The following is a 72,089-nucleotide window of genomic DNA, read 5'->3' as shown; positions in this document are numbered from 1 at the left end:
TGAAATGCCAGAAACCGGTCCCCGGTAGCTTGTTTCCTTCCCAGTGTAAGAATTGGCTTTTGTAGTTTGGTTTGCCCTGTTCCCATCATGCACTGGGACAGGAACAGACTAATTTGCATACAGCCAGGTTCTGAAACTGGGATGGTGCAGTGAGCTAAAAAACGGTGTTGGATCTAGCCCTGATCTCTTGACTGGGTGAGAGTATTCTGTTTAATTCAGAGACTCTGTCCCTCACCACCCCTTGTTGTAAATATTTTTGTCCACCCTAAGCGTGGAAGGGTATACTCAGATGTGAGTCCCTTGCTCATTGCACCATCAGGATTCAAGCAAGCCGGGCCGAAGACGGCTGAAATGCCAGAAACCGGTCCCCGGTAGCTTGTTTCCTTCCCAGTGTAAGAATTGGCTTTTGTAGTTTGGTTTGCCCTGTTCCCATCATGCACTGGGACAGGAACAGACTAATTTGCATACAGCCAGGTTCTGAAACTGGGATGGTGCAGTGAACTAAAAAACGGTGTTGGATCTAGCCCTGATCTCTTGACTGGGTGAGAGTATTCTGTTTAATTCAGAGACTCTGTCCCTCACCACCCCTTGTTGTAAATATTTTTGTCCACCCTAAGCGTGGAAGGGTATACTCAGATGTGAGTCCCTTGCTCATTGCACCATCAGGATTCAAGCAAGCCGGGCCGAAGACGGCTGAAATGCCAGAAACCGGTCCCCGGTAGCTTGTTTCCTTCCCAGTGTAAGAATTGGCTTTTGTAGTTTGGTTTGCCCTGTTCCCATCATGCACTGGGACAGGAACAGACTAATTTGCATACAGCCAGGTTCTGAAACTGGGATGGTGCAGTGAGCTAAAAAACTGTGTTGGATCTAGCCCTGATCTCTTGACTGGGTGAGAGTATTCTGTTTAATTCAGAGACTCTGTCCCTCACCACCCCTTGTTGTAAATATTTTTGTCCACCCTAAGCGTGGAAGGGTATACTCAGATGTGAGTCCCTTGCTCATTGCACCATCAGGATTCAAGCAAGCCGGGCCGAAGACGGCTGAAATGCCAGAAACCGGTCCCCGGTAGCTTGTTTCCTTCCCAGTGTAAGAATTGGCTTTTGTAGTTTGGTTTGCCCTGTTCCCATCATGCACTGGGACAGGAACAGACTAATTTGCATACAGCCAGGTTCTGAAACTGGGATGGTGCAGTGAGCTAAAAAACGGTGTTGGATCTAGCCCTGATCTCTTGACTGGGTGAGAGTATTCTGTTTAATTCAGAGACTCTGTCCCTCACCACCCCTTGTTGTAAATATTTTTGTCCACCCTAAGCGTGGAAGGGTATACTCAGATGTGAGTCCCTTGCTCATTGCACCATCAGGATTCAAGGAAGCCGGGCCGAAGACGGCTGAAATGCCAGAAACCGGTCCCCGGTAGCTTGTTTCCTTCCCAGTGTAAGAATTGGCTTTTGTAGTTTGGTTTGCCCTGTTCCCATCATGCACTGGGACAGGAACCGACTAATTTGCATACAGCCAGGTTCTGAAACTGGGATGGTGCAGTGAGCTAAAAAACGGTGTTGGATCTAGCCCTGATCTCTTGACTGGGTGAGAGTATTCTGTTTAATTCAGAGACTCTGTCCCTCACCACCCCTTGTTGTAAATATTTTTGTCCACCCTAAGCGTGGAAGGGTATACTCAGATGTGAGTTCCTTGCTCATTGCACCATCAGGATTCAAGCAAGCCGGGTCGAAGACGGCTGAAATGCCAGAAACCGGTCCCCGGTAGCTTGTTTCCTTCCCAGTGTAAGAATTGGCTTTTGTAGTTTGGTTTGCCCTGTTCCCATCATGCACTGGGACAGGAACAGACTAATTTGCATACAGCCAGGTTCTGAAACTGGGATGGTGCAGTGAGCTAAAAAACGGTGTTGGATCTAGCCCTGATCTCTTGACTGGGTGAGAGTATTCTGTTTAATTCAGAGACTCTGTCCCTCACCACCCCTTGTTGTAAATATTTTTGTCCACCCTAAGCGTGGAAGGGTATACTCAGATGTGAGTCCCTTGCTCATTGCACCATCAGGATTCAAGCAAGCCGGGCCGAAGACGGCTGAAATGCCAGAAACCGGTCCCCGGTAGCTTGTTTCCTTCCCAGTGTAAGAATTGGCTTTTGTAGTTTGGTTTGCCCTGTTCCCATCATGCACTGGGACAGGAACAGACTAATTTGCATACCGCCAGGTTCTGAAACTGGGATGGTGCAGTGAGCTAAAAAACTGTGTTGGATCTAGCCCTGATCTCTTGACTGGGTGAGAGTATTCTGTTTAATTCAGAGACTCTGTCCCTCACCACCCCTTGTTGTAAATATTTTTGTCCACCCTAAGCGTGGAAGGGTATACTCAGATGTGAGTCCCTTGCTCATTGCACCATCAGGATTCAAGCAAGCCGGGCCGAAGACGGCTGAAATGCCAGAAACCGGTCCCCGGTAGCTTGTTTCCTTCCCAGTGTAAGAATTGGCTTTTGTAGTTTGGTTTGCCCTGTTCCCATCATGCACTGGGACAGGAACAGACTAATTTGCATACAGCCAGGTTCTGAAACTGGGATGGTGCAGTGAGCTAAAAAACGGTGTTGGATCTAGCCCTGATCTCTTGACTGGGTGAGAGTATTCTGTTTAATTCAGAGACTCTGTCCCTCACCACCCCTTGTTGTAAATATTTTTGTCCACCCTAAGCGTGGAAGGGTATACTCAGATGTGAGTCCCTTGCTCATTGCACCATCAGGATTCAAGCAAGCCGGGCAGAAGACGGCTGAAATGCCAGAAACCGGTCCCCGGTAGCTTGTTTCCTTCCCAGTGTAAGAATTGGCTTTTGTAGTTTGGTTTGCCCTGTTCCCATCATGCACTGGGACAGGAACAGACTAATTTGCATACAGCCAGGTTCTGAAACTGGGATGGTGCAGTGAGCTAAAAAACGGTGTTGGATCTAGCCCTGATCTCTTGACTGGGTGAGAGTATTCTGTTTAATTCAGAGACTCTGTCCCTCACCACCCCTTGTTGTAAATATTTTTGTCCACCCTAAGCGTGGAAGGGTATACTCAGATGTGAGTCCCTTGCTCATTGCACCATCAGGATTCAAGCAAGCCGGGCCGAAGACGGCTGAAATGCCAGAAACCGGTCCCCGGTAGCTTGTTTCCTTCCCAGTGTAAGAATTAGCTTTTGTAGTTTGGTTTGCCCTGTTCCCATCATGCACTGGGACAGGAACAGACTAATTTGCATACAGCCAGGTTCTGAAACTGGGATGGTGCAGTGAGCTAAAAAACGGTGTTGGATCTAGCCCTGATCTCTTGACTGGGTGAGAGTATTCTGTTTAATTCAGAGACTCTGTCCCTCACCACCCCTTGTTGTAAATATTTTTGTCCACCCTAAGCGTGGAAGGGTATACTCAGATGTGAGTCCCTTGCTCATTGCACCATCAGGATTCAAGCAAGCCGGGCCGAAGACGGCTGAAATGCCAGAAACCGGTCCCCGGTAGCTTGTTTCCTTCCCAGTGTAAGAATTGGCTTTTGTAGTTTGGTTTGCCCTGTTCCCATCATGCACTGGGACAGGAACAGACTAATTTGCATACAGCCAGGTTCTGAAACTGGGATGGTGCAGTGAGCTAAAAAACGGTGTTGGATCTAGCCCTGATCTCTTGACTGGGTGAGAGTATTCTGTTTAATTCAGAGACTCTGTCCCTCACCACCCCTTGTTGTAAATATTTTTGTCCACCCTAAGCGTGGAAGGGTATACTCAGATGTGAGTCCCTTGCTCATTGCACCATCAGGATTCAAGCAAGCCGGGCCGAAGACGGCTGAAATGCCAGAAACCGGTCCCCGGTAGCTTGTTTCCTTCCCAGTGTAAGAATTGGCTTTTGTAGTTTGGTTTGCCCTGTTCCCATCATGCACTGGGACAGGAACTGACTAATTTGCATACAGCCAGGTTCTGAAACTGGGATGGTGCAGTGAGCTAAAAACGGTGTTGGATCTAGCCCTGATCTCTTGACTGGGTGAGAGTATTCTGTTTAATTCAGAGACTCTGTCCCTCACCACCCCTTGTTGTAAATATTTTTGTCCACCCTAAGCGTGGAAGGGTATACTCAGATGTGAGTCCCTTGCTCATTGCACCATCAGGATTCAAGCAAGCCGGGCCGAAGACGGCTGAAATGCCAGAAACTGGTCCCCGGTAGCTTGTTTCCTTCCCAGTGTAAGAATTGGCTTTTGTAGTTTGGTTTGCCCTGTTCCCATCATGCACTGGGACAGGAACAGACTAATTTGCATACAGCCAGGTTCTGAAACTGGGATGGTGCAGTGAGCTAAAAAACGGTGTTGGATCTAGCCCTGATCTCTTGACTGGGTGAGAGTATTCTGTTTAATTCAGAGACTCTGTCCCTCACCACCCCTTGTTGTAAATATCTACTCTACACCACTTCACTCTACTCTGAAACAATCTACTCTATGCCACTATACTCCTTGCCACTGCAATCTACTCTGCACCTCTCTACACCACAACCCTCTACACCAATGCACTCTATGCCAATGCACTCTACACCAATGCACTCTGTCTCTGCACTCTACGCCAATGCACACTATGCCAATGCACTCTACACCAATGCACTCTACACCACTTTACTCTAAACCAATGTATTCTACGCCACTGCACTCGACAACTATCTTCTCTGCACCACTGTACTTTATTTCACTTCACTCTAGGCGATTCTATTTTACTCTATGACACTCCACTCTACGACACTACGGCATTCTATGCAACTCCCTCGCTGCCACTTTACTCCACTCTATTCTACGACACACTACTCCGCTCTTCGCCACTCCAGTTTGATGGACTCTGGTAAATCTTATGTGGCCACTCAACACATTGAGAAAAAATACAAACTGCGCCCTCTGATCCACTGTACATCATGGGCCACATTCCACCTGACTCCTTAGTAGCCACTACCACTAGGACGAGAGCTGCAGCCCAGACCACCAGGGACACACTGCATCCTGGTAAGGAGAGCAGGCAAATGGACGCAGCAGGGAAGAGAGTGGCTGTAGGTGTTGCCAGGCACTGGTGCATCAGCACCTCTGTCAACCTCCTCATAGATATGATAGAGCCCACTGGGTAGAGATGAAGGGGCTCCTGCAGCACCTCGCAGACCAATATCGCAAGCTGTGGGGGAAGAGCTTGTGGATGAAGGTAAGGCCTTTTCTAATGCAACCATGAGGTAGGATTTAGATGTGTCAGACACAGCGGCCAGGGGTGTACACACTTCTGTCATTCTACGACCCCACTCCTGGCTCAATGTCGATGGATAACCTCTTAGGACCTCAGGTGAGGACCTTGCTTGAAAAAAATCAAAAAGACACAGAGACAGCTGAGGCGATGGGCGCCTTACAGGTTTCCTCGAGTGATACTCCCTTTAGCCACCTTCCCCGAACCCATTCAGTCCTACCACAGGCAGCATCTGGGCTACCAACAGAGCGGCAGCGGTTTCACACAGAGCTTCTTCAGAGGCAAAAACTCTGAGAGCAACCAGCGGCAGAAGCACCTCGAGTAAGGGACCCTCCACCTCTGAAAATGGAATTACCCTGTCCACCCCCCCCCCCCCCTTCTGACCCATCACACAACACTTGTCTGGAGCGGGAGCGAGGAAGGGTTCAATGGTTCCTTCCCCTCTGGGAATAGATTACCCCAGTTCTGTAGCTCCTACCCACCGACCATCATCGAGCACGATGAAAGCTGTTGGACTCAAAGAAACTGAGCTGACTTCACTCCCAGGGGCTGGTGTACGAGATGGGGGGTAAGGCGGACAAGTTGTTATACTTGCTGACGACAGCAAACCACCTGTGTAGGCTGGTGGCGGAGCTGCGCATTCCAGCGGGTGAGACACTGAGGGGTGCGGACCTCCAGGTGAGGGAATTTGCTTCACACTTCCAGGCCCTGTATGCCTGCCAGGATCCTCTAGCAGCTCTAGCTCCAGAGCGGGACCATCCCCTCATCGATGATTTGCCCGTTCAAATGTTCTCTGCCTTGGAGAGTGAAGACTTGGATCTCCCCCTCACTGTTGAGGAAGTGGAGCAGGCAATCTCATCAGTGCCATCTGGAAAAGCCCAGGGCTTGAATAGGTTTCCTTTACAGCACTATGCAAAGTTCCTCGTGATTGGTCCTGCATTTGTTGGGGCTCTATGAAGACGCCTTGAATCATGGGAGGCTCCCTCAAAGTCGCAGGAGATCTACGGTCGTGGGTATACTGAAACCTGGCAAACTACCGGCGGTCTCTGGGTCATATTGTCTTATTTCGCTCATTAATCTTGAGGTGAAAATTCTGGCTAAAGTACTGGCTACGAGCCTAGCTACGGTGATAGGATTGGTGATATACGCCAATCAGAAAGGTTTTATGCCAGCCAGCCACACTAGGTATTTCCTTCACCGGCTGCACCTGGCCCAGGCCCACTCTGATGAAGTGTTGGATGGTGCTGCCCCTCTGCTGGTTGATATAGAGCGGGCTTTTGACACAGTGCATTGGCCTTTATCGCCTGCCTGTCGTCCGTAGAATGTGCTTTGGTCACAGATTCAGGCAATGGGTGTCCATATTGGACCCGGGCCCACAAGTCCATGTACTAGGGCGTTTGTGTGCTTTTTTAATTTTATTAAATCTGTTTTATTGATTTTGTTGAAAAAACATGTTTATACTTAGATAGTTTACAGCTCTGAATTTGAGATATCAACAATGGTTTAATAATATTGTACATGTGACATACAAGAAGAAAACATGAGAAGTCAACATTCACTGCAAAGAGGACAAGCACATATGTTAAAATATTAGCATAAGATCACAATGCCCAGCAAGTATGTTATAGTCCGCGTGTGCTTCTACCTGTGAAGCTGATAACATGCAGTGAGAACGTGGGAGAGGGCCCGTCACTAGGCCATTGATACTGTGGTACCCACAAATCGGCCCAACTTGTGTTTCCGCCTCTCCCCTCTGCTGCCCTCAGAAGTGCATTTGTGTGCTTTACATGTGCACCACTTTTTTGACGGTGCATCAAGGGGGTCCTTAGGCTCATAGGCGCCCTTGGTTTTGCATTTCCTAATTACGAAATCACAAATTTGGAAATGCACAATGGCCCATAGAACGAATGGTTTAGCATTTCCTAAATAGCGATTTGCTAATAACATTTCCTACACTGTAGGAATTGCTATTAGGAAATCTTTATTTTTGTACATTCCATTTTGCATTTCCTAAATAACGATTTCTTAGGATTTGCTATTGAGGAAATGCAAACTAGAAGTTTCATACATCCGGCCCTATGTTACTTACTTTGTAAGCATCATCATATATTCAATGGATAATGGAAAAATATTTATCTCCTAACATGAGTCCCCAAAGTATAGTTCCAGGTGTAAACATGACAGCCATTTAACTCTCATAATTTCCATTGTAGAAAAGAACATTTTGTCAAAACGCCAGTGAAATACAGAGCCAAATATGTTCAATGATCATTTAACACCCATAAACTTCAATGCAGAAAATTGCCATGCCCGTAATAGAAATCAGTGGAACATGTTGTCAGAAGTATTTATGAGCCATTTAACCCATAATCTTTCATTTATAAAAATAAATAGCTGTGTTCATTTTCCTAAAATAAATTGGTAAACCACACCAACTTCTATTCAAAGGCCATTTAAATCCCATGATCCCCATGTAAAAAACAATTTTCTAACTAGCAAAACACATACGGTCAGCACTCAGCAGTCATTTAAAACAAACAGTCCACCATGTTAAAAATATTTGAACCGATTTGCCCCAAGAGAAATCGCTACAGCACAAAGCTAGCTGTATATAATAGCGATCTCTCACCCTTGTGCCTCAAAAACCAAATCACTGTGACCATTTGTTTTTAACAGAAACCAAAACAATGCTGCACCAGTTATATCCAGCATTTCTTTTTACACCCACAATCCTCTGTGTATAAAATACTATGGGCAGAGTCATCCCAAGAGAAATGACTAAAATAAAGTGCAAGTATATATTTTTTTATAACCAAATTGTATTGGATTTTCATAAAAACGTAACAGCACAACAAATGCTATGGTTTTGTAGTTGACCAAACTTTGGTGCATTCATTTTACTAGTTCAAAATAGTCCCACCATTTCCCCCATAATTGTAATGCTTTTGGGTGAAGCCTCGTGCAACATACGTAGGCACCTACTGGCACATGCATCAACAATGCCATTTGCGATTCCTTATTAGCGAAAAATAAGGATTCGCTAATAAGGTATAGCAAAAGGCTATGCATGTAGAAATCGCTTAAAAAATAGCGATTTCTAAACATTCCTTAATTGCTGCTCGCAAATTGCGAGTCGCAATTAAGGAATACCTCCTCATTCATTCCTATTGGCCTAGAGGCCCATAAGAATGAATAGGAAGACATTCTTAATTTGCAATTCTCAATTTTAGAATCGCAAATTAAAAATGCAATTTCAAGGGTGCCAGGGTGTCAAAATGACACCCTGTTGCAGCCCTGAAATCTGCATATGAGTACATCTTGCACACACACATGCCCCAAGGGCATGTGTGTGTGTAAAATGGAACTTTGAAAAATGCACTTTAGTGCATTTTTCAAAGTTTTTGCAAATTACCATGAATTAACAAAATCGCTCGTTTTTTTACTTTAATGCATTGCATTTAAGGAATCTCAATTTGCGATTTCTTAAATGCAATGGCAATTTAAGTAATCGCAATTTAGAGATTACTTAAATTGCGATTTTTGCATTTGGGATGATGCATCCCAAATGCAAAAATACTGGTCGCAAAGGGGCAGATTCTCAGAATCTGCCCGTTTTGACCGGTCTTTGCTTTGATGCATGTGGGCCCTAATGTTTTGCGTATCAATTCATGACTGATTGCCATTCCACAAGGGGAGAAGGCATTGCAGATTTTCAGTATTTCACAATGTCCATTTTGTCGATCATAGTTCCAATTCCCACTAGGATACAATCTCCATGAGTACGTTCCAAATCCTCAATGATACCCACCACGTCCACCTTGGATGGGGGTTCCTACAGTCTTCCCAGTATTACCGATAGGGTAGTAAAGATAGATCTTTGTCCAGTATGTGGCAATAATAGGGCATGTCCACAGGATATGGAAGAAATCCCCTTCCCCTTGTCAAGCAGTGAAAGCATGTGGGTGCAGAGAGTTTGTTCGCAAGCCACAGCCTCTGGGGCGTGAGGTAAGTAGTATGAAAATATTTAAGTTGTGTGAACCAGAGTGACAAAAGCAGCCTTGTACCATGCAAGCACACCTCCAGTCATTGTCAGGTAGGGGACTCAGCAGCGCCTCCATTTTGCTTTCTGTACCAGAATTATGTCAGGCAAGTTAACAACCAGTGATTTATAAATCTGGGATATTCCGCCTTTCCCTAAGGAACTGATGACGATCTTTGTTTCCAAGTGGCTGTATTCAGGTACATCTGAGAGGGAAATTTGATCAGTGCGCAACTCCAAGTACCTATAGAAGTGAAACCGATATAACTTAAATTCAGTTAGGAGGTACTGAAAGGACTTCATACGAGTACCTTGGCCAACAGCTCCCATCTTTGAGATCCAAATTTGGTCTCATTTACCAAATTCCAGAAGTCGAGCATAGTGCTCCAGCCAATGACTCCACCATAGAGGTGTTTCCAATGTGAACCTGTGGTTTCATCCGGTCCATCTCCGGGCCAAACTCCAGGCTAGCAATACTACTCTGGTTATCTCAGGGACGTCCTGGGGTATAGGAGACACCAATAAAATCCACAGGACATTATCTTGACCAATCAGGGCAACCACATCTCGGAATATAGGATCATGTCTTTTAACACCAGGAGCTGTGAGGCTCAATAGTAGAGATGCAGATCTGCTATACCCATTCCGTTATCAAAGGTTGAATATGTGGACTTCCCAAAAGCTATGGGGGGCTGGTTGGTTGGTTGGCCCACATAAAGGAGTTGTCCCCGGAAAGCATTAACCGATACAATGACTGAGGGATGATAAGTGGGAAGTTCTAGAACAAGTATAAGAACTGTGGTAAAACCATACTCTTGAAAAGGGCCACTCTACCCAGCATGTTGAGCAGGAGTTTAGACCATCTAGTAAGCTTGGTCTTCATTTAAAGCATTTGAGGCATAAGGTTGGCTTCCATGGCCATGTAAATACACAGTTATTGGAAACTAAACTCGGTATCTGCAAGCATGATTGCCAACTCACATCTCCAGTGTCTCCGTTCAGTGACACCAAGAGGAACTTGGAACAATTAAACCTGAAGGCCGGAGGCCACCCACTACAGGTTCAGCATTTGAAATAGATGAGGTCCTGTGACAGACTGGCTAGAGAGGAACAAAAGAGCATCATTTGATCGTGTCCTTCATGCAGGCACCCCAGTCAAACCCCCACATCTGGGCATCGCATTTAGTCCCTACCTCAAATGGCTCCATTGCATGGGCATATAAGAGGGCAACTGCCAGGCCCAGCTCTGCAGGATTCAGTTGCAGCAGAATAAATGGTCCACCACCTGATATTACCAAGACCCTGATATAGAGTTACCCTTAGGGCTTTCGAATTTTTCATGTGAGGGAAAGGGACAGCAGGGGAATAGAACCTAAAACAACAAAGACAATGGGTTAACACAAGAATATAATCTACGCTCATATAATTCTCTCTAAAAGACAGCATGTATGTACCTGGGTAAAACTACAGCTGAAGATATTGTGTATAGGCTTCAGCATGCACTGTATACGGTTACCTGTAACAAAAGTATTCAAATTCATTAATTCCAACCCATTCACTCCTTATGATTCTAGAAATACAAGTCCAATCGTAATACCACCTACCCATAGCAGTTCAGTAGCTGGACCCATAAAGAAACCTTAGAATCAAGTGAATGAACACTTAACACCCCCGCAGTGATAGAGCAAGGTGGAAAACAAAATTTTGTATACCCCTTGTGAAGTTAATACTCCATAACACTGACAAGTACTAACATGTGTGGTTTTGTAAATTAATCAACCTAGAGTAAACTGTATACACCAATACACGTGGGATACTAATTTGCATGTATTGCATAAGCAAATAATTATTAATTTGTTGAGTATTGTGTAAAAAAATGTACGCATATGTTATAAACTAAAAGGAAATAGCATGAATGTGCTTTCGTTTGTTTACTTGGGGCATAAAACATGAAGATTGGTAAGTCAAATTATGCATAATTGTTGCTTAAAGCTAGGTAAATACTAACTGGGTTATCATTAGTAGGAGTGGGGGGTAAACATCTATTTGTGTTTGTTTTCGTGATAGTTCCTAAATTGAGGCCTAAATGGGTACACAAAATAAAAGAAAATGGAGTCTGTCTGAAAATCCGAGATGGTGACAGAAGTACGCATTCGCCAGAGTCGGAGAAGCAAGCTGCCTGTGACTGAACAGTGTGGGTCAAGTACAGCGTGACCATTTTATGTGGTTCTAAGCTAAAGATGACAGCAAGGCGAAAGTCCTACCCGTGGGAAAGAAGAGACAACGAACAATTTAAAGGACACTTCGAAGGAAGTCATACTTTACACAAAGAAACCCCAGTTACAGCAAGGAGATGATGACTTGCAGGAAATGCTACCTAACTCCTGAGGCGGAAAGCCGGGAGCAACGCATGTTATTTTAAAAATTACTATTGTTCTTTTAATTTGCTACTGCTTTTAAAGATTGCATTTTGCACTTTGGCTTTTACCTTTTTCGCCGCTCTGTTTTTGCCTGTTTATCCCGAACAGCCGACTAGGTGCTGTCTCCGGGACTGACAGGGGGTCTGCCATCTTGGGGATAGCCCAGGGTTGGCGTTGCAGCTCCCTCACGCACGACCCTTAGCACAGCTGATTTCATTCCCAGCACAGTTTATAAGTCGCGCTCTTTACTTTGTGCGCATAACCAACAGTCTGCTACCTAACTCCTGAGGCGGAAAGCCGGGAACAACGCATGTTATATTAAAAATTACTATTGTTCTTTTAATTTGCTACTGCTTTTAAAGATTGCATTTTACCTTTTTCGCCGCTCTGTCTTTGCCTGTTTATCCAGAACAGCAGACTAGGTGCTGGGTCCGGGACTGACAGGGGGTCCGTCATCTTGGGGATAGCCCAGGGTTGGCATTGCAGCTCCCTCGCGCACGACCCTTAGCACAACATAAATGTGCATCCCCTCCCGGCTGCGCAGCGGACGCGCCGAAGGCTCGCCAAAGGCAAGCCTGTCCACTCCCCTAACCTCCTCCTTGATTTACCCCTCGAAGGACCTGTTGAATATTCGTAGCACTGCTGGATCCCTCAGTCCTTCTATGATCAGACATCTTACTCAATTAAGCATTCACCAATCCCCTCCTCCTATGCCTTATAGGCATTCTCCACCCAGCCAAATTAAAGATGATACTCAACAATTACATATCTGCTATCTCAACACGAGATCGTTAGTAAATCATCAACTGGATATTTTTCTCTTCCTGGCTGATCAAAAACCTGATATTCTTTTTCTTACAGAGGCGTGGCTTATTGCGGACTCTTCACCAGACATCTTAGCAGCACTTCCTGAGAACTATTATATTTTACAGGTAGACCGCGTCCCAGGTAAAATGGGCGGGGGAGTGGCTGCCATCATCGACAAACACTTAGCATTCACCAAATTGATGTCACTTGACCTCCCAGCAGCCGACAATATGGTGATAAGGTTTGACTCTGGGCCAGGTACTTTTATATGTGTACTGATGTACAGACCCCCCAAAGTATGCCCTCTTTTCCATTCTCTTTGTGTGACCAGTTGGCTATGTTGGTCACCGATTACACTAGGATCTTGATGGTTGGCGATTTCAATTACTGGTTGGATAATAAGTTTTGAGACCCGGCAGCAAGCGGACTTGGGGATCTCCTCACAGGGCTTAACTTCAGCCGCCATATTGACGCTACCACTCACATCAAAGGGCACACGCTGGATCAGATCTGGAGTTCCAACCTTAGCGTCTTATCGCCCACGATTTCGCCGTGTATATGGTCTGACCATTTTTTGATTCAATTTTATATTCCCATCTCTAAGCCTTTTATCAACACAGATATTAAAAAAGGCATGATTAGGAAGTGGGGCTCTTTGGACACTCCAGCTTTTCTTGACAGTCTGCAGAATTCAGTCCCTGTCAATAAAGACGACCTTGATCAATCTGCAGCTGACATCTCCGACTGGCTTGTTAAAACCAGCAATATACACGCCCCTCCAAAAACGTCAAAAACGTTGCGTCAATCTGACGCTCATAAATGGTTTCCCCCAGACCTCAGGGCTAAGAAACCTATTGTCCGCCAGAAGGAACGCGAGTGGAGAAGGAACTACGATCCCTCTGGGAAGACCCAATATTTGGCTGCTCGCTCTGCCTATATGAAGGCCATTCTCTCAGCTAAAGCAGAATTCTTCTCCAACGTTATTGAAAATTCTCTCAATAAGTCGAAGGACATTCTCTCTATTGTAGATAAGTTCACCAATCCGCCAAGAACCCAGCCCAAACCTAAAGCTACACAAGAATTCTGTAATACCTTAAATAAATATTTTCAAGAAAAGATTTGGCTCATTAAGTCCAGTATCCCAGCTAACCTTCCCATTCCCCATGATGCCACCTCCCCCTCCTCCCTGGACCGCCAAGGTCACTGAGGCACACGTGAACTCCATCTTGTCTGCCCACCTCTCTCGTAATAACATTCTTGACGAGAGCCAGAATGGTTTTCGCGCACAACACAGCACTGAAACTGCTCTGCTCTTTATGACCGAGCACTTGCGTTCAGTGCTGGATGCGGGGCAGACAGCGGCGCTCCTCTTGTTAGACCTGAGCGCCGCGTTTGACACGGTGTCTCATGACATTTTGATGCGGCGCCTGGAGGAAGTGGGTATTGAGGGGAAGGCTCTTCAATGGTTCCGCTCTTTCCTCTCGGACCGGTTTTTCAAAGTGGCCATTCCACATGGTCAGTCCTCTTTCCATCCTTTGGGACTGGGAGTCCCTCAGGGCTCTGCGTTGAGCCCCACTTTGTTCAACCTATATGTGAAACCGCTGGCTGCTGTAGTCAGACAATGTGGCTTAACCATGACATCGTATGCCGACGACACGCAGCTGGCGGTGACACTCAGTGGGGACCCTGAGGTGACTGCGCCCAGATTCCGTGCAGGACTCATAGCTGGATGCGTAGTAATTGCTTACAGCTAAATGCCAAGAAAACCGAGGTCCTGATTCTAGGGAAGCAGGCGGAACTTTGGGGAGATCAGTGGTGGCCTCCTGAGTTGGGGGTGTCCCCCATCCCAGCGGCCGAAGTTAAGAACTTGGGGGTCTGGCTGGATCCTAACCTCTCTTTTACCAGCCACACAAAGAAGATTGCAGCTTCCTGCTATGGTATTCTGCGAGGACTGAGACCAGTCCTCAAATTCTTCGACCCTCCTACTCGGCAACTGGTGGTCCAGGCCTCCATCCTTTCTCGGCTGGACTACGGGAGTGCATTGCTGCTTGGAGTAAATCAGGCTGAGGCCACTAGGCTGCAGAGGGTGCAGAATGCCGCTGCGCGGGCCATTGTTGGCCTCCCGAGACGTTGTTCTGTCTCTGCAGTCCTGACCTCCCTTCATTGGCTGCCGGTCAGACAGAGAATCAAATTCAAGGCTCTCTGTCTGACATTTAAGATCCTGAAACTCTCCTCTCCTCCTGCCCTTGCGGGCCTTGTCTCTCCCTATGTCCCCACGCGGTCTCTCAGGTCGGAATCTCTTCATCTGGCGATTAAGTCTAGGTTCAGACTGAGTAGGATGGGAGGTCGCTCCTTTCGTGTTTTAGCGGCTGGATTATGGAACTCCCTCCCTGTCCATATTCGTGCCCTAAATAGCCTGACTCTCTTCAGACGCGCTATAAAAACCCACCTGTTTGCCTCCGCTGACTGATTCCCTCTCTTTCCAGCATTGATCTGTTGTGTTGTGGTACTCGATCAGGCGCCAGGACGCCCCTTCGCTGGGGCAGCTGTGCGCCGAATAAAAGTTATTAACATAACATAACATGAATCTTCCTTTGACCTCTTCCCCTCTCTGGATGCCCCGAGATTGCTCGCCCTGACGGCTAGGGTCAAGTCAGGCTCCCCTCATGACTGTTGCCCACCTCAGATCTTAAAAAAGGTGATTACTGCCTTCCCCCTGCCTATATTGAGTCTTCTTAACAGCTCTCTAGCTTTGGGCATGGTACCAAGTTCCTTTAAAGAGGCTGTAGTGGTACCTTTACAAAAGAAGCCAGGCCTGGATCCTACTATATTATCGAATTATAGGCCTATCTCTTTGTTACCTTATTTGGCCAAAGTTTTGGAAGCTCACGTTACCACTCATCTCTCTAATTTCATCGAGCAGTCGGATTTTCTGGACCCTGCTCAAGCGGGATTACGTCCAGCCCATTCTACCGAAGCGGTTATTACAGCAGTCCTGGACTCACTACGCCATAATACAGACCTAGGCACCCCCCAGGCCCTGGTTTTGCTTGATTTGTCGGCTGCGTTTTACACGGTCGACCATGACATCCTTCTCGACCGTGTCAAACTAGCCGGCATACGTGGCCTCGCCCAGGATTGGGTTAGGTCCTATCTTAGTGCCCGCTCCCAAACAGTAGGTCTTCCTCCCTTCTCCTCGCCTAAATTGATCAATACCTGTGGGGTTCCTCAGGGTTCTTCCTTATCTCCGATTTTGTTCAATATTTATATGTTTCCTCTGTTAAACTCATTAAAATCCTTTAAAGTTACCTTTAATTATGCAGACAATCTGCAACTCACCTTTTACCATTGACGACTCCCCAGAATCTGTCCTTCAATTTCAGACCACCATGCTATTTATAGGTCAATGGATGGACAGTAACCATCTCAAGTTGAATCCTGAAAAGACAGAATTGGTTCTTATCAGCAAAAGTAAGCTTTACTGGGGACCACATTATTGGCCTCCCAAACTCGGCCCACCTCTTAATCCATCCAAATCGGTGAAAAGCCTAGGGGTACTTCTCGATGATGAGCTTTCATTGAGGCCTCAAGTTAATGCTGTGGTGTCATCGTGCTTTTTCCAGCTCCGGAAAATAAAGAAGATCAGCCGATTGCTCACCCAATCCGCCCTGACCCAGGTTGTAATGACCCTGGTGTTGTCGCATTTAGACTATGCCAACGCCATTTACCTAGGTCTCCCAGTTGCCCTTAGCAAGCGTCTGCAGTTAGCTCAAAATCAAGCAGCTAGACTCATCTACCATCTCCCTCGCTGGCAATCTGCTAGACCGCTGCTTAAGCTACTCCATTGGCTCCCTGTTATACAGCGCACCCTCTTTAAAGTTGCCTGCATGACGTTCAAAGCCCTTTATGTTCGCAGTCCCAGGTTCATTCAGGAACTTTTGCCTAAATACAACCCTTCACGCAATCTTCGGTCTGCTTCTCAAAACCTTTTGATTGTCCCCCGCTTTAAGTTTCAACGTAAGGGAGGACGTAGGTTCGCCACGCTTGCCACCAAGCTGTGTAACGCCCTCACCTTGGAGATCCGTTCTGCCACTACCCTTCTCCAGTTTAGGCGGCAACTTAAAACATGGCTTTTTGTGCAGACGCTGGCGTAATTCTCCTTTTCCTTCTTGAGCTTAGTTTCTAGACCTGCCGGTTAGCGCCATGAAACCTTCGGGTGTACGTGCGCTGTATAAATTCTGGTTAAGATAAGATAAGATAAAGAATGATGAGGTTATGCTCATCTGACTCCAAATTGCCCAATCACAGACATTACAGAACTTAAGAGTTACGAATTTAGATAGATAAGTTAGTGAAAAAGGGTATAAAAAAAGGATGTTTCGGACATTGAGGAGAGCTCGCTTTCAATCTGATTTTTGCACCCCGAGATGCTGTCGGTCTGCGCAATTTTTGCTTTGAGGCCCAGCGACTTAGAAAATTTCTCTTTTTGACTTTAACTTTTGAATGGGTGTTACATCCAGAGAGGGAGAGAGAGGCAGAGAGGTTTCCATTTGGGATTATTGCATTCTGTACTGATGTCTTCGTCTCTCCATTTAGGTAATATTTTCGTTCCTTATTTCCTTTCGCTGTCATTTGTTAATAAATGAATGTTATTGAAAATGTAATATTTCCTGTCAGGGTTTTTTTGCAAATTGAGTTTTTCCTTTTAGCCTTATTAAAACATAGAGATCATGCTAGAAAACTTGAAATTTTGAGAAAAATACAAATTAAATAAATGAAGAATTAAACTGGTTTGATACTTCCTACAGTCAACTTTTACTAGCAGATCCGAATTTAAATAGTGGGATGATATTTGTTTTCCTTATTTGAAATAAAAGCCATGGTTCTTATAAATTAACCTGCATTTGTAAACAATGTATAAACTATAGTTTAGGCATTCCACTATAGCACCACAACTCCCTTATTGAACCCATACTGAATCCTCGGAAAGGATTAAATGTGTGTATGAATGATTAGAGTGATGGGCCCAAATGTGTAAATTGCTGTAAGAGGTTCCGTGGGTTTATTTGTGGTGATTTATGAAGAATATGTGGAGCTGCGCTGCACCAGTAATACTTGGCAGCAGAGCATTGGTTGCTATAGGTTGACTAGGATATATGATGTGTAGAGTAGAATATATAGGATTATGATGTACAGAATTTTCGGACTAACATCTGTTGAGTTCGTATTGCGTTATGTGTAGTCTAAAAGAGGCTTCCGGATAGTGTGGGAAGCTGGTTACTCTGTCTGCAGGCAGAGCAAGTGTGGCAAGTGAAGTCATACATCGCATAGTCTGTTTCAAAAGCTAGTGGTATCGTCGTATATCATGGTGGTGTCGTCGTACATCACAAGTTTAGGGACCTTACGTGTAAAAGTGGTGAATGTATAGCGAGGGCAACCTGTGAAATCTTGGGTCTGAGAACAGGGATCATTGCGTATTCTGGCTAAAACTCTACCCGGAGAGAGTAATAACGTTTAACCCAAGCTTGGAAGAAGGGTAAGGTAGAGGGAAGTGCTATCTTATTGGCAGAAAATAAAATTCTGTGGTAGAGAAGTGGTAAGCACTGTCTACCAGAAAAACAGAATTTTTGTGTTATTGAATAAACTATCCTTTTGTTTTTAGTGAAACAGATCAATGGAGTTTATGTGGTTACTAACCGATTCAGTTGTATAAAAGTGTAAATACGGCTTCTCAATATTTTTTGTAAAGGAGGGGTCAGTCGAAGCTGCAGAAGCCGGAGCAGGGCTGACGTCAAAAGTGTCGTGCAGGTATTGGTCCTCGTGACCAAGATAGAGTAAGAGCTGATTGGTGCATCAGCGAAAGCAGCAAAGTAATTGGTTAAACGCTAGTGAAACGTATCTTGTTCTAATTGGTACGATAGTGTGAACCCCGCTGCGATAGGCTGGTGTTACGAAGCAGTATACGGAAGAGTGCGCAATCTTTTGAAAAACAGGAAATATTCAGAAAAATTTAATTCTATTACGGAATGGAGAAAGAGAAACCTTCATAGTTTCAAAAACTGAAAAATGCTTTCAAAAAGGATAAAGCTATTGAAACTAGAAAGGGGAAAGTAATTACTCTGTCGAAAACGCCAGCATCATATATGATGACAAAATATGGCTACCATACATGTATATGTTTAGAGAATTGTGCGAGGTATACTTAAAATGATGGTGCATTAGCTTTTCCTGAAGAAGGATCTTTTAGTCTTGCGCTGTTGAACAATATGACAGGTTTGGAGACTATTTAGGACCAATAGAATAGAGGTCGTAGATTCTGGAAAGGGACACATGAGACAAGAATGCAGAGATGGAGAAATGCAAACATGTGTGATGGAATTTATCCGGTTAGATTGGTAGACGAAGAAAGAGGGCAAAATGTACAGAGAAGAGAAATAATATATAGAGGTGGGAAAAAGAGGTTATGAGGATTGTGGATCTGAGGATGCAGTATTGGAGGAAATCCTAAATAGAAGACTACCGCCTTATCGAGCAAAAACTATAAGTACAACTCCAAGTGCACCACAGTTATAGGATAGGTTGTCAGAAACCCCAAAACGATTTTCACATTTTAGAGACCTTTCAGAAAGAGTAGAAATGAGATATAAACCAAATGTTCAAACAGCAGGAACAAGATATACAGGGACACCTAAACAGGGAAATGAAATGGAGAATAATGAAAATAGAGTAGAACAACAAGTTGAAGCACAACAGAGTACTGGTGAGTATATACGTTCAACAAATGAATTGGCAGAAAAGATACAGGAGCTTACTAAAAATATAGAGGCTGTAACTGTTCCGGTAACAATAGGTCCAGTGATTCCAGTATTTGAAAATCAGAAAATAAAAGAGCCATCTTTGACTATTCCTTTAAATCAAAGTTTGCAGAAAGCAAGAGAAAAGGTTTATCCAGATTTATCAGCGATTGCATGCACTAACCAAATTACACCACCAGATTTGATATTTAATCAGAGTCTTCCGTATAAATTCCCAACAGGAGCAGAATCACATTCTGTAACCCCTGAGAAAAGTGTAGAAAGGATTGACTTAACCCAAACTCCAATAGGGCCAACTGAGCAAGAGTCAAGTGATTGGATAAAAACCTTAAAACTAAAAGAGACTAACCCAAAATTGTTAGACGTTGCAAGATTAAAGGTTGATATGGAAGAATTAATAATTGGAACAATTGGTACAGATAAACTGAAAAATTACCAGGATGATGAAGTCACTTTTATGTGTAAAAGTATTACATGGAAAACAAAAAGTATGCATGAAAGATTTGAAAACGTAGCAATTGAAATGGATGTATATTCTACTAAATACAAAAGCTTTCAGAAACTGTATAGGGTGGATTTTACTGACAAAGATATAGATAATATAAAAATGACAGGGGGGAGAATTACTCAAATAAAAGAGTTAATTGTGCTACTGAGAAAATGGGGAGATATAGACAAATGGAAAATTATATGGTCCAAGAAAAAAGAGGAAAGCAATGATAAGTCTACATTGGCATTTCTAGTAATTGAAGGGAAAGAAGTAGTAAAAGAGTTTCCAATGAGGGAACTACCTGGAGGAGGATATGTACATGTACCTTGGAGCAGACAGGATATCTTATGGTTTACAAATGATTTTCCCTGATTGAGAGAGAAACCAGTGGAATGGTATAGACAAGCAGATCGATTTGTAAAAGTCTCAAAAATTCTATGGGAAGATTTAGATAGGCTATTTGACATAGTAGTACCAGCAGATTTATGGTCAGAATGTAAAATAAGTGGATTGGCCAAAGCAAGAATAAAGAGATAAGGTGACAGGTGCTCCTGGACATGAAGTGATGCGGAAATATGACAAGTCATTGTATTTTTGAAAAATAAAATACCACCGAAAGAGACAGACTGGGTAAAAATAGACAGAACAATACAAGAGGCTAAGGAGTCAGTTCACTCATTTTATGAAAGGCTACTATTAGTATTTAAACAGTACAGTGGTTATGAGGAATTAAATGAAAAGGATATGAGTCAAATCAAATATATACTTTATTCGGCATCAAGGAAAACAACACCATAAAAGCACAGCTTAAAAACAGTTCATATAAATAAATTTTTACATATTCCCTCCAGTGTTTCTCCGCCGCATTGCAACTCCTAAAAAGTTTACAGTATAATACAAACTTAAAAACAATTCATGACTGTACAATTTACACATTCCCTCTGGTATTCCTGAGACTCATTGCCACTCTTAAAAAGTTTACAGTACAGTACAAGGTTAAAATCTCAGAGAGTTGATGGACAGAATGCAGAACAATGTCATACATTCACCCTAGTACAGAGATCTGGGCCTAAATCCATCGTTTTTTTGCACTCCACACCACCCCAGTTCAGACATGGCCATATGCAAATCAGTCTGACCCTGTGCCTCATGGGAACAGTCCAGCCCGAACTGCCAGGCCATGCCTTCCCAGGACCGGAAACACGCTTCTGAGGACCGGTTCTGGCATCCCAGCCGTCTTCAGCCCGGCTTGCTTGAATCCAGTGGTGTGGAGAGCATGGGACTCACGTCTGAGCATACCCATCCCACTCAGGGGGACAAATGCAAAAACCACAGTTGATGGACAGAATGCAGAACAATGTCATACATTCACCCCAGTACAGAGATCTGGGCCTAAATCCATCGTTTTTTGCACTCCACACCACCCCATTTCAGACATGGCCATATGCAAATCAGTCTGACCCTGTGCCTCATGGGAACAGTCCAGCCCGAACTGCTAAGCCATGTCTTCCCTGGACCGGAAACAAGCTTCCGAGGACCGGTTTCTGGCATTCCAGCCGTCTTCATCCCGGCTTGCTTGAATCCAGTGCTGTGGAGAACATGGGACTCACGTCTGAGCATACCCATCCCACTCGGGGTGACAAATGCAAAAACCACAGTTGATGGACAGAATGCAGAACAATGTCATACATTCACCCCAGTACAGAGATCTGGGCCTAAATCCATTGTTTTTTTGCAATCCACAAGACCCCAGTTCAGACATGGCCATATGCAAATCAGTCTGACCCTACAATAAAGCCACTTTAGTCTGTCTAAACCCTGCTTTTTTTTAAATTCTTTAAAAAAAATGCCTTCTAGGGTGCATATAATATGGGCATATCAGTACAAAATGAAGGGTGTCCTGCGGGGATCATTGATCGCAGCCGCAGGGACCCTTCTGCTCCACCGTCTTAGTAAAACCTGCTGGCACCGCAAGGCTACAAAGTAAGGAATCCAACGTAAAACGCGTCATTAGAAACCTATCTTGGGCGTTGTGAATAAGATACAAATAGGGTTCAATGCCCAGGCAGGATTTGTTCAGGATATGCCTTCTCACTGCAGGTTTTTTTTTTAGTTCAAATCATTTTTATTGAATACATACAAGGGAAGACAATACAAAAACCAAAAGAGTATATAGTGCTGACAATCAAGGCATATTCACGTCCTGAGAAACAGTATATGAAAGTAACAATACACATCATTTTGGAACATTAAGAATTGGGAATAAGCCCATGTTGTACTAAATATAGAATGATAACAACAGCGTCAGCTGGTACAACAAATTATAGAACAATAAGGGAGAAAGAATAAGAACAATAAATAAATAAAAGATGACCACAAATAATCTGCCATTTGATAGTTATTGTGCCAGTGACAGCTGAACAAATCTATGTCAAAGGTAACTCTGTAAGTGTCCTAATCTGAAGCATTATATGCTCATTGTTAATCGAAAGTTCATTGAGGGTCGTACCAAAGTTCTAAGGAGTCGAGAGAGCCCCATAGTTTGCTGTGCGATTTACGCCATCGGGAAGTGTGGAGTGCCTCGTTGTCCGCTCCTCTTAGTAAAAAAAAACAACCACTCTTGCCACAGTTTAAAGGATACTTCATTGGAACTCTTCCACTTACTTAGAATAACTTTGCACCCTAGTGTGAGCATGAGATCCATTAAATGCCGATCCTCGACATTCCCAAGCTGAGGATCTATAGCCCCTAGTAAAACATAAGCGAATTCTTTAGGTGGGCGATAGTAAAAGATCCTTTGAATGTAGTTATAAATCTTATCCCAGTAAGATTGTAATAACGGGCAATAATAAAAACATGTGCGCCAAGTCACCAACCTGAAGCCTGCAATTCCAGCAAGTGGGGCTATCAAGAAGTGTAAGCTTAAAGAGTTTCTCTGGAGTCCAATACGTTCTGTTTATTATCATTAGTTTTGTTTGAGAAAGTATAGGCAAAACTTTACTAAGGAAAGGGGTCAGATTTATCTTTTACCAGTCAAATGGTATGTTGGAGGAGTTTTCTTCTATTTCCCAGGATGTTTCACATTTCCTGTGTGCTTTTTGTGAGTTAGGGGAGAGGAGTTTGTATATCTTGGAGACTGTGTGACCCTTTTGTATCAGTTGGGAAAGCCTACCGGTTAATGTCGATCGGAAGTAGAGATGGAACGGGTTGAGATTACTGATTTGAGTTGGAGGAATCTGTAAAAGTCCATAGGTTTAAGTCCGAACTGGGACTGTAAATTGGAGAAAGGCAAAGGTGAAGAGCCCATGTATAGATCTTTGACTGAATTAATCCCGCTTTTTGACCAATGCTCCCAGTAGAGGAACTTGCCATTTATTTTTAAGGCCGGGTTGTGCCATAAGGAGGGTCGATTGGATTTGTATATTTTGACCTTGACTTTGTGGTTCCTCTCTAGGCCTAGCAGGGCCCTCTTAGTGTTGAGCAAGATGTATCTAGAGTGGGGAAAAGCAGAAGTATCAGTCGTCAGTATTGCAGAAAGAGGCATATTGTTAATGATCACTCTTTCTATATGCACCCAAACAGGAGAGTAATCAGAGTGAGGGAGGAGCCAACTGCTCCCTATTTACATAGGTAAGCAGTCTGGTAGTTCCTAAAGTTCGGCAGCCCTACACCCCCTTTCTCTTTAGGTAACTGAAGTTTTCGTAAGGAAATCCTTGGTTTCTTGCCCTGCCATAAAAAAGTATAAAAAAGTTTACACACCTTCAAGAATTTGTTTGATAACATCATAGGCAACATGCAGATAAGATAATTAACCAGGGGGGTTATAATCATTTTCAGTGTTTCTGCTCTGCCCCGCCAAGATAGGAATTTTGGGGACCAGCCGTCCAACAGGGAGGAAATCTTTTTATGAAGGGCAAGCCCGTTTGTTTTAAGTGTATTGATTAGATCCTTCTCAAATTCCAAACCGAGGTACTTAATACATTTAGGCTGCCAAAGTAGACCTGAATTACCCATAATACTTTTGTCACCGATATTGTTTAGGAGTGTAAGCGTTCGACATCTTTTTCTTAAGGGAGCTCTATCGCAAGCATCAGACAGTCAATGAAAGTATCACACTAGGCGTTTTATTCACGCTTCAAAAGAGTTAAACAGTTGCAAAATACTTGGCAGCAAATAACAAAGGCTGAAGGGCACGGTCTTTGGTCTCTCTCTCCCGGTCACTCTTTCCATAGGATAACCCGTACCGATGTTTCCCAAAAAACAAACAGAGGAACACTATTGTCACGAACTGTATAAATTCTTAAAGCTCTAATACGTGCTCCTGTCACCAATAACTTGGGATTTACCGAGACTAGTGGTAGAGTTTAAAGTAGGAGGAAGAGTAGGGGTAGTGAGGAACAGGGGAAGGGAAAAACAAATGCGTTATTCCTCATGCAGCGTGTACAACTCTATTTGTGCCATAAACCCCACAGTCCTTTGCCCTCCAACCTCCACCTCCACCGTTCTCCCCACATCACTTGCCTGGGGCTACGGTCCCCGGTGACCGTAGCAATGGGTATCGCGGTGTCCTGTTGCTTGGAGGGACAGCCGGATACGAGCACGGTGTTTGTTGGGGAAACCTCCCGTGGACCAGCTCTGTTGCTCCCTCGGTTCTCTTCCGCGTGGTCTTCGACAACTGGAATCTCATCTTCTCCTCCACGTGTTCCGTCTCCCGTCGTGCAGCTCCCCGTCATAGCTTCGCCTCCTCCGCACCTCCAATCACCCGATGGGCCACACCTGAGCCAACGGCTCCCTTTTAGCTCCTGTCCGTGCCTCTCCTCTTCCTCTCCAGAGACTAGACCGCTCGATCTCCCTTGCTGGACTGGACCACTGGACACCATCTTGGAAATCCCGGCAGCCTTGGTGATAGGATGCTCTCTATCACATTGCCTCTCTTCTGGAGATGGACGATCGGGCCATTCAGATGTAGGAAATCTGGATAAATAATCTACGTTCCCTTGGAACTTTCCTGGCATATGTAGAGTCTGAAATGAAAAAGGCTGTAAGGCTAAGAACCATCTTAGTACTTTAGCATTAGTTTCCTTATTGGTGGCTAACCAGGTTAAGGGAGTATGATCTGTAACTAAAAAGAAAGTCCTTCCCAACAGATAGTACTGTAGTGACTCCATAGCCCACTTGATGGCCAGACATTCTTTCTCCATAGTGGCATATTGTGTCTCTCTTGGGAATAGTTTGCGGCTTAGAAACAACACTGGTTTAAGCAATCCTTGATTATCTGATTGAGATAATACGGCTCCCAGTCCTTTATCTGAGGTGTCTGTTTGCAGAACAAATGTCTTTTTGTAGTCGGGACAAGTCAGAATTGGGGCCTTACATAGTACAGTTTTTAGGGTTTCAAGACTCCTCTCTTGGGTTGAACCCCACCCAATTTTGGTTCTCGAGGGTTTTCCTCTCAATAAGTCAGTGAGAGGGCTGGCCATGTCCGACAGTTGAGGAGTAAATCTCCTATAATATCCAACTAACCCTAGGAAAGCTCTCACTTCCTTTCTAGTGGTAGGTCTAGGAATGTTTTGGATGGCTTCCAGTTTGTCGACTTGGGGTTTTAAGGTTCCTTCACTTATGGTGTAACCCAAATAGTTTATCTGATGAGTACCCAGCGTGGTCTTCTTTGGGTTCATGGTCAATCCTGCCTGTGTCAAAGTTTCAAATAAGTTCTTGAGGTGTTCTAGATGTGTCTTCCAATCAGGACTATATACAACAATGTCATCTAAATAAGCAACTGCATAATTTTGATGAGCCCTAAGTAAGATGTCCATAAGCCTCTGGAAGGTGGCTGGTGCTCCATGGAGACCAAATGGCATCACCTTGAACTGGTATAACCCTGAGGGTGTAGAGAAGGCTGTCTTCTCTTGAGCTGCCTCAGTCAGAGGTTTTTGCCAATATCCTTTGGTTAAGTCAATGGTGGACATCACTCTAGCTTCTCCTAGTCTCTCTATTAGCTCGTCTACTCGAGGCATGGGATAATTGTCAAATTTTGAATGAGCATTTACTTGGCGAAAGTCAATGCAGAAACGGATACTGCCATCCGGTTTCGGCACTAAAACTATGGGAGAGCGCCAGTTACTCTTGGTAGGCTCAATTATACCTGCCTGTAGCATCTTTTCTATTTCTTGTTCTACTGCCTCTCTTCTAGCCTCGGGTATACGTTAGGGTCTCACATTTACCACCCTTCCTGGTGGTGTAACAATATCATGAGTGACCAAGGATGTTCTCCCAGGTTTTCCCGAACTAAGTTCCGAGTACTGGTCAAGTAGCTGTCCTAACTGCTGTTTTTGCTCTAAAGACAATCAGGGTCCCATGGATGGTCGTTCCTTCTTCCTGCTCACCACTCCCAATCTCCTGGGGTAACTCTAGTGGTGTGTGGATAGTTACATGATTGATGGATTGAACTACCTCTGTCTCTTGGGGCCCTGTGTTTTGTTCCTCCCATTTCTTTAGTGGATTAATGTGATATGTCTGCCCCACTTTGCTGGTATGTGGTACTGCTACTCTATAGGAGACTGGTGTAACTTTCTGGGTAATGGTATATGGCCCTTGCCATGTAGCCAATAACTTCTTGTCAGAAGAGGGGAGCAAAATCAGCACCTTGTCTCCCACCCTCAACTCCCTTAACTGACTTTTTCTGTCATATTGTTCTTTTTGTCTGCCCTGTGCTTTGTCCATGTTTTGATGTACGGTATCCCATAGAGTGGCTAAGGTTTCTTTAAGGGTCTGCATATATCCTAATAGCAGTTTCCCCTCATCCTCTTCCTCAGTCCACTGCTCTGCAGCCATATCCAGCAGGGTACGGGGTTTTCTCCCAAATAGTAACTCAAATGGTGAGAATCCCGTGGATTTCTGTTCATTAATTCTAATGGCAAAGAGTACTAAAGGTAACTTCCTGTCCCAATCCTTCCCTGTCTTGCTTATCAGCTTCTTAAGGATGGTCTTAATCGTTCTGTTATGCCTTTCCACTAGACTGTCGGTCTGGGGGTGATAGACTGCTGTTTGAATCTGTTGGACCCCTAAAAGGGAACATACTTCCTTTATGAGTTTCTCCATAAAAGGAGTTCCTTGGTCCGTCAACAATTCCAACGTAATCCTACTCGGGAGAAGAAAGATATCATAGCCTGAGCCACAGTTAGCGTAGTCATGCTGGTCAGAGGTATAGCCTCCGGATATCTTGTAGTGTAGTCCACTAGTACTAATATATATTGATGCCCTCTAGCTGAAGGAATTAACGGACCTACCAAGTTCATTCCTACACGCTGAAACGGAACATCAATAATGGGTAAGGGACATAGGGGCACTTTCTTATCTTTTGAGGGATTTATCAACTGGCATTTCGGGCATGTGGCACAGAACCTGGCAGTTTCTCTATACACTCCCGGCCAGTAAAATCGGCCCAATAAATATTTCAGTGTCAATTCCTGTCCGTAGTGACCCCCACCCGTCTGATTGTGTGCTAGTTGCAAAGCTTGCTCTTGAAATGCTACTGGGACCAACAACTGTTCTACCCTTCCACTCGCTCCTTCACTTGCTCGATACAGTAATCCCTGTTTTATGTAAAAATAGGGTCCTACCTTCTCTGAGTCAGTCTCCTGTACTTGATTCCAGGCATTCGTAAGGGTGCTGTCATCTTTCTGGGCTGCACGGAAACTTTGTGCAGGAGTATCTCCATGCTCTGGGGAAGAAAGTAAACATGAAGCAATAGACTGGCATGCACTGGCATACTTCTCTTTGTCCCTTCTTTTCTCATTCTTAGACTTATGTTCTCTGTCTCTCGGTTGAGCTATGTTTTCGCTAGAAAACGGAGCTTCCTGTAGCCACTCTGCTCTGGCTTCTTGCTCCGATGCTTCCATCAAAAAGTCATGAAATCGGGATAGATCTGTTCACAAGAAAATATTTTATGAGAGTCTGGGAACTACCCCCACCCTCCGGAACTGGGGATAGCCGTCTATTTCAAGTAAGACTTCTGCTAAAGGATACTCCTTAACGTCTCCGTGAACACAGGAAACCAGAACAGTTTCTCCCTCGCATAGAGAGTTCAGGGGTACTAAATCTTGCACTACTACTGTATGGTGTCATCCTGTGTCTAGTAAAGCCTCAATAGGTTTCCCATTTAATCTAATGGTTTTCTTGTATGTCTTTCTACATAAACCAGTGACCAAGACTCGCCCTCGGGACCAACCCACTTCCATTGGTTCGGAGCCATCATTGTTTAGGGGACAGTTGCATGATATATGTCTCCACTCCGCACATCTAAAGCATTGGGGTCCCATCTGAACAGGTGAGTTAGTTTTTGGGAAGGGTTTAGGTGCGGGCTTAGTGTTAGGAAAAGAGCGTTTCTCTACACTATCATTGGGAGCTCGAGGTGCAGTTTTAGGGAACACAATAGGGGCTCTCCCAGTAGGGGCCTTGAAATCTGGAGACCTATGGTAAGCACAGGCTAGTTCAATAGCAGATTGGGACGTTAACTCAGGGTGTTGTTTTAACCAGGCTCTAGTATTCGCAGGTAAAGCCTCCCGATATTGTTCCAGAAAAACTTGTTCCGTGACTTCCTCCATTGTGGCAGTATGAGGTTGAAGCCACCTATTCCCCAAGTCTCGGACCCTGTAAAACAGAGCTCGGGGATTATCACCTGTAACCCATTTCTCTTTACGGAAGCGTGCCCTATAATACTCTTGGTCACAACCTAATCTCTCTAAGATTGCCTTCTTTATCTCTGTGTAAGGAGTTACTCCAGCTGGGTTAGCGGCTTGGTATGCCGCCTGCAGTTCCCCAGAAAATAACGGTGCTACATATTCTCCCCATCTTTCTGCAGGCCAATGAGCGGTGGTAGCAACTCTTTCAAAATTAGTAAAGAAGAAATCGGGATCTTCTCCTTCTTGAAATTTCTGTAACACACAGCCTGGTATATTAGGGTGAACACGGGCCTTAGAAATTGCATCTGTAAGACGTAGAATAGCCGTATCATGTATTTTCTGGTTACTTGTTAACAGAATTGCTTGCTCTTTCATGGCCTCTTGAAATGACGCTCTTTCTTTTTGTGCATTCTTATTTTGTTGCTCAAACACTAATTGTAAATGTCTCTGACCTTCTGCCAGTTGCGTTATCATGTCTTGCACTGTCACTGGTTGTGTCATTTTGTATCAAATGACCGTATCCCACTTCTGACACCACTGTAAGCGTTCAACACAATTTTCTTAAGGGAGCTCTATCGCAAGCATCAGACAGTCAATGACAGTATCACAGTTTCAAAATACTTGGCAGCAAATAACAAAGGATGAAGGGCGCAGTCTTCGGTCTCTCTCTCCCGGTCACTCTTTCCGTAGGATAACCCGTACCGACGTTTCCCAAAAAACAAACAGAGGAACACTATTGTCACGAACTGTATACATTCTTAAAGCTGTAATACGTGCTCCCGTCACCAATAACTTGGGATTCACTGAGACTAGTGGTAGAGTTTAAAGTAGGAGGAAGAGTAGGGGTAGTGAGGAACAGGGGAAGGAAAAAACAAATGCGTTATTCCGCATGCAGCGTGTACAACTCTATTTGTGCCATAAACCCCACAGTCCTTTGCCCTCCAACCTCCTCCTCCACCGTTCTCCCCACGTCACTTGTCTGGGTCTACGGTCCCCGGTGACCGTAGCAATGGGTATCGCAGTGTCCTGTTGCTTGGAGGGACAGCAGGTTACAAGCACGGTGTTTGTTGGGGAAACCTCCCGTGAACCAGCTCTGTCGCTCCCTCGGTTCTCTTCCGCGTGGTCTTCGACAACTGGAATCTCCTCTTCTCCTCCACGTGTTCCGTCTCCCGTCGTGCAGCTCCCCATCGTAGCTTCGCCTCCTCCGCACCTCCAATCACCCGACGGCCCACACCTGAGCTAACGGCTCCCTTTTAGCTCCTGTCCGTGCCTCTCCTCTTCCTCTCCAGAGACTAGACCGCTCGATCTCCCTTTCTGGAGTGGACCACTGGACACCATCTTGGAAATCCCGGCAGCCTTGGTGACAGGATGCTCTCTATCACAAGGAGCTTCACTTCTGTTTTGTCCTTTCAGTTTGTAGCCGGACACTGCAGCAAAGTCTGCTATTGAGGACATCAGAGCTGGAATTGCGGTCTCCACTTCTTCAGATGCTATAAAGACATTATCCGCGTAGGCCGTTATCTTAACTACGTACCCTCCAAAGTCAACCCTTTTGATCTGAACATTATTTCTTAGATGGTGGAGGAAGGGTTCGATAGCTACCAAGAAGAGGGAGGGGGAGAGGGGACAGCCCTGTCTCGTGCACTGTTCCAGTTTGAATGAGGAAGAAAGGCAACCGCCCGCTCTTACCCTAGCTGAGGGGCTGGAATATAGGAACATCACCATTCGGATAAAGTCGCCTCCTAATTTAAATTTGTTTAAAGGAGCTTCCAGGTAAGTCCAATCGACCTTGTCAAAGGCCTTTTTGGCGTCCAAGGTGACTGCGACGGTCGGGGAGTCGGTCGAATTAGCCTTTTCTAATATGTGTGCAAGAATGTGTGTGTTGTCGCTGAACAGTCTGTTTTTCAGGAAGCCTACCTGCGAAGGATGCATGAGTTTGTGCAGGAATTTCTGAATCCTTTTAGCGAGTATCATAGCGTAAATTTTACAGTCAAAGTTAATTAGCGAGATAGGCCTGTAATTTTTTGGGACTGACGGGTCTTTTCCCTCTTTGGGTATAACCGCTATGATAGCCTCAGCTGGGGTGCTATTAACTTGACTGCTACTAGTGAATTCCCTTATATAGGTCCTGAAGGAGCTCAGACAGTATTGGGAAAAAGCTTTTATAAAATAAGGCGCTAAACCCGTCTGTCCCAGGGGCTTTACCGGTTTTGAGAGTTTTAATTGCGGTTTCAATTTCCTGAGCGGAAATGGGAAGGTTAAGTTCTGATTGCTCGTGTGCTGAGAGTGAGGGAAGTGTGCATGCATTTAAATACTCCTCTATTTTTGAACTTTCAAGTTCTCTGTTTTTGCTATACAGGATGTTGTAAAAATCCCTGAAGATGTCAGCAATTTTAGAGGGGTCAGAGTGGGACTACCGGACTGATCCGTTAGACTCTCAATTGCCGTTTGTTGTAGTTTAAATTTCAGGTAAGATGCAAGACTCTTCCCTGCTTTGTTGGACTCTCATAGCCTAAAGTTTCTTTGGCTCTTTAGTCAGATACCTACTCTTTAACTAACAATTTTATTATATTCATATTTTTTGTTCATCATATCATTCATAATAAGGGGATCTCTGGAGAGTACATGTCTTTTCTCTAGCGTTGATATTTTCTGCTCTAGGCGTTGCAGGTTACTAGTGGAATCTTTGTTTATGGCTGCATGTATTTTAATTATGACGCCCCTAATGGTACTCTTGAGGGCCTCCCACCTTGTGAGGTTGGAAGTTTCCCCTCTTTTTATCCATTGTGAGATACTCTTGTATAGCCTTCTCAATTGTCTGTTTGTGAACTTCTTTCTTTAATACCGCGTTATTGAGTCTCCATAAGTTTGTTTTCTTAACCTCATTCTGTAATGCTAGGGACATCGTAATACAGGAGTGGTCAGAGATTACTCTTGGTTCAATGGAAGTGTCTTCAATGTCGGGAGAAGTGTGGCCGGAAGTAAGGATGTAATCTATACATGAGTAAGTGTTGTGGGGAGGGGAAAAGAAAGTATACTCTCTATCTGTGGGATTCTGTAATTTCCATGAGTCTATTAGGTTGAAACGGGTGCAGAGGTTAATGAGGGCTTTGTGAGAGGCGTTCGGTCGATAAGGGGAACGAGAGTCCCTATCTAGCAGCGGGTCTAGGGGAAGATTAAAATCGCCATCAATAATGTGTGTTGCGTTATCCGGTATCGTATCAATGTGGTCGCACAGCTCCTTCCAGAAATCGGGGTCATCCTTGTTAGGGGCATAGAGATTGGTAACAAAAAACTCCTTGTTGTCTTTTGAAAGTTTTAATGAAACCCATCTACCTTTAGCATCTGCAGTGCATGGTAATATATCAATGTTAGATCAGGACCCTGTTTTTTTCCAACAGGGCCTCTGAGCCTACTGTCTCACTGTACGTTCTATTCTTCATTGAGTTGAACTGTGACGAATCAATTTTCGTTTCTTGGAGTAATATAATGTCACCCTTTTGTTTGTAGACATAGTCAAGAATTTTCCTCTTTTTAATCGGGTGATTGATGCCCTTTACATTCAGCGAGACAATCTTAATAGTTTTGCTCTTGTGAGCCGTGGTGCTAGGGGTAGTTAGCATTGGCATTAAATCTTATCATGCACAAAATAGATGACCATAATACCCTGATCACTTGCGGTAGTGGGTAACCAGGCCAAGAGACTGGTAATTGTAGGGCAGAGAGGAGATTAAAAACGTGGGAGAAACTGCTTGTGTTGAAGCACAAATACAAGGACCCGAGTTGGGATCTGACATTGGAGCACTGGAGCACGGAGTGCAGTTATACAAGACTAGAGTCAGTCTGATTTGCGAAAATGGAAATAATAAAAGAAACAAACAAAACGACACAAACAGGGACCCTACCTCATCCCCCCACAAGTGAAATCCTCCCCACCCACCCCAGAAGTAAACCAAAGACATGGTGCCATGGGATAAAAAAGCAACATCAACTCCCCTCCCATGGAGCTAGTAGTTTCAGCGTACATCATTTCTACTAATTCAGAAAACAGCTAGCTTTAACAGATGGAAAAAGTACACAGAACAACAGATTCAAATGTTGAACCTGAGTCACTAAACAACAATCTAACACTACGACATGCCCCCACATGTTGCAACGTATTGTGGCGAACTGCAGGTAGAAGTGTTTAACCACTGTAAGTGATCCTGAATAAGGACCTGTTGCCTGCTACCTATAAACAGGTCTAACCATGTATTAGCATCATGACTGTAATTGAAACGTGGGAATCTCGGATAGAGTTGATAAGCAACATGAGGCTGCTACAAATGCTCAAATATGGTATAAAACGAAGCAATTTAACAATGGATTGCCTATTGGCGAAAAAGAAAGCCTGACGGAAGGCCTGTTGGCAAACCCGTGGAAATAAAAAAAGCCTGTATAGGAACAGAAGGCACATGTAGAGAACATCAAGTGCCCACACTGGGGGCGCCTGACGCTGTAGTATCCTTTGATGGGGTATCTGGGCCATCGAGGAATCTCTTCAAATGCGACGTATCTGTGAATATTTGCGGAACTCCTTGTATCTAGACTCTGAATCTCGCCGGACCCACAAAGCCATACTGGTAGTTTAGGTCGCGCAGTCTTGGCCTAAGAGCAAGTAAGCCTTTCCTGGTGTCAACCGTGTCTTTGCTATAGTCTTGGGAAATAAAGATCTTGGTAGACTTTCATAGGATATGATTGTTCCTGCGCATGAAAGTCAAGATCTGCCCGACGTGCTAGTAACGAAGAGGCTTACATACAATTGGCCTAGGGCCCTTTTGGTTAGCCGTGATTCGTGCTGGGACCCTGTGAGCTCGGTCAAACTCGAGAGGGGTGCTGAAAGATAGATTAGTGGCTTGGGTGAACCAGGACTCCAAAAAAGAGACACAGGATCCCGCGGTTTCTTCAGATCCCTCTGGAATACCGAAGATGCGCAGGTTCCCCCTGCGGTTTCTGTCTTCCAAATCAGATAATCGTCGTGTTAGGGAGTCCGTGGTGGTTGATAGGCTCTGTAGAGACTTGCAAACTTTCGCTTCCGTGTCATCGAGTCGACTGATTCTGGGTTCCGTCTCAGAGAGCCTGACATTGGTGTCTCTGATATCCTGCCTTACAGCGAATATTTCTTCTTTGGTAGATTTTGCCAAATCGTGGACTTCTGCAAGCTTGAGCAAGATTGTGTCCAGTGTCGCATTTATGTCGCTCTTCCCTTTGGTCGGCGAGTCCGGATTCAGCGGGTCAGCTTTGAGCCTCTTGAGATTTTTAGCTTCTTTCTCACCCATGTTGCAATGATCAGGCAGCCTCTATGGGGTGTAGAACATAGATGGCAAGTTATGGCGCGGAGTTGTATTTACACCCACTGGTAATTGCAGCCAATTGCGTTCGAATACATCGAGGTGCACCAGTAGAATAACAATGACGGGCTTCGGTGTCTCATTGGGGCAAAGATACTAGAAGTTGTCCATGATGTCGGCCATCTTAGATCGTGTAGACTGGGACCCGTAAGCCGTTGAGGTTTTTTTATCTCCTGGTCTTCCCTGCTGGAACCCAATAATTTCAAAAGCTCTCCCTATAACATAACCTTGTCCTTGGCCAACAATTTCAAAGGGTGAGTAAAAAATTCCGGGCAACCTAGGCCCTCAAAGGACTCCCTGACATGATTAAGCCATGGATTATTCATCCCTTTATCACGTGCCTAGCAATCCTTTATGATTTCTCTTGTCAGAGAGGCCTCTGGATTTGTCCAGATTTTAACCCAGCAGTTAACGGGTTTTAGCTTTATCCTGTCTTTAATATAGGCGGCGCCCAATTCCTCATGCACAATGAAGCCCGGGGTACTTTATGGCACTTTCAGTAATCTTCTAAAAAATGTATTCTCCTCAATGTGAAGAGGCTTAGCCTCCGCAAAGCCCCAAACTTCGCTGCCATAGAGTACTTTAGCAGAACATGTTGAATTATAAAGATTCAGGATCTGATCAGGAGACCAGCGACCCAACCTGTACACATAGTTCATGATCGCCCCGTGCTTCTAATTAGGGTGCGACATTTTTCCTCCATCAAGGGTTTAAAATTAAGTCTAGAGTCGACTAGTATCCCCAAATATGAAAAAGACTGGACTTTTTCTATACAATGTGCCCCGATCGTATACCTGTATTTCTTTGAGGGCACCTTCCCTACCTCCATTATATATGATTTAGCAAGATTTGCTATCAGGTCCAAACTCTCCATAAAGTCGACAAAGACATCCAACAATGCTTGAAGGCCCCGGGGGTTCGGGCCAGCAATACTGCATCATCTGCATAAAGCAGACCCTGAACCCCCCTGGTACCTATCCTTGGCGAGTCCACTCCCAGCCCGGCCAACGCTTTCTCTAAACCATTAATGTACAGGGTGAATAGAAAGGGTGCCAATATGCAACCCTGTCTAATTACCCTTGTACAAGGGAACTGGTCAGTCATACTGCCCTCCTCGTTATACCTGACCTGGGCTACGGTGCTCGTATGCAGGGATCTCAAGATGTTAACTAGGCCGAGGTCCACTCCCAGCTCCTCCATGAGTTCCCACAATTTTTTTCGATTCACCCGGTCAAATGCCGCCGTCAAGTCCATGAAAGCCAAGTACACTGTCTCTTGGCTAGCGACAGTGTACTTGGCCCTTAGGAGGTACAGGTTGAGAAATGTGTCCGTTGTAGAGCGTCCAATCCTAAACCCGTACTGCGTATCGGTGATGATCTTATGTTCTTCTGCCCAGTCTAATAGACGGTTAAGTATGGCCCGACCGAGAACTTTCGTGGACACATCAATAAGCGAGATAGGTCGGTAACAAGACGGGCTCTCTTTTTAAAGATTGGTGCGATTATTGCTGTTGACCAGGATTCAAGCATACCCGTACTTACTGCAGCATTTATCACAATATGGGAACCCACAAATCAACTTGAGCTGAAAACAGGTCAGGAGGGACCCCGTCTGGTCCCGGCGTTTTGTTTCTTGTCAGTCCCTCCACACCCGCCTTGATTTCATTCAGCGTAAAAGTTATATGTTCTTCCCTCCCTTGCCCCTCTTTGGTTACTGAACAATCCTCCTGGATACTGAAATTGTATAGGCCATTAAAATACTTGAACCATGACTCCGCCAAGATGTGATTTGCAAAATTGGGCTTATCCCTATCTTGGAAGCATGGCTCATTGATGACCTTCCAGAATGCCGTCATATTTTTGGTTTCTGTTGCTTCCCTCAGGTTCTCCCAGGCCTGCTGTTGCAGGGAAGTTTTGCAGTGCTTAACAGCCTATTTATATAAACCTCGACACAACGTGACCCTACTTTTGTCCCTGGGGCAGGTTTTCAGTGCCAGTTTCAACTCTCTCAGGGCCTTGGAACAGGTCTGATCAAACCACCCATGTTCCGCCGAACCTTTTTTTCCAGGTTTGGCCCTGAGGAGTCTGTCATTGTGCTTTGTTACCCCTTCATAGGCCTTGACTAAATCTGCCCCTTTTACTTCCGGATTCAGGCACCTACATACCTGTTGATCTTTATCCGCCATTAATGCTTCATAAAAGGCGTCGATGTCCATCTTGGACCATCTCAGCCTTCTCCCTTGATCAACCGCTATTAGCTCCCCATTCGCACCCCTCTTATCCTGGGTTCTAGGCGTATTGGGGTCCCTCAAAACAATAACTAAGGGGTTATGATCACTGAATGCACTCAATTGTATTTCAAACCTCAAAACCTCATGTTTCAATATGTTGGAGACAAAGATAAAATCTGTAACTGAGCTGCTGCCTCTGCCTTTAAAAGTTGGGTGCCCCCGCCCAGGATTCCCTCCTTTCAATAAATCCATAGTGTGTTGGAGAGCAAAAGTTCCCAGCACCTTGAGCTCTTTTCCCTCTGTAGTGTCCTCTAATTGGGGACACTTTTACTGTGGGCAAGAAGACCAGTCACCCCGTCTATATTTCACGTTTGGACAAAGGTGACAATTAAAGTCTCCTGCGAGCACCCACTGGTACATGCGTCCCTCTTGATCAACCTCCCCCGCCAGCCTTTTTTCCAATTCTTTAAATCTAATCAGTGGGGACCCTGCTGATATCGCATTATAGAAATTCACAAAAAGTATATTCTGACCCCTCATGCATAATTTTAACCCCTGTAGAACATCAGAGTCCCAGCTCAGGTCTTCCCATGTCCCTTTAAGTTTTAAGTCCACATACGTCACCAACCCTCCCTGGGCTCTTCCCACCACCCCTTTCCGTGCGGTACAAAAAACATTTAAAATCCTTCAAGGCTAACTGGTCTCTGTTCCATTCCCAAGTCTCTTCTAGACAAATAACCTGGAAGTTTTTTATGTAGGCCAACCAGTCATTATTTATTAGTTGAGCTGAGAGCCCCGCTATATTCCAAGATATCATTTTTATAGTACCTTGGCCTATAGTGACTGTGCTGGGTAATGTCTGACCGCCTGTGAGTGGCAACTGAACTTGTGATATCTGCACTTTCTCATTTTTATGGCGGCTATCCTGGGCTCTCTCATGGTGAACAGAAGTTAGTATACTATATGGTATTACTAAGGGGCCTCCGGCTGGGTAACTGCGTGGAGCAATTGCCTCGGTAGGGCCATCCCCAAGGCAAGAGCTCCCTTCGCATCAATGTACATCTTCCAGACCCTGGCTATTTGCAAATGGTTTAGAAAAGGGGGTGGTGATGAACAGAGTGTCTGAGTTAAGCAGACCACTCTTACCCAGTCCAAAGATCAGGGCTTGATCCATCACCGTTATTTATCTCACTGCCCCATCCCAGCTTAGAACCTGGCTATATGCAAATCAGTCTGTCCCTGGCCCAGTGCATCATGGGAACAGGGCAGACTAAACTACCAATCCAATTCTTCACCAGAAAGGAGACAAGCTACCGGGGACCGGTATCTGGCATTTCAGCCTTCTTCGGCCCGGCTTGCTTGAATCCTGATGGAGCAGTGAGAAAGGGACTCATGTCTGAGTATACCCTGCCACACCTATAGTGGCCAAAAACGATTTAGAAAAGGGGGTGGTGATGAACAGGAACAGACTAATTTGCATACAGCCAGGTTCTGAAACTGGGATGGTGCAGTGAGCTAAAAAACGGTGTTGGATCTAGCCCTGATCTCTTGACTGGGTGAGAGCTTTCTGCTTAATTCAGAGACTCTGTCCCTCACCACCCCTTGTTGTAAATATTTGCAAATGGGGCATAACGATTTTTTGTAAGTGGCAAGGGCCCTGTTCCAGCACTGCCACTGTGCTCCTGCCAGTCACTCTCTCTCAGGAATCTTGTCCTAGGGTCCCGATAAAAAAAAAAACAGCGGTAGCAATTGGATGGATGAACTACTCTGCCTGCGAAAGCCGCCCCTGAATTGGGCCAAAAGATCCTGTACCAGCCCCGGGAATCTGAGATTTAAAATCACTGTATCTCCTTGAAAACACTTCCTACTATGACCTATCCAAGACACCCTTCTTGCTATTAGGATGTGCCTGTAGTGCTCAAGCTTGAATTGGGCGTTTTTACTTAGCCAGTGGGCTGCCTTATTAATTAGCATTTGGGGTGTTTCTTCACGAATTTCAGTTGAGGCAGGGACCCCTGTCAACACTAGTGTGTATGGACTGGCTGCTGGCAGGAGGTCCAAAACAGGCAAGTCCCCCGTACTCCTTGCGTACTCTCCCCCCACGGGCACGACCGGTTTCGGGCCACCTGCACCATCCCCCATGCCACCCTGTGCCTTCGTACTTCTCGGCTGACCTAGAGGTTGTGCTGTCTGCCCTTCCTTCCTTTGGGTCAGGACTCTCCCCTCCCCTCTATTTTTCCCATCTTTATCAGACCCCATAGGCGCAGCTCGTGCATTATCCGTGTGATCGGCTATCCTTTCTCTCTGCTGTGAATCCAGCTGTGATACACCCCCCACACCCTCAGTACATCGGGACACTCTATCTTGCACTTTTATAAGTTGGGGGGTGACTGTACTAGGTGAACCCCTCTTTAGTTCTAACAATAGGGTCACTTTCTCTTCGATCGCAGTAATCTTCATATGAAGCGAGGCTAATTGACTGTTGAGGAACGTATCCAACCTTAGCCATAATGCTGAATCCGCCCCATCAGCCATTTCCATCCCTCTACATTTAATGCAGTGAGAAGCACCCGCCACCTCCTGAGTGCCTTTCGTCCTACCCTCCTTTGATGACTCCTTCTTTTTCCCTTAACTATTGACCATATTGCACCCCCCCTCAACCCCCCTCGTGGGTATTTGGCTGTAACTGTTGGAACGCTTGCAGGTACACCTTCCCTGCTGGTCATATGTTTATCTAAGAGTGCCCTTCTGGACTGGGTTACCACCTCCGCAGTTTCCCTTTGTGCCTGTTCACAGGTCTCTAGTGCTTCAAGCTGCGCCCACCCTTCTTCCCCCACTCCCTCCCTGCATGATGGAGAAATATCTACATACATGGGTCGGCCCTCCTCTCCCACCTCCCTTCCGTGTTTTGCCACTAGATCTAAACTCCCCTTGGACGACGAGGCGTTTGCTATCGCGCCAATAACGGCGATCTCAATCACCCTCTGAGGCGTATTCTCACTATCTGAGGGTCTCGGGGTTACTCCCTTCGGTGTCCCTGCCTTAACTAAAGCCCCCATAGAAGATCTTTTCTGTGCCATACTCGAGTCCAAAGAGAGTCTTTTTTCAGCTGAGCGGATTTCTTGGGCCAGAGACCACTCTGCCCTAACAAAAAAGGCATCAAGTGTCCCTTTTAAGCTCCCTCCCCCATTATCTGGCTTGGTCCTCTCTTTATTCATCACAGAGGCGCTATTCAACAACCAGTCAAGGACAACCAAAAGCCACCCTCCTTGCTGCCTTCACAATGCTATATGTCCAAGTCAACAGTCCCTGCGCATACTTGCCGTTCTCTAGGACCCGGCTGATCGACCACAAGGCAAAAAGATGACAGTCATACCCATTAATCCTCACCTCCACTCTTTTGGCGACCGGTAAACACAGTAGCAGTAGAATTGTGAGATGAAACAGGCGATGTTAGGGCCCTGGCCCAGCCCTGCCTCCTCCTGGCTACGTTGGGCTTAGACGGGCCAGTCCTTGGCCTGGGCTTCGCCCGGCGCTCGCCCGCGCACGTCCCGCGGGCAGGAGAAGCTACTTGTTTAAATCCTTCTGGTGGCGTAGTGGGAGGGGCTGCCGGTGAGCGCTGAGCCCTGCTGGTTCCTGGGGCTTGTGGTCTCGATTCTTGCATCCCACTGCTGCACAGGTGAAGCGTCTCCCGCGAAGCGGGAGGCATGAACAGTTTTCAATGCGCCTGGGGCTGGAGGGAGGTACTGCCGGTGAGCGCTGAGCCCCGCTGGTTCCTGGGGCTTGTGGTCTCGGTTCTTGCAGCCCACTGCTGCACAGGTGAAGCGTCTCACGCAAAGCGGAGGCGTGAACAGTTTTCAATGCGCCTGGGGCTGGAGGGAGGGACTGCGGTGAGCGCTGAGCCCCGCTGGTTCCCGGGGCTTGTGGTCTCGGTTCTTGCAGCCCACTACTGCACAGGTGAAGCGTCTACCACAAAGCGGGAGGCGCGAACATTTTTCAATGCGCCTGGGGCTGGAGGGAGGGACTGCCAGTGAGCGCTGAGACCCGCTGGTTCCTGGGGCTTGTGGTCTCGGTTCTTGCAGGCCACTGCTGCACAGGTGAAGAATCTCCTTCATATAAGTCATTTTGTATATCGTTTTGTGTTCAAATTGAAACCAGATATTGGAGATATGATTAAGCATAATTTGATGGGATGGCAATAGTGTTCAGTGGATGAGGTTCTGAGACATGCAAAGTATTGTAGTGATGAAATTGAAGTTAAACAATGAAAGCTCAAAGAAAAGGCGATATGGGCGCAAGTGAAAGTTGCTGAACATCAAGCAGCTCAGTTAGAAAATAAAAGCACAGAAGGATACCAGTCTAAAATAAAGGGAAATCCTCGAAAACCAAAGTTGATAGAATTGAAAAAGAAATATCCATGTCATAATTGCAGCAGGTTGGGGCATTGGAAGAAAGAGTGTAAGTATCCACCAAGAGTTAATTCGGATAATACATCATTGAATCCACAGGTGCAGAGTGAGATAAGTCAGCAACCATCGCCAAAACATCAGGTAATCCACAGAGTCAGGTGCCACAACCTCCACTTCCTCACAATGTAAACCTACAAAGATACAGTACAGAGGCAGGATTCTGCGCAGGAGATCAGGTAACAAGAAACAATAGAGTGCATGTGAGTCCGCAAAATTGGCTGAAAGAGGACGGGAGTAAATCGGATGATAGTTTCTGACGGTGCCAGAGAGAAGGAGAAGAGTTCGTGCTTGGCGCTACTCTGGATGTAGATCAGTCTGGTCGATATGTGAATGGGAAAGTGAATGATGTAGATATAACTTTTCTAGTGGACACCCGTTCTACTGTCAGATCAGTGGAAATCCAAAATCTTCCTCTCTCGGGTGATCACATCCAAGTGGTAGGTGTAGCAAATCAGCAGATCAAAACGTCCTCAACAAAACCAATTGGAATTGAAATTGGAAATTTTAAAGACATGCATCGATTCGTTGTATGTGACAGGAGTCCTGTAAATCTTCTTGGAAGAGACATACTGTGCAAAATGAACTGTGCCATTTATTGCTCACCGGATGGTATAGAGCTCCAGACTCCGGATGAGGATAGTCTGTATAAAATGACAATGGCACTAATAGAAGCAGAGAAGAATAAGATGTTTCCTGTGTTTGAGTGAGAAAGGATACCAGAGGAACTGAACGAGGTAGTCAAAGATCAGGTGTGGAATTTTACAGGAGAAGATATTGGCTTGATGAAAAATGTAGATCCCGTAAAGATTTCTGTAAAAGAAGGAGTGAGTTACCCAAATATTCCTCAATACAAAATGACAGCTGAGATAATTGAGGGAATAACACCATTGATAGAGAAAATGATTGAACAAGGAACATTTAGAATAGTACAGGACCTGAGAAAGGTTAACAAAATTGTTCTTCCATGTTGTCCGATTGTGCCAAACCCAGCAGTAATTTTATACCAGATTCCACACTATGCAGAATGGTATACAGTCATTGATTTATGCAATGCGTTCTTCACTGTTCCATTACATCAGAAAACCAGCCAATTTTTGCATTCCGATTTAAAAATCGTATTCTAGCATGGTGTCGAATTCCTCAGGGGTATACTGAGAGTCCTTCGATTTTTAATCAATTATTGAAGAAATCACTAGAAGACCTAAGCCTACCTGGAGAATCAATTTTAGTCCAGTACATTGATGACCTGTTGTTGGCATCAAAAAACAAGAGATGCATGTGTTACAGATACTGTTACACTGTTAAATCATTTGGCAGATGAAGGACATAAAGTGTCACCATCAAAATTACAGTTTTGTCAAAAGGAGGTGCAATACCTGGCACACAAGATTGCAAAGGGAATTAGACAGGTTACACTTGAAAGGATCAAAATGATACAGGGAATGAAACCTCCAAAAACACAGAGACAGGTGAGAATGTTCCTTGGGATGGTCGAATATTGTCGACAATGGATTAGTGGTTTCTCACTAACAGCAAAACCTTTACAAAGATTGACAAAATCAGACATAAAAGACCCCATAACTCTGAGCAAGACAGAATTGGAAGCTTTCGAGCAGTTAAAAAAGAGTTTATGTGAAGCACCAGCTTTGGGAATACCAGATTATGAAAATGAATTTGAGCTGTATTGTAGTGAAAGGGAAGAATGCGCATTGTCAGTTCTAATACAGAGACATGGAAAACTTAGAAAACCAATTGCATATTTTTCTGTTGTTTTGGATCCCGTTGCAAAGGCATTGCCGGGATGTTTAAAAGCAGTAGCAGCTACAAGCGTGAGTAATGAACAAAGTGAAGGCATAGTGATGGGATTTCCATTGAGGGTATATGTATATGTACCTCACTCAGTGGAGATTCTCCTTACTAGGAGTAGGACACAGTATCTCACCAACAATAGGATGACCAAGTACGAAAAGACAATTTTAGGTACAGACAATGTTACAATTTCTAGGTGTGTAAATGTGAACCTGTCAACCTTATTGCCTGATGCTATAAATGTGGAGGTAAGAGATGAAGTAGATCACAAATGCTTGGATGTGAGAATATTGCACCAAACCAAGATCTGACATTAAAGCTGTACCTTTACCTGAATCAGATTATGTGTTGTTCGTGGATGGATCATGTTTAAGGACAGATGAGGGTGTATTAAGTGCTGCCTATGCTGTGTGCACAGTAGCAGATGTGTTGGAAGCATCTTGTCGGAAAGGAATCCGGTCAGCTCAGATTGTTGAATTGATTGCTTTGATTCGAGCATGTGAGTTGTTATATGACTTCGGCAGGATCCCCCATCGGAAATGCTGAATTTGTAAAAATGTTGATTGATGCCATTCAGTTACCAGTTACCAGACAAATTGGCAGTAGTCACGTGTGCTGCCCATAAGAAAGGATATGACTATATAACAAGAGGCAACAAATATGTTGACTCAATTGCAAAATATTGTGCTAAAAATCAAGCATCCATTAATCGGGATAGACAACTTGAACATGTTTCAAGTCCTTTGATGCTAACCACAATAGTAGAGACTTGGCAGGTAGTAAATCAAATCCAGGAAGAGGCCAGTGAAGAAGAGAAAGATAACTGGTTAAAGGCAGGATGTAGACAAAGAGAAGAGGATGAAATCTGGGTTTACAAAGATGAGAGACCAGTGATGCCAGATAACATGATTTCAAATATGGCCCGAATGTACCATGGTCAAGCCCATATTGGAAGAGATGCCATGATTAGGTTGTTTAGACAGACGTGGTACAATCCGAAGTTTAGGATGATTGCTGAACGTTTGTGTCAAAGGTGCCTTGTCTGTAAACAACTGAATCCAAGAAGAAAAACTGTTGTAAGTCTAGGAACCATAGGACGGGAGGAGGGTCCATTCACTAGGATGAAATTGACTTTATCGAGCTTCCAACATGTAATAGACTTAGGTATGTCCTTGTAAATATTAGTTTATTTTCACGATGGGTTGAAGCATTCCCCACAAGGAGGAATGATGGAGTAACTGTTGCCAAACTTTTGTTACGAGAGATTATACCATGTTATGGTTTTCCAGTAACACTTGAAACAGATCGTGGAAGCCATTTCCACAATGAATGAATGCAAATAATTTGTGAAGCACTGGATATTCAACAGAAATTGCATTGTGCTTATAGACCAGAAGCCTCAGGGGTGGTTGATCAAGTGAATGGAACAATAAAAAACAGAATTGCCAAGATTTGCCTGGCCACAGGACTAAAATGGCCTGACGCCCTGCCACTTGTTCTGATGACTTTAAGAAGTACTCCTGATAAAAGAACAGGATTAAGTCCACATGAGATTTTGATGGGAAGAGTAATGAGACAAGCATATGTGCCAGTTGATAAACTATTGAGCATAAATGATGATATCATACTGGATTACTTCAAAAATCTGTCTGACGTAGTATTTTCTGTGTTCCATCAGGTGGGAACTGATTCACAAACAAAAGAAAAACATCCAGCTCATGATCTAATACCTGGAGATTGAGTGCGGATAAAAGTTCACAGGAGAATAAATAATTTGGTGCCTTGATGGCAAAGGCCAAAAAAAGTAATTCTTGTTAGTACTACTGCAGTAAAATGTGCTGGACTCAAAAGATGGGTGCATGCTAGCCACACTATTCGTGTGCCAGAGCCAGGAAATCTGCAGGAGGAAAGTGAAAGCACCACTGATTCAGATACTGAAGGTGAACCAGAAAAAGATCCAGATACTGAAGCTCGACCTGTTCATCAACATCTGGAAATATCAGATGCTAGTTCTGCATCAGAAGGAGAAAACGAAAGTCTAGAAATACCAAATATTGAAGATCGACCTGTGAGTCGAGATTCGGTAGGGACAGATACCAGCAAGGACACTGAGCCAAGTGAAAAGAAAGCTGGTAATTTGGAAAACACTGAAGGACAGTCTGAAAGCTCTGAAAGCAGGAACAGAAATCTCGAAACTCACGATGAGGATGAGCTTCCGGTACCAGTTATGGAGAAGTTCCTAACAGAGTGAAAGAACTGACTGGAAACATTTTGAATTCTGAAAAGGAATCAACTCCTGTGAAAGTCATTATAAATGAGACTGTAGAAGGATCTGAGACTGAAACTGATGACAGACAGTGATGACGACACTGAATTACGGAGAAGTTCAAGAAAACAAACCTGGAAAGTAGAGCGAAGCGCTACTGAACCAGACATAAAGAAAGTGAGAAAAGGAGATAATTGGCCTAAAGAAACCGATGGATTGAGAATTAAACTGGTCAGTAAAGCAAAATTTCAAGAAGATCAAGTGAACGAAATAACCAGTCAAAAGGAATTGTTGGAAAGAAACTAGAAGTTGTACAAAGGCCAAAGAGGGTGAGAAGACCAAATCAAAAATACAAATCACTTGAACGGACTTACATGGTACTACCTCCAGTAAGAGATGTAAATAGCAGTCAAGAGAGTTTGTATAACCAAGGTGCTGAAACAGAAAGTGAATAGACTGTAACCAAAAGAAAACCTTCCAAAAATGGTTGTATTTGAAAAATTGAAAGAATTTAATAGGTGAAACAAGGTTGGGCAGAGATAAACAAAGTTAAAGAGTTTTGTAAAAAAAAAAATGGCTACTAATGAAATGACTAAATCAAAATGTTCAACTTTTAGAAAATAGTGTAGAATGTGGTTAATTTGTATTGGGATATTAATGATGTTATGGTCGATTCTTGCTATTTTTATCTCTTTTGCTCCTGACATTGAAAAATTGAAAACAAATGAGAGTCTGAAAGATAAAAATAGTGATTGAAAAGATGAGAAATTACATGTATACAGGCCTGAAATTCAAGACAATTCTGTGAGTGATTTCTCTAGAAATACTTTTTCAAAATTGTTGTCAGAATATGTGAGGACAATGGATGCCAGCGATTGTTACGTTTGTGTAAAGTTGCCTGCATCAGTGTCCGAGGGTGTGACCTATCACCATTTGCCATTGACATATGGTGTGACCTGTAGTGTTTTAATAAGTTTATTTTATAGATCTGGTAAATTAGATTATTATTATTCTGACTCAGATGATGTATGCAAAGGTTTTTGGAGAATATTTTTGGGAAACACAAGAATTGTCGCATGACTATGCATTTAAACATAATTTAACTTGTAAAATGAGAAATGAGGAAAAAGCTTTTTTGAATATGGTTGAAGAAAGGCGACAACAGTATAAAATAAGAGAAAAAGTAAAACAAACTAAATCTAATAAATGGGTATTTTCCGATGATAATATTGAGGAACATAATGTAAATGTGGCGATAAGTATTGATACCCCAATGTTGGGAAAATTATGTATTCAGAGAGACAATACTGTGCATGACAATTATTTTGTGGGAGCAAGTCAATGTGAAGACACATACATTATCAAAGGGGATGGGGATTTAAAGGTGGAAATGATCCAGTTTTCCCTGGGATATACTTTCTGTGTGGGAACAAAGCTTATTATAGATTACCGGACGATTGGTATGGTTCGTGCTATGTTGGGTTGGTTTTTCCAAAAATGTTCCATGTTTACAGAGGCACAAATGGAATTCATGAAATAGGCAAACCTTTAAGCATTCGTAAAAGAGAAAGTGTAATTGAAATAATAGTTGATGTTTTTGGGGCATTGATACCAGCAGTGGGTATATCATTTAATGCAAATAGAATAAGAAAATTGTGAAAAATTGTAGATAAATTGTCAATGCATACAGCTGGAGAATTTTTAATGGTCAATACTGAAATGTTTGCGATGAGAAGTAGGCTGATGCAAAATCGACTTGCTTTAGATATATTATTGGCCAAAGAGGGAGGAGTCTGTGGAATTTTAAAGGTCCAGCACTGCTGCACCTATATCCCGGATAAAAATCAGAACATTGAGAAATATATTACGAATATTACCCAATTACATAAATAAATAGAGCCACTAGAAGTGGTAGGTGTACTTGACAAACTTGGTAGAAGTTTAACTGCAGTTAGAAATTGGTTTTATGAAATAAGTAGATCTATAATAGGTAAAATACTAATACCAGTGACTATAATAATAATAGCAATTTTAGTTTTGAGACTTAGTTGTCAATGTATCCAAAGAAGAAATGTAAAAAGAGTTTTGAAGAAAAAGATTGAAGAGAAGCAAAACAGGGAAAGAGAAAAGGTGATATTGAAATGGAACAATATAAAGAGAGGATGTACCAAGCTACAAAGAAACTAGAGGAGACAGAGTTATAACAAGTACTAATTAAAAGAATAAGATAAGTGGGAAGTTCTAGAACAAGTATAAGAACTGTGGTAAAACCATACTCTTGAAAAGGGCCACTCTACCCAGCATGTTAAGCAGGAGTTTAGACCATCTAGTAAGCTTGGTCTTCATTTAAAGCATTTGGGACATAAGGTTGGCTTCCATGGCCATGTAAATACACAGTTATTGGAAACTAAGCTCGGTATTGGCAAGCATGATTGCCAACTCACATCTCCACTGTCTCCGTTCAGTGACACCAAGAGGAACTTGGAACAATTAAACCTGAAGGCCAGAGGCCTCCCACTACAGGTTCAGCATTTGAAATAGATGAGGTCCTGTGACAGACTGGCTAGAGAGGAACAAAAGAGCATAATTTGATCGTGTCCTTCATGCAGGCACCCAAGTCAAACCCCCACATCTGGGCATCGCATTTAGTCCCTACCTCAAATGGCTCCATTGCATGGGCAAATAAGAGGGCAACTGCCAGGCCCAGCTCTGCAGGATTCAGTCGCAGCAGAATAAATGGTCCACCTCCTGATATTACCAAGTCCCTGATATAGAGTTATCAACAGGGCTTTCGAATTATCAGGTGAGGGAAAGGAAGGGAAAGGGACAGCAGGGGAATAGAACCTAAAACAACAAAGACAATGGGTTAACACAAGAATATAATCTACGCTCATATAATTCTCTCTAAAAGACAGCATATATGTACCTGGGTGTGAGAAAGATCTTGCCGGAACACCTGATAGGGTTGGACTACGGAGCCCAGACTCCCCTGCACGAACAAGGCTGCATCACGTCTCACCAGAACCACGGACGAAGACCTATGTCTCTCCTCTCTTTCCACAGCGTGAGGCAACGGCTAGAGGAGGCGCTACAGAAAATGGACGAATAAAACCGGACGCCACACAGGAAGCGAGGTCGAAGAACGTCGAGGAGGCCGGACCTGAGACGGAACACGCGGAGGACGCCGAATCTCGGAGCCGGGAGCCGGAGCTGAACGCCGAGAGTCAAGACAGCGTTGCTGAGCGTGGAGAAGAGGCGGGGGAAACCGAAGACCGCTGGACGGAGGAGTGGTGGTGTCCCCCGGAGGAGGCTGGAGAGCGTGCCGTGACTCAGGAGAGTTACGGCGGGGCCGGTGAGTGACATTGATCCGAAGCCCGTTTGGGGAAATTGTTTGATGTTGTGGGTGGTGGGTGGTGGAGCGTAAACCTGTGGGTGGTGGGTGGAATTGACTAAGGGGAAAACCTACATGTTCACCTATGATAAAAACAGTACCAGACAGTAGCACTTGGTTGTTTATCTTGGGTTAGTTGAGATTGGTCTACGACTATTCCTCCGCTATATTTTCTTATCCTCGCCTTGTACAAATTCACTACCTACCCCTTATCCGTCACGTCCATTACCTTTATGCACAACCCTTCACCGTCCCCATTTCCGTGCACTACCTTACGGTGTAGGAGCAAGGGTTTTGAAACAACAGTCCAACTGACGGCCCTTTCTCTTTTTCCCTCTCGGTACCTCCGGTAAAACAACACCACGGAGACCCTATCGTCCCAGGAACTACACCAACTGGAAGAAGAGGGAGGAACATCGAATACCACGGCTAATCCTTTCAATACTGGAGAACTTGGTGCCGCGGGAGGAAGTGCAGAACCCGTTGTGAAACCTAAAACCTTGTTTCCTGATAATAAAAGTGCTGTTCGCCAATACATTCAGCCTCCGCGTCTGTATATCCGACCTGCCCTCCCACACTGGGTAAAACTACAGCTGAAGATATTGTGTATAGGCTTCAGCATGCACTTTATACGTTTACCTGTAACAAAAGTATTCAAATGCATTAATTCCAACCCATTCACTCCTTATGATTCTAGAAATACATGTCCAATCGTAATACCACCTACCCATAGCAGTTCAGTAGCTGACCCATAAAGAAACCTTAGAAACAAGTGAGTAAACACTGAACACCCCAGCAGTGATGGAGCAAGAGGGAAAACAAAATTTTGTATACCCCTTGTGAAGTTAATACTCCATAACACTGACAAGTACTAAAATGTGTGGTTTTGAAAATTAATCAACCTAGAGTAAACTGCATACACCAATACACGTGTGATACTAATTTAAATGTATTGCATAAGCAAATAATCTATTAATTTGTTGAGTATTGTGTAATAAAATGTACGAATATGTTATAAACTAAAAGAAAATTGCATGAATGTGCTTTTGTTTGTTTGCTTAGGGCATAAAACATGAAGATTGGCAAGTCAAATTATGCATAATTGTTGCTTAAAGCTAGGTAAATACTAACTGGGTTATCATTAGAAGGAGGGAGGTAAACAGAAAAGGCTTTATTTCGTAAATTTACATCTATTTGTGTTTGTTTTCGTGATAGTTCCTAAATTGAGGCCTAAATGGGTACACGAAATAAAAGAAAATGGAGTCTGTCGGAAAATCTGAGATAGCGACAGAAGTACACATGCGCCAGAGTCGGAGATGCAAGCTGCCTGTGACTGAACAGTGTGGGTCAAGGACAGCGTGGCCATTTTAATGGGCCTAAGCCAAAGATGACAGCGAGGAGAAAGTCCTACCCGTGAGAAAGAAGAGACAACTAACAATTCGAAGAAAGTCATACTTTACACAAAGAAACCCCAGTTACAGCAAAGTGATGATGACTTGCAGGAAATTTGAATATGATTAGGAAAAATAGAAAATGATTAGGTTATGCTCATCCGACTCCAAATTGACCAATTACAGAATTTAAGAGTTACGAATTTAGATAGATAAGTTAGTGAAAAAGGGTATAAAAAAAGGACGTTTCGGACATTGAGGAGAGCTCGCTTTCAATCTGATTTTTGCAACCCGAGATGCTGTCGGTCTGCGCAATTATTGCTTTGAGGCTCAGAGACTTAGAAAATTTCTCGTTTTGACTTTAACTTTTGAATGGGTGTGACATCCAGAGAGGGAGAGAGAGGCAGAGAGGTTTCCATTTGGGATTATTGCATTCTGTACTGATTTCTTCGTCTCTCCATTTAGCTAATATTTTTGTTGCTTATTTCCTTTCACTGTCATTTGTTAATAAATGAATGATATTGAAAATGTAATCTTTCCTTTCAGGGTTTCATTGCAAATTGAGTTTTTCCTTTTACCCTTATTAAAACATAGAGATCATGCTAGAAAACTTGAAATTTTGAGAAAAGTAAAAATTAAATAAATTAAGAATTAAACTGGTTTGATACTTCCTACAGTCAACTTTTACTAGCAGATCCGAATTTAAATAGTGGGATGATATTTGTTTTCCTTATTTGAAATAAAAGCCATGGTTCTTATAAATGAAACTGCAGTTGTAAATAATGTATAAACTATAGTTTAAGCGGGGCGTGGCCTAGCGGGCGTTGATGGCGGACGTGGCTTGCTAGAGCTCCCGCCGGCCCGAAGATTATCCTTCCTATTCTCCTGGCCCCCGGACCCGAAAAGTACACCACGTCTGGGGTGATTGTGGCGGAAGATACTGGGAACCATCCGATGCCGAGAGCGGCGCTCCGGGACCCTTAAAGGCGGCGAGGCAGGTCGGAGCAGCGGGCGGCCTAGTGCCGGCTGGACAAGCCGGGGCCTCGATTTTGGAGCACCTGATCCGGAGGGCTCGCCCGGAGGCCTGCGGCGAAGCTCCTTGGTCCGGATCAGGGACTGCCTGCTATCAGCGACCCACCGCGGAGTCCCCTGCCTCTCAGCACAGTACCGGCGGCGGAGACCTTGGCGAGGCCGGGGCATCGAGTTTGGTGGTCCCCACCCAGAGTCACCAACACCTACCCTTGGGCCGGGAGTGCAGGCGCAGCGGAGCCCCGGGAGCTGAAGGGTCAGTCGTGCGCTTAGCCCAGTCTGCTGCCTTCCCCATACCTGTGGTCGCCCGGGCAGTGGACGGAGGACCTGTGGATCGCCCTGGTGGGGCCCGTGTCTGTGCCGAGGCAGGTGTGTCGGTGGACCCGGTGTGGACCTGGCGCCGACCCCGCGGTGGGGTCCAACAAACCGTGAGACTGCTGGGGGGCACAGAGACTAGTGAGACCATTGGGGGCCCTGAGCAGGCTGCCGGGCCTGGATATCTCCTGGCTGTTGTGGGGGCTTGCGAGGTGCACCAGTGCAGGCGGTGGGGGTGGACACTTAGGGACAGGTGCCCCAGGCGGCTCTCGCTCACGCTGGGACTTGGCCGGCGGGGGTCTGCGGAGACGATTGTGGGGCCCCCCCCCTCACCCGGTGTAGACGGAGGCTGTGTGTGTGAGGAGTATATCGCCTGTGAAGGTGTCTGGACCGTCATCTATCCTTGGCAGCTGCTGTAGGTGTGGATTGGCCCGCCGAAAGGATCCACCGACGCTTTGAGGACAATTTTACCGGACTCAGCCTTGGCCATGACCAGAGGGGGGGGTGGACCCGCTAAGCAGGGGCCCATCGACAAATTCACGGAACCACATGGCGGCCCCGGAGCGCAGGGCGGCCAGGGGCCGGGGCCAGATAACGCGGCGCTAATGGTAGCTATCACTCAATCAAGGGACATGCTGGACGCCAAGATTGGGGCTGTTGGGGCGGATGTGACCCTCCTGAGATAGGACCTGCGCAACGCTGTGGCGCGAATAACTGAGGCAGAGTCCAGGATCTCCGTGGTGGAGGATGATGTCGGGACCCTGAAAAAGAAAGTGGCAGCGATGGAGAGTGTTCAGAAGGGTCTTGCACTTCGGGTGGAGGATGCCGAAGGACGGGCGCGCAGAAACAACCTTCGCTTTGTGGGTTTTCCGGTGGACTGTGAGAAGGGCGGCATGGAACGTTTCCTTTCCCAATGGCTGGAGGGCTGGCTCCCCCCGGATACCCTGTCTCGCTGCTTTGTGATTGAACGCGCGCACCGGGCCCTGACGCAGAAACCGCCGGTAGGTGAACGACCCAGGCCGGTGATCGCCAGAAATCTGAATTTCCATGACAGAGACACTATACTGCGGGAGGCGAGGGCCAAAGATTCTCTGTTATTTGACAATCACAAGATCATGATCTTCCCCGACTACACCAAGATGGTGCAACAACAGAGACACTCTTTCCTGGCCGCCAAGGCAAAACTTAGGGGCCTGAAGATTCAGTATTCCTTACTCTATCCGGCCCGCCTACGAGTGGTCTTTCAGTCCAGGACTCACTTTTTCGAGACGCCAGAAGATGTCTTCAGATGGACGGATGAAACGGTGAGGGTCAGGCCACATGCCCTGCCGGGCCTTGATCCGGGACACACAAGCGACTCATCGCAGACCCAGAGTGATCAGAACGCCCGAAGCCAAAGGAGTAGGAAGTCCAGATCCCGGCGGCGCAATGTCTCCAACACTGAGCCTAGGACTGCTGCGCCCACTGATTCGGACCTCTCGGGCGGAAGTGGTTGAGGGGCAATGGGTGGTCTTGCCCACCTACAGATGCCAGCTGCCCCGGCTGAGGGGAGTGGTCCACCTGTGCTTCGCTCTGTGGACGGCTGCACACTGAGTACACTGACACGTTTGGTTGGATATTCCACCAATTGTTAAGACCATGAGAAGGGTTCGGGGTGCTCCGATACAGGGGCTACCTGCCTCCTGCATGGTTGGGAGTGGTTAGAGGGAAGGGGGGAGTTTTAGCTTAGTGGGTGTTTGGGATCCATTGGTATGGTAGGCTTTGGGCGCTCTGTTTTGGGCCCGAGGCCGCCCATGCCGCGACAGATACTTCAGTGTTCTTTGAGGTATTGGGGGGGGGGAGGTGGGCAGTTGGGGGACTTGGTTGGGGGTCAGGTTGGGACAGGGGTTGAGGCAGGCCGGGAGGTTCGGATGGCAGGGTGGGGTTGGTGGCGGGGGTGGGGGGGGGGGGGGGGGGCGGTGGGGGGTGTAGAAGAGGTTGAAACAGTGTCTGCGTTACTTAGGCAATTGTATTGTATGCGTGTGTGGCTCCAAGAGCCCAGGACTCTTCATTTTCTCCCCATTGACAATGATTGATGCCCAACAGTCAGGCCTCCCACGGGCAACGATACGAGTAGTGAGCTGGAATGTCCGGGGGATGCTGGATAAAATAAAGTGAGGGGCGGTGTTGCGGCTGGGGAAAAGGGAAGGGGCGGACATTCTCCTCCTACAGAAGACGCACCTCAAGGGCACCAAGACCCTCAGCTTGCAAAGATATGGATATCAACAAGTGTTTCATGCGGGCTTTGCGAGGGGGTCCCGGGGGGTGGCGGTCCTGATACACCGCAGGCTCTCTTATGTGCACGAGACGCACTGGGTCGATGCTCATGGTAGATATGTGTTTGTCAAAGGAATGGTTGGGGATGAGCCGATGATCTTTGGTAGTGTGTATGCTCCGCCCCCGTTGCAGGATGCACTCATCGAGAAGCTGTTCGAGGTGTGGGCTGATATCCCGGATGTACTGGCGATTGTGGGGGGAGACTGGAATGATGTGATGGATGGACGGATAGACCGCTATAGGCCCGGTAGGGAACCCCAGGCTACGACGCCGACGAGGCTTCATGGCCTAGCGCAGGGCATGGGTTGGATTGACACATGGTGCTACCAACATGCTTTGAGCCGGGAATATTCCTATGTGTCGGCAGTACACAAGTCCTTCTCCAGACTAGATTACTTGTTCGTGCCGCTCCCCTGGCTGGCGAGGGTCGCTTCCACGGCTGTTCCACGTGGTATCTCGGACCACTCCCCCGTGTCCTTGGATCTGCTGTTGGACAAGAGGCGACAGCCCTTCCGATGGCGCCAGTCTGCGTGGCACCTGCAGCAGGATAGCTATCGCTCACATTTACGCGAAACCATTTCCAATTATTGGGCTGAGAACGACGGGCTGGAGGTGGATGCCGCCACCCAGTGGGAGGCGCTGAAGCCGGTGCTCAGGGGGGTGGACATTGCTTGGTGTGCGGAGGCCCGCAGGACCCGGCTGAGAGAGGTAGATGAGGCAGCGAGGCGGGTTCAGGACCTGGAGAGAGACTGCACTATGGGTGACACTGATGAATCTGTGGGGCAGCTCCTGTTGGCACAGCAATCGTATTCGTCCCTGTCACTCAATGAGGCACGACAGCTTTGGCTGGCCACACAGAGCAGAATTTATCAGTGGGGGGATAAATCCAGCACCATGCTATACCGAAATGCAGTGTAGCATATCACTTAATATGTTTATTTGAAATTGTTGACACTGCAGGGTGAATTTGTTGTGACTGTATTTACTTTAACCACAAGTCACCTTTTGGCTCAAAAATTCTTGCTTGCCTGAAAAACTTTTTCTTTGCTCTATCTCCTTCTTCCTGGTTTATCTCCTCTGAACCTTTCGGGATAGGTACAGGACTGTACCCTATTTTGCAACTATTCGTGGCCCCTCCATGGGCCAACCCATTTCTATGTTATTCCATGAATAAACTTACGTCCGGCTGGACGTTTTCCAAAAATATAGTACTGACTGTAGTCTATATTATTATCTGTATGTGATATTTTGAATCCTTAGGACCCCTGTTCTCCAATAACATACCGACTTTGCCAGCACACCTTCCGAGCTCAGACCCTGCCGGGCATTCGGGATGAGCAAGGTGACCAGTTGTCGGCCCCTGAGGACATAGCGGCCAGTTTTGCACTGTATTACGCGGATCTATATGCCCCCCGAGAGGTCCTCCCTGCGGAGGAAGTTGATAAATTCTTGGCTGGCCTCCCGCCGCGCGCGCTCCCGGATGAGGTCAGGGATCAGCTAGAACTCCCCCTATCCCTGGAGGAACTAGGCGCGGCGCTTCGGGAATTGAATTCTGGTAAGGCCCGGGGACCAAACGGGTTTCCGTGTAAATTTATGAAAACCTTCCACCCCCAACTGGAGGGGCGCTATAGGTTGGCGCTAGAAGCAGCCAGAGAGGGTGGTCGCCTCCCAGCGGACTGGCGGCATGCCCAAATTGTTGTTTTCTGTAAGCCCGGGAGACCCCCTGAACACCACTCCTCGTACAGACCGATTTCCCTTTTAAATTTTGAGGCGAAGATATTGGCCAAGGCCTTGGCCAACCGCCTCCTCCCATACATCACTGATTTGGTGCACCCTGACCAAGCGGGGTTCATGCCCCATAGGGCAACCAGACATAACATTCGCCGCGCACAGGTGGTGGTGGAGACGGCCCGGGCCGCTAAGATCCCAACGGCGCTCCTCCTGGCTGATATTGATAGGGCGTTCGATTCCCTCAGCTGGGTCTACCTTAGGGCGCTGCTGTCCCGCCTCAATCTCGGGCCAGTTTTTCTCTCGTATCTGAACCTGCTCTATACGGACCTGACCGCGTCGGTGAGAGTGGCGGGAGCGACGTCCAAACCCTTCCCTATCGGACGGGGCACCAGGCAGGGTTGCCCTCTCACACCCTATCTATTCGCACTGGCCATGGAACCTCTGGCGGCGTGGGTGCGGATGGACGCACAACTCTGGGGGCTGGAGTGGGAAATGGGCCCCTCCGATCGCATCGCGCTGTATGCCGATGACGTCCTATTCTTCCTCACGGCCCTTAATAGGTCCGGGCCCAGAGTCCTAGAGATAATGAGGATTTTCGGGGAAGTTACGGGATTGCATCTGAATGTGCAGAAATCTAAGCTGTGGGTGCTGGACGATGGCGAGGGACTGGGTGCTTGGGCTTCGACGCTGCAGACGGCGGCGGGTGGACTCAAGTACCTGGGCGTCTTTATCACGGACGCTCCGAATGTGGCATGGGAGCGCAATGTGGTGCCCGTATGGGACAGAGTACGTTCGGACATGAGAACTTGGTCCAGAATGCCATTGAACATATATGGCCGTTCGGCGATCTTTAAAATGGTGGCCCTGCCGCGCCTCCTGTACCAGCTGCAAAACCACCCATGCCCTATAGCACCGCAGTGGTTTCGTCAAGTGAACGCAGCACTGAGTCATTTCCTCTGGGCCGGGGGAGTGGCGAGAGTAGCTCTCTGCACTTGCTTTCTATCTACGTACTGCGGGGGCCTGGCCACCTCTGACATTTTATCATACTATCAGGCGGCGCACCTATTGGTGCTTAACGACTGGTGGTATGGGGATCGGAGGGACCCGACTTACGCCCTGGAACGGTACTTGATGGACCCGGACACGGTTCACACCATTCTCTACTCGGCGGCTATCAGGAAAAGGCTCCCCATGGTCACTCAGGTGGTCTTCCGTGTGTGGCGCGCAGCTCTGCGCCGCATGGGGTGGTGGAACAAATTGACGAGGGAGACCCCGCTGTGGCAAAACGGTCGTCTACCGGCGTGGCGTCCCTACAGTGATTCAAGGGCTGGGACGCTATTGGCATCTCTACGCTCGGCCACGTCATGAGGGGCACCACCCTTAAGTCTTTCCAGATCTTGCGGGAGGAATATGCCATGCCCAAAACCCAATTCTTTAAATATCTGCAGCTGCGCCATGCACTATCTCCCTCGCTGGTGGGATTAGAGTCCCTGCCCGAGTTTAGCCCCCTGGAGGCCAAGGTGTTTATGGGGGCATTGGAAGAAAAGAAAATTTCCAATATATACCAGACCCTGGTCACACAATGCTGCTCCTCCTCCCGGGATGGACTACGCGCAGCGTGGGAGAGGGATGTTGGAGCTCTCGAAGAGGAGGACTGGAGGGAGGCCCTGGAGGCCCCTAGGGGGGCTGCCATTGCGATGCGTCTCCGCTTTATTCAGTTTAAATACTTACATAGGGCCTATTTTACCAGAGAAAGGCTGTGGAAAGCAGATTTGATTGCCTCCCCTGAGTGCTTGAGGTGCGGACGGGAGGTTGGGACGTTTGTCCACACTGTGTGGTCGTGTGCAAATCTGGCGAGATACTGGATGGGTGTCTGGGACTGCTTGGCTGAGGTCTTGGGCTGGGACCTTCCCCGAACACCGCAACTCGGCTTGCTGCATGTTATGGAACAGGTGGGGGGCAACATATACAAACGCCACCTACTGGTCTTGGCCCTCGCTGTAGCTAAGCGCGATATAGCCAGGGCCTGGAAGGACCCCAGGGCCCCTTTACTGGAAGTTTGGAGACGGGGTTGGACTTTTGCATGGGGCTGGAGCGTCCTGTCTTTGAGGCCAGGGGATGCCCTCGGAAACATTTTAAGATATGGAAAAGTTGGGCGGACTACAGAGGATTGTGGCTGGAACCACCGATGGCCCAGGACACTGGAGAAGATCTATAACTGTTGCACCCTGGGCGGCAGGGAGCGCACACGTTTTGTATCATCTAGCTTTATGCCTTTAGACTAGCAGACACTGTGTAGGAAACGGGGTGGGACGGGGGGGGGGTGGTAGGGTGTTGGGGGCTTGGGGGGCGGGTAATTAATCCAATATTGTTTGTACTGACTGCATATCCTTTTCATGCCTGAGCTCATTAGTCCTGCGTTGTACTGCGGGACGGTGTCCCCCCCTTGTGTTGTGTTGGTACTTCAATAAAATTTTGTTCTGAAAAAAAAAACTATAGTTTAAGCATTCCACTATAGCACTGCGACTCCCTTATTGAACCCATACTGAATCCTCGGAACGGATTAAATATTGTGTATGAATGATTAGAGTGATGGGCCCAAATTTGTAAGTTGCTGTAAGAGGTTCCGTGGGTTTATTTGTGATGATTTATGAAGAAATGTTGGAGCCGCGCTGCACCAGTAATATTGTTCATAGTACAGGGTTGTCTTCACCTCTGTATAGTGCTTAGAGTTTCCAAAAGATAAAGGCTGAGGCAATTACATTCAAAGTACTAATGAACTAATAAGGAACGTTATAGAACAGAAAAGTCACCATCCAATACACAACCGCAATATGCGGTTGTGACCACCGCCGTGTTCCGCTGCAGAAATGAGATCACAAACAAAAGAAGACCAGTAAATGCACACGGGAATATGGGGTTGCGACCGCCGCCGTATTCCGCTGCAGAACTGAAATCTGAAACAGAAGAAGACCTGTAACTGCACATGGAAATACGCGGTTGCGTCCGCGGCCGTACTCCGCTGCAGAACCTTTAAATTAAAGCAAAAAGTACTGGAACAACCGACTTCACCGTAATACGCGGTTAATTGTCACCGCCGTATTCCCCATGAAGCCGAACAATAGCTCGAGAGTAACAGCAAGGGACACGGTAATACGCGGTCGAGACTACCGCCGTATTCCGCTCCCTCTCAATGATCACACCAAAGTACTCATGGGACGTTGGGCACAAAATATGCAAGAAGGGATCTCTGGAACCACCAGACCCTCCGGTGACGTCCTCCTCTCTCTCAGCCGAGAGAGAACACAGAACAGGAAGAGATTATGTGCAACTTCCTGCACAACACCAGTCCTTAAATCCCCCAACCTGGCCAGCCTTCTGGGAAATGTAGTTTTTATTGCTAGGTAGGTGCTTGAATCCTGACAATAGGTCCCCCTTTCCTAGCGCCTCCTAGGCCCAGTCTTCATCTGGAAACGCCTGTGAAATGAACGAACAGCAGCAGGCGCATGCACATTATGGCACGGTTCCCATGAGTCGTCTTCAGCATTGTAGCCCTTCCGCAACACCAGGTACCATAGCACCCCTCGCCCCACTTTGGAATCTCGTATACTCCGGACCTCGTATTCCAAACCCCCATCGCAGACCACAGGGGGTGGAGCACGTCGACGGGCCCCCATGGCGGGTTTCAAGAGATTACAATGAAACACACGTGGAACCGAAGAGAACCAGGCAATCTCAACTTGTACGTGACAAGGTTAATTTGTCTCAATATGGTGTGGGGACCAATAAACCTGGGAAAAAGATGCTGCACAACTTAAAACGTATGTTTTTGGTGAACAGCCACACCGTATCCCACACTCGGTACTGAGGCCCTTCACGCCTATGATGGTCCTCCCATTGTTTATAATCCTGTTTGGCCTTAATCAGGTGATTCCGAACCTTGCGCTGTAAAGCGTGAAGCCTTCTGACTTGGGACAATACCATAGGTTGAATGACCATTTCTTTGGGAATTCCAATGGGTAGTATCCGAGCAGCATATCCATAGGTGGCATGGAAAGGAGACAGACCGATAGAACTATGCCAAGCATTATTATAGGCCAATTTCACCATCCACAACATGTCTACCCATGACTTCTGGCCTTCCTTTGCGTAGCACCTGAGTTATTTTTTTAAGGTCTGGTTCAGCATTTCCGTTTGTCCATCTGTCTGGGGGTGAAAACTAGTTGACAGTGATGGCTAAATGTGCAAGGCCTTGCACCATATTTTCCAAAACCTGGCTATGAACTGGGGCCCCCTGTTGGAAATAATGACTTCTGGCAGTCCATGTATCCAGATGACATTAGCCAACAGCAACTGAGCTTTTTGATTAGCTGTAGGAAGATTTCCACAGGGAATGAAGTGCCCCATCTCGGTGAGACCGTCTATAACAACTAGGACATCTGAATAACCCTTCTCCAAAGGTAACCCAGTGCTAAAATCCAAACTGATGTTTTGCAATGGGTAATGTGGGGTAGGCAAGGGGATGAGTTTACCTTTCTTTCCAACAGTCTCATTCTTGGCTCTAGCGCATTCCTCACATTTGGCCACCCAAGAGACTACATCAACGTTGAGCGTAGGCCACCAGAAATGACGTTGTACCAACTGCTGGGTTTTTCTTACTCCAGGATGACCAGCTAATGGAGACACATCACACCACAAAAAAGCCTTTTTTCGAAGGTCGATAGAGGGAAGGAATAACCTCTCTTTTTGGAAAGGCAGCCCTTGTCTCACTGTATGTTCGTTCCCCTTTGCTGCCCAAGCTTCCCAGGTTTGAAAAGAGTTATGTTTCCTTACCTCATCCCGAAAGTTCTCTACTCTGACCACACACAACACTTTGGAAGGCTTGATAATAGCCTCTGGTTTGGATTCATGAAAAGGGGTTTCTTTTGACTCCAGTCTGAACAAAGAATCCGCTTTGCGATTTTCCACTCCAGGTCGAAACGTTACCACAAAATCATATTCTGCGAAAAACAACATCCATCTCATATGCCTTTGAGAGAGATGTTGCGCTGATTTCATGTACTGTAAGTTTCTATGATCAGTATAGACTGTGATAGGAGGACTGGCCCCCCATAAGTAATATCTCCATTCCTCAAAGGCCTTTTTGATTGCCAACAACTCCTTTTTGGCAATACTATAGTTCCTTTCTGCAGGATTCAGTTTTCTGGATAGGTATGCCACGGGATGCAGCTGGACAGTACTGGGATTTCTTTAAGACAAAATGGTCCAGATAGCCTCATCTGAAGCATTGGCCTCTACTACGAAAGGATCCTCAGGACGAGGATGAGCCAGCATAGGAGCTGCTGTAAATGCATTTTTCAGGAATTCAAAAGCTTCCCCAGCCTCCTTGGTACACTGAAAAGTACTACCCTTCCTAAGCAGCCTGGTGATTGGTGCAGCTACCTGAGAGAATTGGAGAATAAACCTTCGGTAGTAGTTTGCGAAGCTCAGAAAACACTGCACATCACACACATTTTTTAGGGTTGGCCATTCTTGTACTGCTAATACCTTTCTTTCTGCCATGTGCAATCCCTCTGGGCAAAACATAACACCTGGAAATTCCACACGCCACACCCCAAACTCACATTTGCTAAGTTTTCAAAAAAGCCTGTGAGTACGTAACAAGGACAGCACTTTGATCACATGGCTGACATGTTCCTCCACTGCGGTACGAAAGGGGGTCGTGATGGACGGAGCATTTGAACCAATCAAACACTCACACTGTAATGACCGGATTCTCGGACCAAAAACTATCCACTCACCTAGATGCAACCAACCCGGCCAAAACGTAACACCATCCTTTCCCGGATCCTATTTACAACAGTACCTGAGTACTTACCCGGTTATGGGGAATTCGCAATATACAAGCTTATACCATCAAAAACACTGCTACATCTAAGGGATTACTAAGAATAGTCCCTAATAACTACGGAATTCCATGTCTCATCCTATGATCTCACCTCATAGCCCCGCGACAATCTGGACCGGGCTATTCTACCCTCCTTCTCATATTGGAGAGCAGCTCATTATACCACACCAACCACAAATGGTGTTCTCATTAACGCCCTATCTTGAGCGATCTCACTACACACCATCCACGATTGGTGTTCTCACTAATGCCCTATCTTGAGCAATCTCATTGCACACCAATCACAATTGGTTTTCTCATTAACGCCCTATCTTGAGCGATCTCACTGTCCTATTAATACCTTCTGCTCTCTCTCTCTCTATTGGGAAGTTCCTAAGTACCTAATATTCACTGGAAGTTATTTCCTATCAAAACTACCCTGTCTTCTATTTCTCAGTTACCCGTAAGAAGGGAATTGCCCATCCTTCTATACGACAGCACTTGGCTAAAAAGAAAGGTTAATTCTATCTTAGTAAACAACTCTCAAGTGCAATTACTACGTATTGGGGCCTCTTTACACACTAATAGGATGACAAGGAGGAATAGCAATATAGATGAAAGGGAAAATAATTAATCATGAGAATGCACACATACACACCTAAAAGCTACACAGATCTGACTAATGCATTTGCAGTTATTCTCTGATCAGAAGCAGTACACTTCACTGTCTTCAGTTACCTGTAAGAAGGGGATCACTAGCCTTCTGTACGTCAGCACCTGGCTATGAAAAGCCCACTTACTCCCTCCCAAAGGAAAACATACAAATGATACTAATGCACATTGGGGTCTCTTTGTTAGAATGACAAGAAGGAAGCTTTATTAACTAAAATAACAATTCACACATTGCTGAAAGAAAAGTGATTCATCATGATGTACAGGCAGGTATTGAGGTCTTTATTAGAAAGAGAACAAGACAAAGAAAACATTGCAATACCTAAATATAACCTAGAAAACAAAAGGGGGATGAATGATTATATATAGTGCAAACTAGCTAAGAATATCTCACCCTGTTAAGAAGGGTCCAACTGTCTGTTCCTCTCTCTGGTGGAATCAGGACTCTCTCTCCTTCACCATCACCAACGTACTAGCTTCACTCCAAATGTAACTTCATTGTCTGCTAACAATTCCAACTCTTCCATCTGCCTGGTAACTGCTCCACAGATCAGCTGTCCAACTCACAGCTCCAGCTCACAGCTCCAGCTCTCAGCTCCAGGTCTGCAAACCAACTGACTCCATCTGACCAAACTGATCCAACCGACTTCTTCAATTCCAAAAATCATCTGAGTCCTTCATTTCCAAAAACCATCTGAGTCCTTCAATTCCAAAAACCATCTGACTCCTTCAATTCCAAAAACCATCTGACCTCTCTGCTCTTCTGTTCTCTGATAATATGGGAAGCTCTCTGCTCATGGAAATTTCCAGCAAGCACCCCGCCTCCCACTGAATTCCTGCACCAAGCCCGAACTCCCTCCACTCCCACAGTGGCCGGCTGTAGTTGCGTCTAGAGCCCGGGGAAGTAAGCACATTCCTTCGATAAGGTCCGGTCCTCACCGGTTTCTAACTAGTGAATAACAGGCTCAACTCTAAACATCACTTCTGACCTACAAGTGCCTCAGACAACTGAGGCAGGAAGGCAAGATGGCTGCTCTCCAGTTTAGGCCTTTAGGCCCGAAAAGAGGCAAAAGAGACATAGAATCATGCCAAAGCCAATAGGCAAACACTGCAAATAGATAAATACTGCAAAGGAAAGATGGCTACCCTCTAGTTTAGGCCTCTAGGCCCGAAAAGAGGCAAAAAACACAAAGAATCATGCCAAAGCCAATAGGCAAGCCCTACAAATAGGCTAAAAATAGGGATCTAACCACTATACTAGGATGGTAGTAGACCAAAGTCACCATCACTCAGAAATAGGACAAAATATCCAGTCACTACACACACCCAATCAACAGATCTGGGTTTAGTCCATCACCGTTCTTTAGCCCACTCTGCCACCCAGTTCAGACAGGCCATATGCAAATCAGTCTGACCCTGTGCCTCATGGGAACAGTCCAGCCCGAACTGCCAAGCCATGCCTTCCCTGGGCCGGAAACAAGCTTCCTAGGACCGGTTTCTGTCATTACAGCCGTCTTCAGCCAGGCTTGCTTGAATCCAGTGGCAAAGTGAGCAAGGAACTCACGTCTGAGCATACCCTGCCTACTTATGGCGAACAAAGCGGTACAAAAGGGGGTGGTGATGGACGGAGCATCTGAACCAATCAAACACTCACACCCAGTCAACAGATCTGGGTTTAGTCCATCACCGTTCTTTAGCCTACTCTGCCACCCCAGTTCAGACATGGCCATATGCAAATCAGTCTGACCCTGTGCCTTATGGGAACAGTCCAGCCCGAACTGCCAAGCCATGCCTTCCCTGGAACGGAAACAAGCTTCCTAGGACTGTTTTCTGGCATTACAGCCGTCTTCAGCCAGGCTTGCTTGAATCCAGTGGCAAAGTGAGCAAGGGACTCACGTCTGAGCATACCCTGCCAACTTATGGCGAACAAAGCGGTACAAAAGGGGGTGGTGATGGACGGAGCATCTGAACCAATCAAACACTCACACCCAGTCAAAAGATCTGGGTTTAGTCCATCACTGTTCTTTAGCCCACTCTGCGACCCCAGCTCAGACATGGCCATATGCAAATCAGTCTGACCCTGTGCCTCATGGGAACAGTCCAGCCCGAACTGCCAAGCCATGCCTTCCCTGGACCGGAAATAAGCTTCCTAGGACCGGTTTCTGGCATTACAGCCGTCTTCAGACAGGCTTGCTTGAATCCAGTGGCAAAGTGAGCAAGGGACTCACGTCTGAGCATACCCTGCCAACTTATGGCAAACAAAGCGGTACAAAAGGGGTTGGTGATGGACGGAGCATCTGAACCAATCAAACACTCACACCCAGTCAACAGATCTGGGTTTAGTCCATCACCGTTCTTTAGCCTACTCTGCCACCCCAGTTCAGACATGGCCATATGCAAATCAGTCTGACCCTGTGCCTTATGGGAACAGTCCAGCCCGAACTGCCAAGCCATGCCTTCCCTGGAACGGAAACAAGCTTCCTAGGACTGTTTTCTGGCATTACAGCCGTCTTCAGCCAGGCTTGCTTGAATCCAGTGGCAAAGTGAGCAAGGGACTCACGTCTGAGCATACCCTGCCAACTTATGGTGAACAAAGCGGTACAAAAGGGGGTGGTGATGGACGGAGCATCTGAACCAATCAAACACTCACACCCAGTCAGCAGATCTGGGTTTAGTCCATCACTGCTCTTTAGACCACTCTGCGACCCCAGCTCAGACATGGCCATATGCAAATCAGTCTGACCCTGTGCCTCATGGGAACAGTCCAGCCCGAACTGCCAAGCCATGCCTTCCCTGGAGCGGAAACAAGCTTCCTAGGACCGGTTTCTGGCATTACAGCCGTCTTCAGCCAGGCTTGCTTGAATCCAGTGGCAAAGTGAGCAAGGGACTCACGTCTGAGCATACCCTGTCAACTTATGGTGAAAAAAGCAGTACAAAAGGGGGTGGTGATGGATGGAGCATCTGAACCAATCAAACACTCACACCCAGTCAACAGATCTGGGTTTAGTCCATCACCGTTCTTCAGCCCACTCTGCCACCCCAGTTCAGACATGGCCATATGCAAATCAGTCTGACCCTGTGCCTCATGGGAACAGTCCAGCCTGAACTGCCAAGCCATGCCTTCCCTGGACCGGAAATAAGCTTCCTAGGACCGGTTTCTGGCATTACAGCCGTCTTCAGCCAGGCTTGCTTGAATCCAGTGGCAAAGTGAGCAAGGGACTCACGTCTGAGCATACCCTGCCAACTTATGGCAAACAAAGCGGTAGAAAAGGGGGTGGTGATGGACGGAGCATCTGAACCAATCAAACACTCACATCCAGTCAACAGATCTGGGTTTAGTGCATCACTGTTCTTTAGCCCACTCTGCCACCCCAGCTCAGACATGGCCATTTGCAAATCAGTCTGACCCTGTGCCTCATGGGAACAGTCCAGCCCGAACGGCCAAGCCATGCCTTCCCTGGACCGGAAACAAGCTTCCTAGGACCGGTTTCTGGCATTACAGCCGTCTTCAGCCAGGCTTGCTTGAATCTAGTGGCAAAGTGAGCAAGGGACTCACGTCTGAGCATACCCTGCCAACTTATGGCGAAAAAAGGGGTACAAAAGGGGGTGGTGATGGACGGAGCATCTGAACCAATCAAACGCTCACACCCAGTCAACAGATCTGGGTTTAGTCCATCACAGTTCTTTAGCCCACTCTGCCACCCCAGTTCAGACATGGCCATATGCAAATCAGTCTGACCCTGTGCCTCATGGGAACAGTCCAGCCCGAACTGCCAAGCCATGCCTTTCCTGGACCGGAAACAAGCTTCCTAGGACCGGTTTCTGGCATTACAGCCGCCTTCAGCCAGGCTTGCTTGAATCCAGCGGCAAAGTGAGCAAGGGACTCACGTCTGAGCATACCCTCCAACTTATGGCGAACAAAGCGGTACAAAAGGGGGTGGTGATGGACGGAGCATCTGAACCAATCAAACACTCACACCCAGTCAACAGATCTGGGTTTAGTCCATCACTGTTCTTTAGCCCACTCTGCCACCCCAGCTCAGATATGGCCATATGTAAATCAGTCTGACCCTGTGCCTCATGGGATCAGTCCAGCCCGAACGGCCAAGCCATGCCTTCCCTGGACCGGAAATAAGCTTCCTAGGACCGGTTTCTGGCATTACAGCCGTCTTAAGCCAGGCTTGCTTGAATCTAGTGGCAAAGTGAGCAAGGGACTCACGTCTGAGCATACCCTGCCAACTTATGGCAAAAAAAGCGGTACAAAAGGGGGTGGTGATGGACGGAGCATCTGAACCAATCAAACACTCACACCCAGTCAACAGATCTGGGTATAGTCCATCACCGTTCTTTAGCCCACTCTGCCACCCCAGTTCAGACATGGCCATATGCAAATCAGTCTGACCCAGTGCCTCACGGGAACCGTCCAGCCCGAACTGCCAAGCCATGCCTTCCCTGGACCGGAAACAAGCTTCCTAGGACCGGTTTCTGGCATTACAGCCGTCTTCAGCCAGGCTTGCTTGAATCCAGCGGCAAAGTGAGCAAGGGACTCACTTCTGAGCATACCCTCCAACTTATGGCGAACAAAGCGGTACAAAAGGGGGTGGTGATGGACGGAGCATCTGAACCAATCAAACATTCACACCCATTCAACGGATCTGTGTTTAGTCCATCACTGTTCTTTAGCCCACTCTGCCACCCCAGCTCAGATATGGCCATATGTAAATCAGTCTGACCCTGTGCCTCATGGAAACAGTCCAGCCCGAACTGCCAAGCCATGCCTTCCCTGGATCGGAAATAAGCTTCCTAGGACCGGTTTCTGGCATTACAGCCGTCTTCAGCCAGGCTTGCTTGAATCCACTGGCAAAGTGAGCAAGGGACTCACGTCTGAGCATACCCTGCCAACTTATGGCGAAAAAAGCAGTACAAAAGGGGATGGTGATGGACGGAGAATCTGAACCAATCAAACACTCACACCCAGTCAACAGATCTGGGTTGAGTCCATCACCGTTCTTTAGCCCACTCTGTCACCACAGTTCAGACATGGCCATATGCAAATCAGTCTGACCCTGTGCCTCATGGGAACAGTCCAGCCCGAACTGCCAAGCCATGCCTTCCCTGGACCGGAAACAAGCTTCCTAGGACCAGTTTCTGGCATTATAGCCGTCTTTAGCCAGGCTTGCTTGAATCCAGCGGCAAGGTGAGCAAGGGACTCACGTCTGAGCATACCCTGCCCACTTTTGGCGAACAAAGCGGTACAAAAGGGGTGGTGGTGGACGGAGCATCTGAACCAATCAAACACTCACACCCAGTCAACAGATCTGGGTTTAGTCCATCACGGTTCTTTAGCCCACTCTGCCACCCCAGTTCAGACATGGCCATATGCAAATCAGTCTGACCCTGTGCCTCATGGGAACCGTCCAGCCCGAACTGCCAAGCCATGCCTTCCCTGGACCGGAAACAAGCTTCCTAGGACCGGTTTCTGGCATTACAGCCGTCTTCAGCCAGGCTTGCTTGAACCCAGCGGCAGAGTGAGCAAGGGACTCACTTCTGAGCATACCCTCCAACTTATGGCGAACAAAGCGGTACAAAAGGGGGTGGTAATGGACGGAGCATCTGAACCAATCAAACATTCACACCCAGTCAACAGATCTGGGTTTAGTCCATCACCGTTCTTTAGCCTACTCTGCCACCCCAGTTCAGACATGGCCATATGCAAATCAGTCTGACCCTGTGCCTTATGGGAACAGTCCAGCCCGAACTGCCAAGCCATGCCTTCCCTGGAACGGAAACAAGCTTCCTAGGACTGTTTTCTGGCATTACAGCCGTCTTCAGCCAGGCTTGCTTGAATCCAGTGGCAAAGTGAGCAAGGGACTCACGTCTGAGCATACCCTGCCAACTTATGGTGAACAAAGCGGTACAAAAGGGGGTGGTGATGGACGGAGCATCTGAACCAATCAAACACTCACACCCAGTCAGCAGATCTGGGTTTAGTCCATCACTGCTCTTTAGCCCACTCTGCGACCCCAGCTCAGACATGGCCATATGCAAATCAGTCTGACCCTGTGCCTCATGGGAACAGTCCAGCCCGAACTGCCAAGCCATGCCTTCCCTGGAGCGGAAACAAGCTTCCTAGGACCGGTTTCTGGCATTACAGCCGTCTTCAGCCAGGCTTGCTTGAATCCAGTGGCAAAGTGAGCAAGGGACTCACGTCTGAGCATACCCTGTCAACTTATGGTGAAAAAAGCAGTACAAAAGGGGGTGGTGATGGATGGAGCATCTGAACCAATCAAACACTCACACCCAGTCAACAGATCTGGGTTTAGTCCATCACCGTTCTTTAGCCCACTCTGCCACCCCAGTTCAGACATGGCCATATGCAAATCAGTCTGACCCTGTGCCTCATGGGAACAGTCCAGCCTGAACTGCCAAGCCATGCCTTCCCTGGACCGGAAATAAGCTTCCTAGGACCGGTTTCTGGCATTACAGCCGTCTTCAGCCAGGCTTGCTTGAATCCAGTGGCAAAGTGAGCAAGGGACTCACGTCTGAGCATACCCTGCCAACTTATGGCAAACAAAGCGGTAGAAAAGGGGGTGGTGATGGACGGAGCATCTGAACCAATCAAACACTCACATCCAGTCAACAGATCTGGGTTTAGTGCATCACTGTTCTTTAGCCCACTCTGCCACCCCAGCTCAGACATGGCCATTTGCAAATCAGTCTGACCCTGTGCCTCATGGGAACAGTCCAGCACGAACGGCCAAGCCATGCCTTCCCTGGACCGGAAACAAGCTTCCTAGGACCGGTTTCTGGCATTACAGCCGTCTTCAGCCAGGCTTGCTTGAATCTAGTGGCAAAGTGAGCAAGGGACTCACGTCTGAGCATACCCTGCCAACTTATGGCGAAAAAAGGGGTACAAAAGGGGGTGGTGATGGACGGAGCATCTGAACCAATCAAACGCTCACACCCAGTCAACAGATCTGGGTTTAGTCCATCACAGTTCTTTAGCCCACTCTGCCACCCCAGTTCAGACATGGCCATATGCAAATCAGTCTGACCCTGTGCCTCATGGGAACAGTCCAGCCCGAACTGCCAAGCCATGCCTTTCCTGGACCGGAAACAAGCTTCCTAGGACCGGTTTCTGGCATTACAGCCGCCTTCAGCCAGGCTTGCTTGAATCCAGCGGCAAAGTGAGCAAGGGACTCACGTCTGAGCATACCCTCCAACTTATGGCGAACAAAGCGGTACAAAAGGGGGTGGTGATGGACGGAGCATCTGAACCAATCAAACACTCACACCCAGTCAACAGATCTGGGTTTAGTCCATCACTGTTCTTTAGCCCACTCTGCCACCCCAGCTCAGATATGGCCATATGTAAATCAGTCTGACCCTGTGCCTCATGGGATCAGTCCAGCCCGAACGGCCAAGCCATGCCTTCCCTGGACCGGAAATAAGCTTCCTAGGACCGGTTTCTGGCATTACAGCCGTCTTAAGCCAGGCTTGCTTGAATCTAGTGGCAAAGTGAGCAAGGGACTCACGTCTGAGCATACCCTGCCAACTTATGGCAAAAAAAGCGGTACAAAAGGGGGTGGTGATGGACGGAGCATCTGAACCAATCAAACACTCACACCCAGTCAACAGATCTGGGTTTAGTCCATCACCGTTCTTTAGCCCACTCTGCCACCCCAGTTCAGACATGGCCATATGCAAATCAGTCTGACCCTGTGCCTCACGGGAACCGTCCAGCCCGAACTGCCAAGCCATGCCTTCCCTGGACCGGAAACAAGCTTCCTAGGACCGGTTTCTGGCATTACAGCCGTCTTCAGCCAGGCTTGCTTGAATCCAGCGGCAAAGTGAGCAAGGGACTCACTTCTGAGCATACCCTCCAACTTATGGGGAACAAAGCGGTACAAAAGGGGGTGGTGATGGACGGAGCATCTGAACCAATCAAACATTCACACCCATTCAACGGATCTGTGTTTAGTCCATCACTGTTCTTTAGCCCACTCTGCCACCCCAGCTCAGATATGGCCATATGTAAATCAGTCTGACCCTGTGCCTCATGGGAACAGTCCAGCCCGAACTGCCAAGCCATGCCTTCCCTGGATCGGAAATAAGCTTCCTAGGACCGGTTTCTGGCATTACAGCCGTCTTCAGCCAGGCTTGCTTGAATCCACTGGCAAAGTGAGCAAGGGACTCACGTCTGAGCATACCCTGCCAACTTATGGCGAAAAAAGCAGTACAAAAGGGGATGGTGATGGACGGAGAATCTGAACCAATCAAACACTCACACCCAGTCAACAGATCTGGGTTGAGTCCATCACCGTTCTTTAGCCCACTCTGTCACCACAGTTCAGACATGGCCATATGCAAATCAGTCTGACCCTGTGCCTCATGGGAACAGTCCAGCCCGAACTGCCAAGCCATGCCTTCCCTGGACCGGAAACAAGCTTCCTAGGACCAGTTTCTGGCATTATAGCCGTCTTTAGCCAGGCTTGCTTGAATCCAGCGGCAAGGTGAGCAAGGGACTCACTTCTGAGCATACCCTCCAACTTATGGCGAACAAAGCGGTACAAAAGGGGGTGGTAATGGACGGAGCATCTGAACCAATCAAACATTCACACCCATTCAACAGATCTGTGTTTAGTCCATCACTGTTCTTTAGCCCACTCTGCCACCCCAGCTCAGATATGGCCATATGTAAATCAGTCTGACCCTGTGCCTCATGGGAACAGTCCAGCCCGAACTGCCAAGCCATGCCTTCCCTGGATCGGAAATAAGCTTCCTAGGACCGGTTTCTGGCATTACAGCCGTCTTCAGCCAGGCTTGCTTGAATCCAGTGGCAAAGTGAGCAAGGGACTCACGTCTGAGCATACCCTGCCAACTTATGGCGAAAAAAGCAGTACAAAAGGGGATGGTGATGGATGGAGAATCTGAACCAATCAAACACTCACACCCAGTCAACAGATCTGGGTTGAGTCCATCACCGTTCTTTAGCCCACTCTGTCACCACAGTTCAGACATGGCCATATGCAAATCAGTCTGACCCTGTGCCTCATGGGAACAGTCCAGCCTGAACTGCCAAGCCATGCCTTCCCTGGACCGGAAACAAGCTTCCTAGGACCAGTTTCTGGCATTATAGCCGTCTTTAGCCAGGCTTGCTTGAATCCAGCGGCAAGGTGAGCAAGGGACTCACGTCTGAGCATACCCTGCCCACTTTTGGCGAACAAAGCGGTACAAAAGGGGTGGTGGTGGACGGAGCATCTGAACCAATCAAACACTCACACCCAGTCAACATATCTGGGTTTAGTCCATCACCGTTCTTTAGCCCAAACTGCCACCCCAGTTCAGACATGGCCATATGCCAATCAGTCTGACCCTGTGCCTCATGGGAACAGTCCAGCCTGAACTGCCAAGCCATGCCTTCCCTGGACCGGAAACAAGCTTCCTAGGACCGGTTTCTGGCATTACAGCCGTCTTCAGCCAGGCTTGCTTGAAACCAGTGGCAAAGTGAGCAAAGGACTTACGTCTGAGCATACCCTGCCAACTTATGGCAAACAAAGCGGTACAAAAGGGGTTGGTGATGGACGGAGCATCTGAACCAATCAAACACTCACACCCAGTCAACAGATCTGGGCTTAGTCCATCACCGTTCTTTAGCCCACTCTGCCACCCCAGTTCAGACATGGCCATATGCAAATCAGTCTGACCCTGTGCCTCATGGGAACAGTCCAGCTGAACTGCCAAGCCATGCCTTCCCTGGACCAGAAACAAGCTTCCTAGGACCGGTTTCTGGCATTAAAGCCGTCTTCAGCCAGGCTTGCTTGAATCCAGTGGCAAAGTGAGCAAGGGACTCACTTTTGAGCATACCCTGCCAACTTATGGCGAACAAAGCGGTACAAAAGGGGGTGGTTTTGGACGGAGCATCTGAACCAATCAAACACTCACACCCAGTCAACAGATCTGGGTTTAGTCCATCACCGTTCTTTAGCCCACTCTGCCACCCCAGTTCAGACATGGCCATATGCAAATCAGTCTGACCTTGTGCCTCATGGGAACAGTCCAGCCGCACTGCCAAGCCATGCCTTCCCTGGACCGGAAATAAGCTTCCTAGGACCGGTTTCTGGCATTACAGACATCTTCAGCCAGGCTTGCTTGAATCCAGTGGCAAAGTGAGCAAGGGACTCACGTCTGAGCATACCCTGCCAACTTATGGCGAACAAAGTGGTACAAAAGGGGGTGGTTATGGACGGAGCATCTGAACCAATCAAACACTCACACCCAGTCAACAGATCTGGGTTTAGTCCATCACCGTTCTTTAGCCCACTCTGCCACCCCAGTTCAGACATGGCCATATGCAAATCAGTCTGACCCTGTGCCTCATGGGAACAGTCCAGCCTGAACTGCCAAGCCATGCTTTCCCTTGACGGGAAACAACCTTCCTAGGACCAGTTTCTGGCATTACAGCCGTCTTCAGCCAGGCTTGCTTGAATCCAGTGGCGAAGTGAGCAAGGGACTCACGTCTGAGCATACCCTGCCAACGTATGGCGAACAAAGCGGTACAAAAGGGCATTGAATTGAATTGAATTGAATTGAATGTGGGTTTATAGAGCGCATAGTAACCCGGAAGCATCCCAGCGCTAAAACAAAGACAGCGATATCAGAGGGGGTGACAGGGAGAATAGGGGGGGGGTCAAGGGAAGAGGT

At 46.6% G+C, this 72,089-nt stretch overlaps 1 pseudogene; it reads right to left on the bottom strand.

Moving 5' to 3' along the window:
- Window positions 1-26,111: 26,111 nt before the first annotated feature.
- On the bottom strand, window positions 26,112-28,990 carry LOC147703093 (uncharacterized; annotated as a pseudogene).
- Between the last annotated feature and the right edge of the window lie 43,099 nt (window positions 28,991-72,089).

This window comes from Lissotriton vulgaris, chromosome 7, assembly GCF_964263255.1.
Source record: "Lissotriton vulgaris chromosome 7, aLisVul1.2, whole genome shotgun sequence".
NCBI lineage: Eukaryota > Metazoa > Chordata > Amphibia > Caudata > Salamandridae > Lissotriton > Lissotriton vulgaris.
Note: the sequence above shows the minus strand (reverse complement) of the source record. Positions and strands in the feature narration are given on the sequence as shown.